This window comes from Onychomys torridus, chromosome 6 (assembly GCF_903995425.1).
Source record: "Onychomys torridus chromosome 6, mOncTor1.1, whole genome shotgun sequence".
NCBI classification, from domain to species: domain Eukaryota; kingdom Metazoa; phylum Chordata; class Mammalia; order Rodentia; family Cricetidae; genus Onychomys; species Onychomys torridus.
Window position 1 is genome coordinate 121,652,037 of NC_050448.1, and position 60,948 is coordinate 121,712,984.

At 43.4% G+C, this 60,948-nt stretch overlaps 1 protein-coding gene, 1 long non-coding RNA gene and 1 pseudogene across 11 annotated transcripts; 1 reads left to right on the forward strand and 2 right to left on the reverse strand.

Moving 5' to 3' along the window:
* Positions 1-4,652: 4,652 nt before the first annotated feature.
* LOC118586429 lies at positions 4,653-4,752 on the reverse strand (annotated as a pseudogene).
* Positions 4,753-5,220: 468 nt separating this feature from the next.
* LOC118585624 lies at positions 5,221-21,396 on the reverse strand. Its single transcript, XR_004945219.1, has 3 exons — positions 20,780-21,396; positions 8,971-9,218; positions 5,221-7,834 (listed from the first exon to the last, which is right to left on the reverse strand). It is a non-coding gene; the product is annotated as an uncharacterized LOC118585624 (long non-coding RNA).
* Positions 21,397-21,538: 142 nt separating this feature from the next.
* LOC118585450 (SSX family member 2 interacting protein) lies at positions 21,539-59,883 on the forward strand. 10 transcript variants are annotated; one of them, XM_036190061.1, is made up of 15 exons: positions 21,539-21,639; positions 24,646-24,970; positions 35,544-35,671; positions 36,138-36,307; positions 36,954-37,166; positions 40,418-40,528; positions 42,187-42,322; positions 43,694-43,769; positions 43,844-44,024; positions 48,091-48,241; positions 49,871-50,007; positions 50,315-50,488; positions 53,762-53,876; positions 54,950-55,115; positions 56,380-59,883. In XM_036190061.1, exons 3-15 carry the CDS (start codon positions 35,629-35,631, stop codon positions 56,555-56,557), a joined length of 1,851 nt encoding a protein of 616 aa, XP_036045954.1. In that variant the 5' UTR covers positions 21,539-21,639; positions 24,646-24,970; positions 35,544-35,628; the 3' UTR covers positions 56,558-59,883. The 10 variants fall into 10 exon arrangements, with proteins under 10 accessions (XP_036045954.1, XP_036045958.1, XP_036045953.1 ...); XM_036190065.1 differs by having other exon boundaries at positions 35,587-35,671; XM_036190060.1 differs by lacking the exon at positions 24,646-24,970.
* Positions 59,884-60,948: the final 1,065 nt, after the last annotated feature.

Sequence of the window (60,948 nt, forward strand, 5' to 3'; positions counted from 1 at the left end):
CCTGGGGTTGCTGATAAAGCGGCTCTGTTCCTATTCACTGCTGCACTAACTTTTTTCCTCAGAGAATAACTTCTGTCTGATTAGACATACTGAATGGCTGACTTCTTTCCAGACAGACTAGCCGGCTTTCCCCTGGGTGGAGGTGGGCCTAATCCTGGGCAGCATTTGATATGCTGGAAGCTGGGAACTCATGCTGAAAGCAAAGCCCATGGGAAAGAAGGTATCAGGTCATATTCAGAGCAGGGTGTTGCAGTTTAAAAATCAGATAAGCCACCCAGAGCTGGCCTCACTGTCCCTGGCTGTATAAATGCTGGAAGATACCGCCATCATTTTAGCTTAACCATTGGGTGATAGTAGCATTGGTTTATGTTCTCCTTCCTGACCTCTAATTCTTTTAATACCTTTCCACACCCTGTTATGTAAGGAATATATATATATGGACATGTGCATGTGCATGCATGCACTAGCTAGCTACATTCTTAGATTGACTTTGCTATAAAAATTTCTCAGTTGCTTGTATCTCTTAGTTGCATATAACTTCAAATCTATCCTAGCTTTTTAAGGAGTACAGTTATTTTTATTGCATTGAGTTTCAGTTTATAACAAATGAATTTGCAATAAGAAAAGGGCTTTAGGGAATGAAGACTCTGAATTACATGATCGGAGAAAGTACATTCTGTATTGAAATGTCAATTTGTGAAGGGGAGTATTGTCAGACTCAGAAGTAGAAACTGACCAACATGGTGGGATGCATCATCCGGACAGGGACATTAGGAAGTTGTCACTCAGTCAGAACCCTGGGAAAGATGAGATTTGCTAATCAAGAAAACACTGTGTTCTCGTGCCTTTGGGTTGGAGGGGAATGGAAAACAGGTGAGTCTGGAGGAGAGGCACAATCCTGCTTATGGTCATGGTCTTGGCAGCTTACAGGTGAGTCTGCAGGAGAGGTATGATCCTGATTATCATCGTGGTCTTGGCAGCTTACAAAATGAATTTCTCATCTAACTGAACAACAGCCTTGTGTGGCGTCATGATACCATCATTCTCAGCAGAAACAAATGAGGTAAAGAGAGACTGGGAGTCTTGCTCCAAATCAAATGACCAATAAGCACTGTAATAGTGAGTAGGTATTTGGCTGCCATCTGCAAGCCTGTCTCATCCACCCCTCCCCCACCCCACCCCTCTCTTCTTTGTCTGCCTGTCTCACAGTGTGGGCCTCAATGTACACTTCCATGAGCTCGGAGTTGCCTTTTCTGGAGATTTAAGGGCATACATGGCTCTGTTCTTCTCTTGAATGTAGTATGCATGGTAGCTCTCCAATGACTACAGATTATCCTTGGGCAAATTGCTTCTCCTTCCTGGCTGGGCTCCATTTTTTCTAATTCTAAGGTTCCTTTTATTTAATACTCTAATAATTTAGAAATTTTAGAAAACATAGCTCCAATAGTAGGGTGAAACCATAGCTACCACATCTTGAGCACTGTCAAGTTGAGCACTACACTGAATCACTTAGATACATCCTTGCCATTTCTGTACTGCCTGGAAATGTTAGACTTCTTCTATAGATAGAGACACTTCTGAAACAGAGAAGCTCAACAGCTTTCCTGCAGCCCAGATTGTCTGTGTGTCGTCCCCCCCACCCCACACACATATCACAGCAATAACTTCCTAATTGGTCTTCTTGTTCCCAATTTATCACCACTACCTCCATTGTCCAAACAACCTTTGGAGTGACCTCGTTAAACATTTATATCAGATCAAGTCTTGCCCCGAGGACATCCCCTTCCACCTAACTGACTAAAATTCAGACTCTCCATTGCTTTTTTTCTTCACATTCTGCTTGCGCAAATTACTCATGTTCTGAAAAACCTAGAACCTGTGTGTGTGGCAAAAGAGACTGTTTGCAGATCTGATTAAGAAGCCTGTGTGGGAAAAATACCTTGTATTGTGAGTGTGGTGGTGGTGTGTGTGTATGGGGGTTGGTGACAACATAGTCACAGAGATTCTTAGAAGAAAAAGAAGAGGGGCCTGGAGAGATGGCTCAGCCATTAAAGGCTAGGCTCACAACCAAAAATGTAGGAAAAAGAAGAGGGTGGGTCTCAGAAATCTGAACACACCACCCTGGCGGTTTGGACAATGGAGATCTGACTGAAGCTAAGAAGTCCTGGAATCCTCTGGAAGCTAGTAAAAATAAGGAAACATGTTCTCTCTAGGGCCCCTATGGAGGGAGGGTGGCCTTGTCATCTTGAGTTTGGGCCAATGAATCCATTTTGGACTTCTGCCTTCCAAACCACAAGCCGTCACTGTGTATCCTGGTCTACCACTCAGTCTCTGATAATCGGTTAATCCGTTATGCAGCAGTCGAAGCTAACCCTCACTCACGGACCTTCCAGGCCTCAGACACATGAATTTCACTCTTTTTTTTTCTTTTTCTTTTTTTCCGAGACAGGATTTCTCTGTGCAGCTTTGCATCTTTCCCAGAACTCACAGAGATCCTCCTGGCTCTGCCTCTTGAGTGCTGTGATCAAAGGCGTGTGCCACCACTGCCTGGCTGAATTTCACTTTTGCTGGATCAAGACTCCTGCATTTACTGTTCCCTTTGTTGGAGTAGCCTGCCCCAGATTTTTCATGTGACCTCTGTTCCTGAGGTGACCCCTACGTGTCGCTCGCTCATGGTCATGCACGTTAAAGATTTTGCAGAATGTATGATCAGAAGGAACAAAGCACACACCTAGACAGAGGTCCGTCTTCTGAAGGCTTGCCAGATGGATCCTATTACTAAGCACTTCTCCCTCGGTAGGCCATTGCTTATGGAACCTTGCCAAATTTGGAAACCGGGGACTGTATTCAGAGGAAAGATATATCCTTTCCTTCCCATTTCGGCATTTTGTCGGTTGCACAGAAGATGTCCAAGAATGAAAGCAAGTGGATTCCTTTCAGAGATCTTTGTTGACCACAGCACCTGTAACATCTTCACAGCGCATGGGACTTCTTTTCTGTTTATGCAGCGAGTTCAATACTTACAGCCTTAATGCAAGGGGAAAACTCAAACGTCCATTAGCCCCTTCCCAGGAAGCCACATAAAAAGAACGCTCCGGTAAGTCTTTGCAAATAGCTCTTTCCTCCGCCTTCGTGAGTGGCAGTATGTTGGTGCCGCACATATGCTTAGGGCAATATGAGTCTCCCGAAACATGTCTTCAGGAGTTTCTATAGAAACATGAAATTTGTCGAGTTCAATGAATCCTTGTAGAGCATTGAGGGAACTAGGTGTTGCTTGCCTCTGAAGATGACAAGAAGGCTCTTTACAACCCCAGCCCCTGGTGGCTAGCCTAAGTGAGAGAGAAACTACCTCCAACAATCGGGCTCATGTCAGGGGAAGGAATGCTGTCTCTTTTATAGTTCTCTTTCCATAATCCTATGCCCATGTCCCTGTGGGTTATGTCTCTATCTGCTAACCAACTGCTGAGACCCAGGAGTGCAGTAGTCTTATTGGCCAAGACTAAGTCTCATAACTACCTTCAAATTTAGGGTTAGACTCAAACAATCTATCCAAAAGTTGCTTCAAGGACAGTTGTAGAGATTCCCCTAAAGACAATCAGAAGGCTGTCACCAGTATGGGGAATAGGTACTGGGTAGTCCGAAGAAATCATGTCTTCTGCCCACTCCTGTGGCTCAAGGTGGAGTTTCAGGCCTCAAGACTTTAAATCAGGAAGATAATTTTGAAGATTTCAGGGAGGGGAGATCCCTAGATAATGCCACCTTCTCGCCAGCCCACTCCATTTGCAGTAAGAGCCATCTGGTCTTGATTTGTCTGCTGTATCCATGCTGTTTGCAATTCTAACTTCAATCCCTTTGCTTATGAAGTGAGCTAGCAGCCTTTAAACAAGCCAGAGTCTTAAAACACCCAGATTAAAAACAGCTCATCACACTTTAGAAAGGCAGGCAGCCTCTGATGATGTCGGCCTCTCAAGACCTCCAGCAGAGCTGGTGCCCCTTCCTGTTTTATTCATTTTGCTTTGTTGCACAACATAGTTGAAAAAAGAAAATATTTGATGACCAACAATTAACCTTCTTCTAAAAAAATGATATAGCAAAACCTTCTTTACAGATAAACTTTGAATACCCATGTTATTTTTTTAAGGCAATGAATTTTTGAGTATTTTAGAATGTATTTGTGTGGTTGACTTCCTATACTGGGTCTATAGGAAAATATAAAAATTAATTTAAAAGTTTAAAATTCTTTTTTCTTTTTTTCTTTTCTTTTTTTTTGTTTTTTGTTTGTTTGTTTGTTTGTTTTTGTTTTTTGCTTTTTTGTTTTTGTTTTTCGAGACAGGGTTTCTCTGTGCAGCTTTGCGCCTTTCACTTGGTAGCCCAGGCTGGCCTCAAACTCAGAGAGATCCGCCTGGCTCTGCCTCCTGAGTGCTGGGATTAAAGGTGTGAGCCACCACTGCCCGGCTTAAAATTCTATTTGTGTGTGTGTGTGTGTGTGTGTGTGTGTGTGTGTGTAAAACCTGTGCATCACTGTGCACATACAGAGGTTAGAGGACAGCTTGTGGGAGACAATTCTCTTTCTACCCTGTGCATCCCAGGATATAAATCAGGTTATCTGCCTTGGTAGCAAGCACCAATGGAACCTGAAGGGGTTTTGTGTTTTAAATATGGAACACTTTACAAATTTGTATGTCACCCTTGTGCAGGGGCCATCCTAATCTTTTCTGAATGTTCTAATTTTTAATGTGTTGCCAAAGCAAGAACTAAAAGTGTTTTGTTTTGTTTTGTAAGAAACTGGTAACTGATTATTAGTTAATCAGATCTTTCTGATGTGTGCTGCCAACTTAGAACATAACAATTAGACTCCTTTTACCTTCCTCTAAGCTTTACTTCTTATGATTTTTGCTTAATGTTTTATAAAATTTATGAATGAGTGGGTAAGACATTTTCAGTGCATTGGCACAACTCTCTTGAGTGTGTAATAATTGTGATCTAAACACAGCTTTGTCACATTTCCTAGGACTTGTTTGCTACCCAGGTTTCCAGGTTCCTCTTTCTCTTCGGGAACTTCAGTGGGCATGTGTCGTTTTCCTCTATCCTCTATCCCCTTTCCTTTGGTGACAGCATTATCCCTCTGTAGCCTTTCCTTTACTCCCGTGTTTCTGATGGGGCCACCAATCACAGCAATGCTGCCTCTGGCAGAGAATTTTATCATGACCAAAGCGAGGCTAGTGGCTGCCATGTTTATTAGGACACAGTGATCTGGTTTAGAAGTGACTATGTGACCTAAAAACAGAGACATCCACAGTGGAAAATCAACATAATTGGTAAAGGGTGGTGCTACCTATAAAGACAGAAAGTTAAAACAAAGACTAGCATCCTTCTGTAAAGAGAAGCAGGAAAACATGGCGATACTAAGAGAAAATAATATGAACAGAAGGAGTTTTTGAAATGACCTTTGTTTGCTAATGGGAGCAATTCAATGGTGAGAGAAAAATTTGAACATAAAGTATAAGAAAGCATCTTGTGGGTAGGTATGGGAGAAGAACCCAAGGTACAGAGAAGGTGGTGTGTCGAGCAGAAAGGCGAGCCAGCTTCTCTATGACCACAGACGGAGAAGCAGAATACATGGGGAGAGCTGCAATGAGGTGTGTTTGATTGTGTTGCTTGTGGTTTTCCTTAAGAAATAGGAGTCATGGCTAGTGAGGCAGGAAGAGGGCAATGGGGCTTTGAGAACAAGAGACTAGGTGAATCAAAGACATTGACTAAGGACACGCATACAAATTGATTGGCAGCACTGGGGGATAGCTTACTATCTAGGGATAGCATAACCATGGTTCTATTGAGACATTCAGATTCTAAAGGACAGGAGACAAGATGATGACCAGGTGGGGCTAGTTCTAGATTTGAGGATGGATTTGGGAAGTGGTTTGAATGATAACCCCCATTGGCTAATATATTTGAATGCTTGGTCTCCGGTTGGTTGGATGGTTTGGGAAGAATCCTTGGTCTTGTTGGAGGAGGTTTGTCTCTGGAGACAGGTTTTGGGGTTTCATAAGCTCATACCATTCCCAGTTAACTCTTTGCTTCATTATTGTAGATCAGATGTGAGCTCTTAGCTACTGCTCCAGCACCATCCCTGCCTGCTGCCATGCTCTCCTTTATGATGGTGATGGACGTTAACCCTCTAGAACCCAGAGCCCCCATTAAACTCTTCCTTTTACAGATTGCTCTGCTGTTTTGTAACGGTGGTCAGAGAGTAACTGAGACAAGTGGGGACAATGCAGTGGAAGTATTAGCTAAGAACAGTAAGAACCCATCTGAAGGGGTAATTATGGTGAAGGAAAATGGAATTGGGGTAGGCAAGAGAGGAATCAGGGTCTTGGGAGAGAGACGGTGAAAAGCAGTAAGGTCAAAAGAATGAAGTGCTTGGCAAAGTGGAATTTTTAGATCTGGGGCATGAGGGGACAAGAGCTGAAACTGTAGGAGTAGGAAGTCTGAAATGAAGATGACTGGTAGGTGCAGATATTTTAAGTGACAAGAGAGGAGACCGTGGAGAGCAGTGGCTGAAGTTCAATGGCAGAAGACAAGCTTGCTGGGGATAAAGAGGCTCATGGATGGAGAGGTTGTCGGAGTGGATGGGCTGTGTGTGCAGTATTAACCTTCCAAGGAAGAGCGGCAAGATAATTAAGGGAGCATGCCACTATAACTCTGCTGAAGTCTTCAAGAAAACATGGAAGTGATCTAAAGAAAGTGGCAAGATCACAGTAGTGCTGTCTGGAGGAAGTTGTTATGGTTTAGGCCGTAAATGCACCCACTAAATGATCCCGCGGTAGAGGTTTACATTCTGGTATGGCTCTACTGGGAGGCTGCAGGACCTTTAGAGATGGAGCCTGGTATCTCTAAATCCCTGGAGGCATGTCCTCAAAGGGAGTTGGGAGATGCCAGCCCTTTCCTCCTCTTCTTTTACTTCCTGGTCATTATGTGGACAGTGCTGTCAATTGCTAGGCTGCTTACCCACAGGCCCAAAAGCAACAGGGCTTCACAGATTATGGACTGAAACTTCCCAAGTTTGATCCAAAACAGCCCTGGATCAGATTGTCTCAGATATGTGTTACAGTAACGGGAAGCTGACTCAGAGAGACAGTTGGTGAGAGGGGCTTGAAGCAGCTGCTGAGGAAGAGTGAGGAGGACACAGTGGTCTGGAGGTGACAACAAGGAACAAGAATGCCGTGTGCATCACCTGATGGCCCCATGGAACATGACTCATGGGAGAAACTTGGTCACCACTCACAAGGACCACAGAGAATTCTGTGGCTTTGACAAAAAGACAGAATCCTTTAGGGTTAAAAGATGAGAAACTACTCAGATAACATGTGGTAAGAGGGGACTTTTTTCTGATGTCAAGGAGATGGGAATGCAAGTGGGAGATTTGACCAGAGAAGCCTGGACATTCTTTGGTCACTGAAATAAATATTTACAGGATCATGTGGTCATTGATTAAAGCAGGGATTATTGGTTCAGATTATTCTTGGAACTTCAGTCAAACAAATCTGAGATAAGGAACAAGCAGGAACTAAATTTTTTAGAATCCGGCTGAGTCAGGATCCATTCCTCTTCCTCACTGACTCCAGCCACCCTTTCCCTTAGGTCTATGCCGAGACTGTCTTTCCTGGGGTCCTCAGTGCTTTCCTGGGTGATTACAACTGTTTCCGGGTCTCTCACATGGCTTGTCCATCTTTGACCAGTTCTTCCCATGTCTCCAGGGTGTTCTTTGTAGATTATTCATTTCAGTAGGTGTATCCAGTGCTCTACTCCCATGTATGGCTTTCAAATTACAGCTCTGGGGAAAAAAAAATACTGATTTCATGCTCAGGACTTTTGCTAAATAAGATCATTCCTGCTCTTGCTACATAGAAGAGAAGAATGATGTTTATTTTTTAAAATATCTTTTATATTGACCAAGTGAATCACCAAGACAAGCTTGGAAAAAAAGAAAAACAATGTTTACAGAATTAATTAAACCACAGGTAAAATGGGCAAAGCTAAGATTGAAACCATAGTAAGCTTTGGAAAGCTGGCCTTCCTGCGCCAATTAAAATTAACCAGGAAACAGATCTTAGCTGTTTAACAGATCTCAGTAAAAAGTGACTGGGGAGGCTCAGCAGTTAAGAGCAATGGCTGCTCTTCCAGAGGTTCTGAGTTCAATTCCCATCAACTAAATGGTGGCTCACAACCATCTATAGTGAGATCTGATGCTCTCTTCTAGTGTGCAAGCATACACACAGAACACTATATACATAATAAAATCGTTTTAAAAAACAATAAAAATAATAAACAATTTAAACATATTTTTAAGTAGTTAGGATAGCCTGGTCTCTGGGTAAAGACAAACTGAGTTCTCAGCTGTTTGATGAGTGTCCCAGCCATGAAGAGCAGCAAGCAATTTATTTCATTTTATGCAAGAGCTGTGTTGATCTATGTACAATGTTGTGTTCACGATGACCTCAACCAGCTTCTAAGCACCTTGGAGAAATCTTCCCTCATCTGTCTTCAGTTTCACCACTCACCTCCATCCTTGTACCCCGCATCCTTACGTTGTCACCTATAATTTTTCATCTCAAGTTTTTAGCAGAGACTAGATTAGCTGGCCAATGAGCTCCATACTCGGTACCACTCTAATAGACTTCAGGCCGGGACAGGGAGTGCTAGGGGAGTTGGGGGGAGGGGGGTCACTTAGCCCAGTCTGAAAGTTTCCATTAATTAATCTGGAGTCTTTCAGATAAAAATGACAGGCATCAACAGCGATGAAGGAGCAGATTGGCACTGGCAGATGGTTAGGAGGAGAGCTGGGCCAATCCCAGCTCTGAAATGCACTAAGTAGGATTGTTACCCTCTCCCGGGTAATCCTCATCTGGAAGTGGAGGCCCTAGTGACAGGGTTAGAGGGATTAAGTGAGTCTGTACAGGAAGCGCTGACCTGTGCTTGAGGCTGCAGCCACTCCATGAACAAAGAATCCTGGGAAACGATGACACTTGACACAACAGCTCCAGATAAGTTCCGGTTGTATACATGTTTTACTGTTACTAAAGAAACTTGTTTTACTCACACACAAGACAAAAAGCATGATTCTTTTCTTTTTCACCTTGCTTCCCTTTTAATGGTAGTTACATGTCAGAACCACAATTCTCGCCCCGGGTTTTCACTTTGAGGACTGTGTTGTGCCCCTTGAAAGAGAAATGATACAAAAATAAATGAAATTGGAGATGAGCAAGCTTGGAGATTATTCCTTCTAGATCAAACGGTGGCACATTAGACAGAATTTGCAATGTCCCTATTTCCATAGTGATGAGAAGTGTTCATGGGCTTTACCCTCATCTTTTATAGCCACAGAAATGCCCATCATTTCCATTTATAATGCTTCTTCCCCATCCACACACTTATGGATATGTGTGTGTGTGTGTGTGTGTGTGTGTGTGTGTGTGTGTGTGTGTGTGTGATCCAGCTTCTTGCCCTTAGATATTCAGGGCTTTGGCTCTCTACTATTGCTAGGGCTTCAGGAAGATTGTGTTTAACTTTTATTTTTGATAAATGAAACTTAGAATTTTTTTCTCATATTGTTTTCTTTCTCTAAAACTTCCAATTATATACACCCCCTCATTTGAGTCTAAATTTGGGGTTTATGTTTGATAGCATAGTCAGGTTGAAAAACACAACAAAGCTTGAAAATCCCCATCTGAATAATGCTGACTTCAGGCACAGCTGTTAAGATAAAATAAAACCAAGACAACCTAGCAATTGAACTCAATTGTTTCTCTCCTTAAAGGGACGGGCAGGATTAAATGGCATTGTCTGAAGTACAGTTTTTTACTTGGCACAAAAATGTTCACATCTGAGATTTTACATGTTTGTATTGATTTTGATTACAGAGAGGATCCTATTCCACAATAATCAAATTGGAGCAGTTATTTGCTAATGGTCCCTGAGTATGTGAAAAGAAACTGCAAATGCCAGAGAGATGGCCCAGTGATTCAGAGTGAGCACTGCTCTTGCAGAGGACTGGTGTTTACTTCCCAGGGCCCACATCAAGCAGTTTATAACCACCTGTAAATCTAATCCAAGAGAACCCAATGCCTCTGAACTCTTCAGCTCAGGGTGCCTCTATGTACACATATCCTCCCACCCAACCCCCACATAATTAAAAATAAAATAAAATATTTGAAAAACAGAAACTGCCTAATGAAATATAAATCATAAAGGCAAATGCATATTCACAAATAAAATAAAATTGAATTGCCAATTGCAGAATTTAAAGGTTAAAATGTTTCCTTGATTCCAAAAACTTAGCCTTCTGTAGTCTGATTCTTCCTGCAAGAAACATTAAAATCATCTAAAAACATTAAAATCATCTAAAAACATTAAAATCATCTAAAAAAAAAAACCAGTTGTAGCTGATGGCAGAGAGAACTCTTTCGAGGGAAACCAGAATATGGAGAAAGGTCGCTAGCATGAATGGAGGCTAGATGTTTTGTCCTACCCCGGCATGCTCATTGTGTAAAAGGATGTATCAAGTTTCCCTGTAAACATTTGACTTCAACAGTGCATTTAAAATACAATTAGATCTGTAAAGGTATTATCTATATATCGGTTTTTCCTGGCAGGTATCTATTACATAAAGCAAGAGCAAGCAAGAAGACAGTCATGTGACCTAAACAATAAATCATCTTGTAGAAATTGCACTTATCAAAATTCTTTTAATATTTCTTTTATAATTTATTTAATACTGTGGAAGATTGATGGGAGAATAGACGTACCATGCAAGGATGAAGGCCTGAGCTTCAGCCTCATCACAAGAACCCATGTCAGAAAGCTAGGCATGGTAATGGTGCCATTAGTAATCCCAGTGCCGGAGAGAGAGATAGCCAGATCCTTAGGGCTCACTGGAGAGTCAGTCTAGACTAATCCATGAACCCCAAGACCCTTTTTCCCAAAACCAAAGCAGACAGAGTACTGAGACTGAACACACATACGCACACACTTGTGTGCCCCCCCACATGCACACATACACAACCAAAACAGCAAAGCAAGTAAATATGATTCTGAAAAGCTTTTTTACCATCAATGTATAATTCTAACACAAGTCTTATTGCCCTTTGATGATTTAGATCTCAAATGCCCCTAAGGGGGACATTATGTGTTGAAGGCTCACTTCCTAGCTGATGGCACTATTGAGAGACAGAGAAACCCTAAGATGTAGAAAAGCTGAACATGGTAGTGTGCAGACCTGTAATCTCAGCACTGTGTGAGTATTGGAGGAGGATGGAGACAGGAGGAACACAGTGGGATTTGCTCTCTGCGTCCCTAGTTCCAGTTCAGGAAGACATCCTATCTCAGAGGAATGAGGTAGAGATAAGAGTAACAGAGCAGGACACTGACATCCACCTCTGGTCTCTGTGCACACACAGGCACATATGTGACACACACACATTTTCAAAAAGAGTTGGAGAAAATTAGATCCCTGGGAAGGTGCCCTTACAGGGGATACTGGGACCCTCCGCCTCCTTTCTCTACTTCTCAGCCACCATGAGATGTGTAGATGGGTTAACATTCCCCCAAACAGTGGAGCCAGCCCCTCATGTACTGAAACCTTTTCAAAAATGTATCATCCCATGTATTTTGTGACAGCAATGGAAAACTAATACAAGCCCTGAATTTTTCCTTCTTAATTATTCCATTCAATCATTGCTTTGTAACTAAGTCTTACACTGACTATTGTTACAGCTGCTCACATTTATAGCAGTAAAAGAAGCATTACAGCCTCAGGTCATTTCTTGAGAGTCTTGTTTGCCTGTTACTACTAGATAGCACTCTTGGTTGGAAGAACAGCAGCCTAATAGTGGCTTGGAACCTTTGAGGTTTACTAAGAAAACAGCAGAGAAAAGTGGTCATTGCAAGTTTGGGTGCTCAGTGACATCACCATGGACCCAGGTAATGCAGCTCAGAGTGTAACATTGTCATTATTTTCCCTTCCTCAGACACTGGGACAGAAAACTTTTCTTACATTGCTTGGCACACAGTCACCATTTAATACGTATCTACTAAACCACGAGGTCGGCCTAGGACATGGTGAAATTGGAGCGCTGTGAATATAGAACCAAATGTTTGAATTACTCAAGTTATGCTGGATTGTGCTTTTAAATAGATTTCTGTATAGCTGAAGACATTTGGGGATTTTGTATAATCTTTGAGTTCTTTGGAAGGTTTTTTTTGTCAACTGAGCAAGACTCTATATATTTAAATTTTCAAGTCCAAGAGAATGAAGCAAACTAAACTACTCTGTTTTTTAAAAAGCATGGCCATCTGCTGTTTGGTAAGGTAGCTTTGTGGTGTGTGTGTGTGTGTGTGTGTGGTGTTGCAAGTGTGCACACTTGTATAATGGAAAGGAAGGAGAGACTGAGCAAAAGCTAGGTATCTGGAGGAGGATTGAGAGGAGGTGTGTTTGGGGCTGGTATGAGGGCTAAAGTTAAGTTTTAAGTTAATTATTGTGTTTGAGAGATCTAAAAAAAGAAAAAAAAATACCTCTAACCTGTAAGCCTCACTTGCCCAAGGACAGATAACTTCCTGGAATGCTGGAGGCTGTTGTTCATGTAAGATAAGAAGCCACTTTTGTAAACAAGGGTGGTTCCCCACTGCATGGGGTATGTATGCTTGGATTACGCTTAGGTGGGAGGTATGTAGGCAGGACATATGTCAGGATGTACACTTGCCCCTGATTGGATGAAGGTGGGAAGTACACAGCCTGGTTATAAGCATCATTCGAATTTTCATGGTCATTCTCTGGGAATCCCAGGAATAGACCTGGCCAGGGTACATTGTCCTGGCCCAAATTTAGTGAAGCTTGCTTCAAATGTTGGCTCAAAAACTGTGGTAGTGGTCTTGTTCCTGTCTAGTGGGGGTTAACAGTGGTTTTGTAAAAGGTTTTTTGTTTTTTTTGTTTTTTTTTTTTACTAGACTTGAGATCTCACAAGCTTTCAGTTTCTACAATTCACATCACATGCTGGGCATGATGGTACACATTTGTAGTTCCAGAGACTTGGGAGCCTGAAGCAGGAGGATCAGCCTGGATAACATAGAGGGACTTGATTTGAAAAGGAAGTTGTGCTATTCTTCATATGAATAAAGATGAGTTTCTGTCAAGAACTTGAGATGAAGTGTGAGATGAAATTTAGAGCAGTCAGTCCTCCTTAGTGTGCTCACCATTCATGTGTGTGTCATGTATGTGCCCGCTCTTTCTGAAGGTAGTGCACTTGTCTACTCCTAGAAATGCAGTCTTAGGGGCTGGGGAAGACAGTTCAGTCAGTAAAACAAAGACCTGAGTTTGATCCCTAACGCCCACATAATGCAAAGGCATCCTCCAGTAACCCCAGTGTGGGGAGATGGACACAGAGGGGTCCTTGGAATTTGCTGACCAGCCATTCTAACCAAATAAATGAGTTTCAGGTTAAATGGGCGACACTGTCTCAAAATATTAGATGAGAGTTACTAAGGAAAACACTTGATGTCAACTATGGCCTCTACATGTACATACACATACACATATGTACATGTGAATGTCCACACATAGGTGTACACACATGAATACACACACAAGCACACATACACATATGTACATGTGAATGTCCACACATAGGTGTATACACATAAATACACACACAAGCACACATACACATATGTACATGTGAATGTCCACACATAGGTGTATACACATAAAAACACACACAATACACTCTAGAAACTCTCTGGTTGATACCTAACCACTTTTCTATGATATATTTTCCCAATTGCTTGGATGATCTATATATGATCAAATTTTACATGATATTTTAAAGTTAATAACTCAATCTTGAGACAAATGGTAACTTGGGAAGCACTGTGTTAGTGTCTGCTAAAACCCATCAGGTATTCTCAGACTCATTTCATAAGAAGCCACAGAGTAAAGCACTTTGACCAGACCCAAGCCTAAAGTGCTGAGTAGGGAATGTCCAGGCATCCTCCTATGTGGCAGGGAGGAGTATTTAGTCATGGATAGTTTCTTTGCCTGGGGCTTTTTACCTGGACCAGTAGGAGGAGTAGGCATTCTCTGTTTTTCTTCCAAACACAGCTCTTTTAAAGCAGTACTCACAGTCATTTCAATTATGCTACTAATGGCCCAAACTGAGAGACTGGTCAGAAAGATATTTTTGTAAATACAGCATGACGTCACCTAACCACGGGGATAGGTAGGAGATTGGGTCCCATTAAGTTTACAGCTGAGTCTTAGACTTTCCTTTTGTTTGTGTGGTGCTGGTGTGTGTGTGGTGGGGGAGGTTATTGAACCCAGAGCCTTGCATATACTAGGGTAAGTGTTCTACCTCTGAATCGAATTCCCAGCTCTTGGATTGATTTTCCTTTTTTCTTTCTTTCTCTCTCTTTTTTCTTTCTCTTTTTCCCCTTCCTTCCTTCCCTTAGAATTACTCAGTTGGCAGAGTTATGATTGTCCTAAAGTTCTATACTCATTTGTCAATCCCTTGTGGACTATTCCCTGGCAGAGAAGACTGAATTCTCTTGGCCTTTGAACTCTGGCCATACTGCTTCAAACTGTTCTCATAAATAAAACGACCATGAGCACACAAGCAGCCCACTCAGTATTCAGCAAGACTTAAGTTTACCCACTCAGCAAGGTAGTCCTCAAAAAGGTAGTCCTGGACAGAACCCAGAAGTAATGGAAGCAGGACCATTAACAGAGGTGACTCAGCCCAGTCTTGTCTGTTCCAGCATACATGCGGGCCCTGACAAGAAATCATTGCTTATTGAACAGCCCAGATGGTATACACTGTAGTAGAAAGCCTTTAGGCATTGGCCTGTTACTACCCAGTTCTAAATCTGCATGCCAGAAGAACCTGTGTCTGAGTGCTTGCCCGGGTATTTGAAATACTAGTCTCTGAGAAAGACAGATGAATTGAATTGGGGGTGGTTCAGAAGCTATTTCAGCAGAATTAAGATATTTTAAAGATCACAATAATACCTACCTTTAAAAATTAGCAGAAATTAGTTAAGCTGAAACGAAAGTGTTTCTTTCCCCCACCTAATCACAGCAGTTAGGGTAGTTGCCTAATCACAGCAGTTAGGGTAGTGGAGGCTCAGTCCAGCCATGAGGAGCTGAGGCTATGGAAATGAACACGGTGAGCACACCCTGTCTCCTGTTACGCTCTAGCGGGAGGAGACAGACCATAGCAAGGTAACAAATTGAGAAGGCGCTCTGTATTCAGGTGGGGTCTGAGTGAGGAAAAGGAAGCAGTGTTGAGCCTTTGTGGGAAGAAATCTCCAGAAATACTGTTACAGTTTGATTTGAAATGTCTCCCAAACACCACAGGATAATGCTTTGTCCCCAGACACTGGCGATTTGGGGCAGTAGAGGAACTTCTGTGTGGGAGACATAGTAGAAAGCTGGTTATCAGGGATGTGTCCTTGAAGGAGATTGAACACTGGCTCCTTCCTCCCTCCACCCTCCCCACTCCCCAGTCCTGCTCTTTGTTCTGGCTACCTCAAAGTGATGCTGCCCACTATGACCTTCAATCTTGACCTACCCCAAAGGAGCAGGCCAGCCAGCAGTGGGCTACAAGCTCTGAACTGTGAACCTCAGTATGCCTTTCTTCTTTTTCAAGTTATCTCAGGTACTTGGTCACAATGACAGAAAGCTGAGATATGACTGAGGGATAGGTGCAAGAGACCAGGGGATTTACATGGGGTCTCTTGACTGCCACTTTCTGTAATTGAAATTTTCTTTGTGCCACCAACCAGCTCCCAAATAAAGACAAGGAGACTTATTATTATGAATGCTCAGCCTTAGCTTAGGCTTGTCCCACTAGCTCTTTTAACTTAATTTAACCTGTTTTTATTCATCTACATTTTGTCTTGGGGCTTTTACCTTTCATTCTGCGTGTCCTACTTTCCTGCTTCCTCCCTGTATGTCTGTCTGGCCCCTGGTGACTCCCTATCATCTCTTTTTCTTTCTTCCAAGAGCCTAAATTCCTCCTCCTTACTCTCCCTGACTGGAAGTCCCGTCTATACTTCCTCCCTCACTATTGGCTGTTCAGCTTTTTATTAGACCAATCAGGTGCCTTAGGCAGACAAGTCACATGTCTTTACATAATTAAACAAATGCAACACATCTTTACATATTTAGACAAATATTCCACAACATAAACAAAAGCAACACATCTTTACATAGTTAAACAAATGCAACATATCTTTGCATAATTAAACAAGTATGTAACAACCTTCTGTGATAAATAAGAAGTGTAAGTGTTCACCTTAAGCCAAATATGATAGAGTGAGAGGCCTGGTCTATATTAGTACACTGAGAAGTAATGTCCTAAACCAGAGTTTAGGTGCTGGGAATCAGGCTTATTCTCAAGGAAAGTATCAGTCATATACATCCTGAGGATACAGATGTGAGCTGCATCTTTAGAGGATGTATAGTTGTCACTGATAGAAAACATTCACCTGAACAGTCATCAGGTACTGAAAACCAATCAAAAGCCCCAGGCACTGAGAACACAGTGAGCAGACAAAGTGGCCCTTGCTTGCTGAGGCTTTATTCTAGTGGACCAAACAGCAGTCAGAAGAAATGATAAAGTATGGTTTATGGTTAAATGTGATCAAGGAAGTGGATATTTGGGAACTGGAGGGTGTCTAGTTAGGCCTCACAAAGGTGGTGTCTATGTAAACTTGAAAGGGGAGAGGTAAGTAATACAGTGCTAAGGGGAAGCAGTTGATCACAGGGATGGCCAGGACAATGGTCCTGAGGCAGTAGTGTGTCTAGTAAGGTTGAAGAACAATGAGGGAGACAGGAGTTATTTGCCAGTGGACAGGCCTGTAGGATAACAAGGTCAGAGTGCTAGAAAGATGTGTATAGAGACAGGCACGTCACTAGAACCTTGTAGCTAGGAAACATTTTGGCTTTGATGATGAGTATAAAGTAAAGTAGATAGATGATGTTTTATACAAATTTTCCTAAATGGAGGTGAACAGACTACAGAGGAACAAGGGTGAACATTTTCATGTCTTGGAAAACAAAAACATTACATATCACGTCCTCTACTTCTGCTGGAGAGGAAATCAGCAGAAGTAAATCTGGAAAGAAACAAACCAACCAATGCTGGCCTACCCTACTTTACCTCACCATAACAAATTACCTTCTCTCAAATACAGTCTCTTTCAGCCCTGGGCTGCAGGTATCCCTAGGCCTTCTTTCAGACAGCTGCCTCAACTATTTATCTTGTCCTGTGTGCCAGTCTGGATCTTCTTGGTCTCAGTAACTGAACAACTGACCCCAAAAGCCTTAAGCAATGAGCCTATATCATGTGAGGAGTGGTCTAGAGCTGTTACCCAGGGTCAGCAAAGGCTAATTTAGCCATTCAGTGACATCTGGTTTTCAGGATACTCTTCTTTGTGCTTCTGTCTCCTGACTGTAAGATGTGCTGTCACAGTTCTAAATATGTACTAAATTGGAGGACGCCAAGGCAAGGAGGAGGAAGAAAAAAGGCTTTTACAGGCTGGGTAGGCAGAAGTTTCTGTTCTGCCAGCAACTCCCAAATACCCAGCAGCCACTTCTCAAATAAAAGACTCAGAAGCTTAATATTACTTATAAATGCTTGGCCAGTAGCTCAGGCTTATTACTAACTAGCTCTTAACCCATAATTCTTACCTATGTTTAGCCACATGGCTTGGTATCTTTTCTCAGTGTGGTATTCTCATCTTGCTTCCTCTGCATCTGGCAGGCACCTCCTGACTCTGCCCTTCCTCTTCCCAGAATTCTCCTAGTCTGGCTCTTGAGCTCAATCTCTTCCTGCTCGGCTATCAGCCAATTAGCTTTATTATTAACAATGAGTAAACCACAGCAGGCTGGCAGGAAGGAAAGCTTCCCTTGATGTGCCCTACTCTCTCTTTCTATTATGTATTGACCATAATTAGGTCCTGTGCTTAGCCCCTCAACTGCGCCTGTGAAAGAGGAACACAGCACAGAAGTTTAGATCAGTGCATCTCAAAGGATGATCTGTGGCATTCTTGGGAGAGTCTCCCTAAAAATCCTCCAAAGGTAGTCTATGAGGTCAAAGCTACTTTTGTTATAAAACTAAGACTTTTGCCTTTTTCACTTTGTCTGAGTATACAATAGGGTGTTCCAGATGCTACTAGAAATAGTATCACAGAATGTAGAAACTTGAAAATCTATGCCTTCTACTGTCTTTGCATGTAAAGATACATGCAAATTTTTAAATATCATTACATTTAAAGCAATATGGATTTTCATTAAAATCTGTTATGTTGACATTGATGTTTACATTTTAAATTTCCATAATATGGTATTTATCCACAGATGTGACCTTGTTGAATGGGTGTGGGAAGAAGACACAGCACACTTTTAGCCTTTCCAGCTGTAGAGGGAATCAACCTCTCCCAGGTCTGAGACACCTTCCCTTAGCCAAGAGCATTTTTATTGTTCTCCAAATATATACTTCTAGCAAGTTGATTTCCATATTCCCAAAACTTCCTGAGGAAACTTCCAAAGAGACAATGCCAAATGCAAATTCTCAATTAAGGAATATCACAGTTTGCTAGATTTTTCAAACCAAGTTTGCATACACTTTGTACCTTAGGGAAACTCTTAGACAAGATTCACAAAGAGGGCAAAACGAGAAACAAAAGGTGTATAAAAGCTAGGTGCTAGCACTCTGGAGCCAGACCATGTGTTAGTTAACTCAGTGGGAATTTTCCCATTATGACCTGTACAAAGGAAAGATTTTGTGAGACCTTGGTACTTTACTGTGGTGCTGCAAGCCGCAGGAAAATGGAATGGAATCCAGCTACTATCACAAAAGCTACTACTTGTAAAGGTCAAGGACTTAAGAAGTCTTGGTGATATTTTAGCTTTTGTTTATATATTAGCTGGTTTCTACAATGATTTTCTTGTATGCTATGTGTAGTTCCAAAAACTCTTAACAGTGTATTTATCTAAAATAACTATCAAGTATCCAAGGCCAAATGATCTCCTGAGCTAAGTAAGGTAACACCATTGTGGAACACCCTTGTGGAAAATGCCTGTTTCCTAGGTTAGGCGGTCCTAGTTTTCTTTCTTGTGCAATTTTAGCTGAGACCCTCCTTTCTTATACAGCCTTACTAACATCATTGACTCCTAGCTTCTTACCTAAACTTTTGAGCACATAAGTCCCCTTTTCTTGATATACTAACCAATCTTTAGCTCTCAGTTGACCTCCTTTTTTACCAATCCCTTTTTGGGCTGTAAAAGAAAGCCTGATGGTCACTCCCTGAGGAAAACTCTTGTCTGCCTTTATGACTCTGTAAGAATTCAAACCTGGTGACCTCGCTTGGCCAGAGGATTGCTACTGCTTAGGTTTATAACTGAATGCCGTAGAGAACTTGAGGATGGAGAACTGAGAAGGAGAAGGAGGATTTTGACTAGAGAACTTGAGGACGAGACTGAGAAAATAGAACAGAAGAACTAGATGGGTAAGAACTGGAAAGGAATAACTAGATGGGTAAGAACTAGATTGAAGGGCTAGAAGAGAGGACTAGAGGAACAGGTGGAAGATGAGGAAGAGCCAGATGGAGAAGAACAAGATGAGGAAGAATAAGATGAGAGAGAAGGAGATGGGAGAGGAGCTGAGATGGGAAGGAACTAGATGGATGAGAACCTAGATGGGGCGGAACTAAGATGAGAGAATTAAGATAGAACCTAGAGGGGACAGATAAATGCAGACAGAAATCAGGCAAGAAAGGAGCTAGGCACGAGAGCAGAATAGAAGCTGTGTGGAGAGAGAACTGACTCAGAAGAATAAGGTGTATGGACTAAGGAGTTCCGTGTACATAGATTCATTTAATATCATCAAAAATTAAATTATCAGCCGGTTGTAGATTCTTCCCAGACCTAGGAGGGGACTCTCACAGGGCTGGACCCCCATAGTCTCGTTACTGTATGGAGCAGATCCTGAGACACAAAGGCTAAACACCTCTCATTATTCAGACAGGATGGACTGATTGACTTAGCTAACTCAGGAGTGAGTGCTCAGTTTCATTGCCAGAATGAAATGGTAAAGATCAAGCCTTAATTACTGTTTCAAAGGACAAACTCATATTAAGATGTCTTCTTGGGACAGGAAAAAGTGACATTTTGGAGGGTGAACAACGGGACTTACACCCGTTGTGTGTGCAGAGGGAGCAACCACAGCCCATTAATTGTCTGATTTAGGGTGCAAGATAATCAGTGGCAGTAGTTTCTCTCTCACTTCAGCCCTGCATCGCAAAGCATCTTTTTAACGATGGGTCCTTCCTATGTTTCTGACGGTCATTCACCTGTTCTCAATGTCTAGTCTGTCTCCCTCTTATATCCAACGTTCATTTTTGCACCCAATCGCCCACCTAGAATTGAGGGTATGTGTAGTCCTCATTTCTCTCTCTTGTTCTTTGGTAGCAGTGGCTTGCATATTTCCTGTTTTCTTTTTATGCTGTTTTGGTCTCAAACTGCTCTCAGGAGCCACTTAAAAACCCAAAACCTGTTTCTCTCCTCCTGAGTAAACTCCTGGCCAGAATCCCACTACTTCGCCCTTTCCTGCGGTATTTCCTTCTAAGCTCTTCTGTCCTCGGGGGAATTTTAGGCAGACATGGTAGGGAGGGGCAGGCTGATTCCCCGCCCCGCCCCAAGGCTGTTACACCTTTTCTTTGCACTCACCGCGTGGGCCTAGCGAGGTTTTTTCATCAACTTAGAGTTCACAGGTGCCATTTCTTAGTTTTCCCCTTCCAGCTGTCTCCTACTTGGGCCCGTTTCTTCACTCTAATTTTATTGACTCTGTTTTACTCATCTCACTTAGGCTAGACTCGAGCTCCCGGTGTAGTCGGGGATGACCTTGAACTTCAGTTCTGCCGGATCACAGACACGCACCCTCACGCGCGCGCTGTGTGCACCGTCTGGGGACTGAACCCAGGGCCGCTTCCCTGGTTCTAGTTTTACTCGGATTTTTGTACCATTGGCATGTTCGGCACTCAAGATTCCCGAGGCCACTATCTCCCTTCTCCAGGGCCTGACCTAATTTTGGGTGTCCCTCGGTGTCTCTCCATTCTGGCCAGCGCACCCGACTCTCCTGGGAGCCCCACTTTAGCTCTTTGAGGGCGTTGGGGTTCAGGGGGCCTCGGAGGCCGGACTGTAAAGCGGCTGGGACCCTCCCCCTGCCCCCGCGGAGGGCTGGGGGCGGGGAGCCGCGGCCGGGTGAACCCGGGCGGGCGTAACAGGTGCGGTGGCCGCAGCTGCGCTGGGGAGAGCGGCTCGGCCTCTGCTCGGGGGTTTTCGGAGCCCAGTCCTCTCCGGACCAATTGGGGCCGCGGTTGTTCGTCGCCTGGCAACCGGCGGAGCCAATGGGCGGCGCCAGCGCGGGGCGGGGTGGGATGGGCGTCCTCCGCGGGAGGCGGCGAGAGGCGGGCCGGAGCGGCCGGAGGCTGCGCGGAGCTGCGGGGCGGGCGGGGAGCCGCTGCGTGCCGCCGCGGGTGCGGGCCCGCGGGCTGCGGGAGGCGCGAGCCGCTCCCGGTGCCGTGACGGTGAGCCGCGGGATTGTGACGCGCAGGCGGGGAGGGCAGGGGCTGGACGTGGGCTCGGGCACCCGGGCGGGCTGTCGGCGTGCTCGGCGCGGCCGTTGCGGCGGTTGGAGAGCGTTGCTGCCCGCCGCCTGCAGCGGGAGGTGCGAGGTAGGTAAGTGGGGGGCCCCGCGCCCTTGCGGGATGTGACGCGGGCACGGGCGGGGTCCACTCGGCGCGCGGGCTCGGCGATTTCTCCGAGGCTGCCACAGGACTTAGCGAGTGGTCCTCCAAGGCTGCTGCAGGGGAAGGTGCTTCCTAGTGGTCCAGCCTCACGTTTAAGGGAAGAACTTACATCATCGCCCCGGTAGGCTTGCTTGAGAAAGGGTTTGGCCTCGGATTTCCCAGTGCAGTACAGTGAAACGGCGAGCTCCGGTCAGCATGTATTTCTCCTAGTGCAGATACCCGGGTTATGCAAGTCACCTGGGCCCAGGAAATAAAACTTGCCAAATAATTCCTCATCAGCACCAGTAGAGGAATCTTAGCATTAACACCCGCAGTTCAGTCCTGAGTGTCAGACTGATTACTGGGAACGCTGATGCAGTTGTGAGAACTGGAATTTCCTTCTAGAGTCTAGAATCTAGACTGTATGGAAGGCGGAGGGTTTCCAAGCCCAGGGGATGAGAGCTTCCTGGATTTGGGATTTGCCTCCATTCAGGTTAGAGTCCCAGCCTGGAGTTTTGAGACCAGTGCTGCCATGGAGCCCTCGAGGTTCTGGAGGAAAATCCTTCTAGCTCATGATTTGATCTTGAACTGGAAAGGTCTGTATATGATGCGACACATTTACAAGGCTGGATAAAGTTTGAAAAGATCTGGATTAGAAACATGTTGTCTTGAAATTTAGAAGAGAGGCAGATTTGTAAACTTGGATCCAGTCTCCTTAATCCCCGACAGCTCCTGGGCTCAGGAGCTTACACCATTCATTCAAACTAAACGAGTGTAAGAGGCTGTGATCCCATTTGACACTTAGTCCTGCCTGGTGCGCATGAAAGTTCTTCACACAAAATGGTTCTCTGAGAGGAGGATTAGGAATGGATAGAATTCAGACCAGGGCTTTTTGGTGCCTGGTGGGGCCTCTTGGGCTTAGTCATTTTACACCCTTCCTTCCCCTCTCGTTCCCCATCTGTACTGTGGAGATAGTAAATTCAAGGATTAAGTAACGGGGGAAGCAGCTTGTAGATGAGTGCAGACACTCGGTTATTCTAGGATGAAATGTGAAGCTCTCTCCAGAGCACACTGAGCCTTGTGACAGACTTGTTTAAGTGTGTAACATCCCGGACTTGCTGAGGCAGGGCAAGTTAACTGTTCTTTGTTTTTGTTTTTGTTTTGTTTTAATTCCAGAGGCCTGAAATCCAGCCCAGTCAAATTATAGACCTGGGCTCTCTTAAAACCAGACAAACCAGCTCTGTCCCAAACTGTCAAGGACACAGATTTTGTGAAAGTGTCCTCATTTAGCATTGAGAGAGACAGAGACAGAGAGAGACTAGAAAACACCTTTCCACAGTGATTTGAATTCATTTCATGTTTAAATTGGAACAGTAAGCCTAGTGTGGCTGTTCATGCCTTTTATCTCAACTATGCAGGAGCTGAAGCAGGAGGATAGCTTGAGTTTATGAGATCCAGATAAGTCAGCCAACATGCGATTCCATTAAAAAACAAACAAACCCCAAGGAATGGGTATGAACCAGACCCAGGGCCATGCGCATTTTAGGCAAGTGTTCTGTCTTGAGCCATGAAGCCAAATGCTCCTTTATGAAGCTGGGTTGCTTTGTCACTCAGCCTCCCTGGTAGCTGGGATTATAGCCAGCTTCAGATGTGATTTTTAGTGGTAGCTCTTATATCCTTTACATATAGCTGTAAAAACAACTTGTTGACATAGCCATTTGTTCATAACTGTGTGAGTCAAGTCTGGTCTTGGGTGATTATGGCTAGCTGGTGTGTCTTTACCTTAACATCATAGGCTTATGGAACAGTAAAGAAATACATCATCCATTTCCTTCTTGGTAATGGAAAAACCTAGACTCACCTTTATTGCTGGTCCAGTATTTTGTGTAGTGTAGGAGCAGATTTATTATATGTTAAAAAATATATTTTTCAATCAACATTTATTATCAGGCACTCAGCTGCTCCTTGCCAGGCCTAAGGCTAAAACAGACGTGTTGCCCTGAGTGTTTTGTACTTAGGGAGTTTTATGTGTGGAGGGGGGAAATGCAAACATGGGTGGGCTTTAGAAAAGAAGGCATTCCAGCTGTGTCCTGACAGGCGCTCACCAAGCAGCTGGTGCATTCTGCACAGCAAAGCAGGTGCAGGTTACAGGTGGGTGGTACAGTCCATGTGGCCGAGGGACTGCAGATGGCTGCTGGAGTTGCATTCTTGAAGAGTCAAGAGCTGTGCTGTGAACCTTGACCAGAGGGCGAGAAGGAATATCTAAGTGTTTATTGGGGGATTATGTTGCTTCTGACATAGTAGAGCATGTTCACTCATGTCAAAAATTTGCATAGTCCATGGGGCTGTAGACTTTTCACCAGGCACTTAATTGTAGTCCACAGAAACCTTAAAAAAGCAGCAGTGGTTCCTTGCAAGCAGGTCTGTAGCAAACTTTTTCATCGACTACCAGTTCACAAATAGCAACATGAAACTGTTATTGTGAAAGCTTGGGATTTAGCTTAGGCTTGTCTTAACTAGCTCTTAAAACTTAAATTAATCTATATTTTTATTAATCTATGTACTGCCACATGGCTTTTACCTCTATTCCATTCTGTATGTCCAATTCATGATGCCTCTCACTGGTGTCTCTCATGTGCCTAGATTTCCCACTATGACTTCCTCTTTTTCTGCCGTAAGCCCCACCTATCCTGTCCTGCCTACTATTGGCCATTCAGTTCTCTTACACCAATCACAGCAACCCATCTTCACACAGTGTAAAGGATTCTGCACATAGGTCTTTGTTGAATTGTCTTCTGTTGCTAGGACTAGGTGGTAGATCTCCCACAGTGATGAAGATGCAGCCCACCAGTGGACAACAGTCCTGGTACAAAGCAGAACCTGAGGGATGGAAGGAGGATCAAAAAGGTCAGGCGAAGCAGTGTGTGATTCAGAGATGAGATGTGACTCCGTAACAGTTCTTCATGGGAATGGAAGAGAGTTGTCCGACTGCAGTTCTGAGCTGCTGTGCATGCCTCTCCTCCCTTCAGTTTCTCTTCGGTCAGCTGTTCCATCCCGCCCTGCTGGTCTGCATGTCGTCGAGAAGGGAGGCAATACTGTGACCTACTCCATGGGGTTGTGTGACTACATGGTGTGTCCTGGTAATACCTACAAAAATAGTGTACCTTTGGAACGTTTTCTGTGTGAAAAGTGTTTGTAATTAGCCAGGCCTGGTGGCACATGTAAAGTCCTTGCACGCTGGAGGCTGAGGAAGAAGGATTCCAAGTTCGAGGCTACCCAGGGCTACTAGGTAATCCCTGTCTCAAAAAAAAACTGAAGCAAAAATCTAAATGTGATTCAACACAAAACCCTAAGTTTACTTAAAATATGAAATTTGGGTGAGGGTTTTTTGAATTTTGTTTGGTTTTGGGTTTTTTTGTAACTCGATTGTGTAGTTCTCATGGGTGAACTTTGTGAATGATAATGTCATTTTCAATTTCAAAGGTTCGATGTATCTGCCTTTGACTTTAATCTGCATTGAACACTTCTGCAGGCATCTCTGTAGGTTCTGCCCTGATCATGTCTGTATGCATCTACCCAAATCCAATTTCATTAGCCTTATTCCTCTGTTCTAAGTGATACTTTGTCTAGTACCAAAGACAGGCTTTTACTAGAGAGAACATATGTTCTTTATGCCCAACTTCTGGAATATTTATTTTCTGCCCTTCTCTGTCCTCATTTCCACCAAGCAGCTCATCATGACCATAAACTACCTCATTTGCTGTGTCCTTCTTGAGAATATTTTTATTTTATTTTATAAAAGTATGTGTGCTTATATAATGAAAATTGGGTCTAGGTATAGTGATGCATGCCTTTAATCCCATTGCTCAGGAAACACAGGCAGGTGGGTCTCTGTGAGTATGAGGCTAGCTCCAGGATAGCCAGAGCTACATAGAGAAACCTGTTTCAACAAACTGAAAAAAGAAAAAAAAAATGGAATAAAAAGCAAAAACAAAGAAAAAAATACTTTAAAATTTTCTTGTTTTAGTTCCTGGAATACAGTGAGCACTAAAAAGTTTTTTTGTGCCAGGTTGCTAAAAATAGAACTTATTTTATTAAGTTTGGAGGAAATCTGCAAAATGTTTCTCTAAAAGGATTGCAGTCCTGTGATATTCACATGGTTGGCAGATACTCAACTCCTTAGGGTACCAGCTATTAACAGACTACAGTGTGCACTGGGCCTTGGGTTTGGTTGTCCCCAAACAGCACTTTCAGTGTTCTACTTTATAGACTGTCCCTCCATGTGGGACCTAGAATAAAAAGGTGATCATCAGCAAGCAGCCATGTTATTCTGTGGGGTAGAGACGGGCTCAGGGAATTTCCACCGTTCCCCCAGGATGCTTGCTGAGTGAAGAGTGGGCCAGGATCCTGATGTCCTAGAAACTGTGCCTAGTTTGTTTTCTCCCTTCCAGACTTGCAGCTGTAAATAAAATATCTGTTTCTTTCATCAATAGAGTAGAGCTGTATCCACTCACTCCTTCCCTATGGCCATCTAAGGAGTAAGGGACTATGCCAGTGAGCCACATGTGCATGCTGGAGTTGTTGTCTTCTCCATTAGCTAGCGTTACATAAACAGATGGCACATGCGTTCTTTATTCGCACTGCACAAATTCTTGCCAGTCTCTGGAAGGCTTCAAAGATCTCTGAAACTGTGGATAGAGCTCCTGGTCTTTATACTTTACAGGGAAGAAGACATAAAACAGTTGAATCCCAGAACTCTTGGCTCATTGTGCCCCATGTCCAGGAGGACTGGAAAATTTCAATTTTTTTTTAATGTGATGAACAGTGTGCATTTTAAAAGTTTATAAAGGACTTCAATTACAAAGAATTAACTAGTTTGTATTCCTTGGTTCACCACATATTGTGCATGTGTGTTTATGTGGGGTCACATGGCATGGGTGAATGCATACTTGGCATGCATGTGTGGAAGGTCAGAGGACAATCTCAGATGTGGGTCTTTGGGTGCTTTCCACTTTTTGTTTGAGACAGGGTTTGTTACTGGCCTGGGACTTTGTGACATACTGATGGAAAGAACTAAAGAGAGAGATTACATACTTCATCTAGATATTTATCTGTAGCTGTAAACCTGGAGGAATAAATACTTGTACAGCATTCTAAAATCCTTACACATCCTGGCTCACTCTTAACTCAAGATATCCTGAGTGAATGATAGGAATTCTCTGAGCCTGTCTCAACATTATAAAATAACATGGCTAACTATGGGATACTTAGGTGACCACCCATGAATTTGCCTGTCTTTGCCTACCATCTCCCTGCACCTGGTTTTGCATGGGTTCCTAGAATCCAAACTCAGGTGCTCAGGCTCATGAGACAAACTCTCATCACACATTCTTTTGTCAGTTTGTTTTTATTTATTTTAATAATAAAGCACCATCAAATACAAAAGGGGACATTGACAGTAACCTCTATATAAGTAAATGTAGACCCCTCTGTCCCTTTTCTATAAGGCAATGATCACTGAGTCCTGCATCATTCTTGTGTCTTGTGAAATTCAGGTTTATCACATTTGTTTTCCATGTGTAGAATTAAAAGCCAGGTGTTACATGCTCTATCTCTTGGAACAATCATTCTATCGTGTGTGCTTTATGATTCAGCTGTTGTGTGTCACTAGGTTTTCAGTGGCTGCATAACAGCTCATCATGGGAGTGGGTCCCACTTTTCCCTTGTGCCATTGGAGGAAGAGTGCTTGGGCCATAGTGAGGTCATACACTGAGCTGTGTGACACACCATGCTGCTCACAGACCCTTTCTCCTGGAATACATGTGTGCTGCACAGTCCTTCATAGTGCAGCAATAATCAAGGGTGTGTGAGGACTGTGACTACAGAGTGCAGTGTGAGGACTGTGACTACACTAGAGTGCAGTGTGAGGACTGTGACTACACTAGAGTGCAGTGTGAGGACTGTGACTACAGAGTGCAGTGTGATGACTGTGACTACACTAGAGTGCAGTGTGAGGACTGTGACTACAGAGTGCAGTGTGAGGACTGTGACTACACTAGAGTGCAGTGTGAGGACTGTGACTACACTAGAGTGCAGTGTGAGGACTGTGACTACACTAGAGTGCAGTGTGAGGACTGTGACTACACTAGAGTGCAGTGTGAGGACTGTGACTACACTAGAGTGCAGTGTGAGGACTGTGACTACACTAGAGTGCAGTGTGAGGACTGTGACTACACTAGAGTGCAGTGTGAGGACTGTGACTACACTAGAGTGCAGTGTGAGGACTGTGACTACACTAGAGTGCAGTGTGAGGACTGTGACTACAGAGTGCAGTGTGAGGACTGTGACTACACTAGAGTGCAGTGTGAGGACTGTGACTACACTAGAGTGCAGTGTGAGGACTGTGACTACACTAGAGTGCAGTGTGAGGACTGTGACTACAGAGTGCAGTGTGAGGACTGTGACTACAGTGCAGTGTGAGGACTGTGACTACAGAGTGCAGTGTGAGGACTGTGACTACAGAGTGCAGTGTGAGGACTGTGACTACAGAGTGCAGTGTGAGGACTGTGACTACAGAGTGCAGTGTGAGGACTGTGACTACAGAGTGCAGTGTGAGGACTGTGACTACAGAGTGCAGTGTGAGGACTGTGACTACAGAGTGCAGTGTGAGGACTGTGACTACAGAGTGCAGTGTGAGGACTGTGACTACAGAGTGCAGTGTGAGGACTGTGACTACAGAGTGCAGTGTGAGGACTGTGACTACACTAGAGTGCAGTGTGAGGACTGTGACTACAGTGCAGTGTGAGGACTGTGACTACAGAGTGCAGTGTGAGGACTGTGACTACAGTGCAGTGTGAGGACTGTGACTACACTAGAGTGCAGTGTGAGGACTGTGACTACAAAGTGCAGTGTGAGGACTATAACTACACTAGAGTGCAGTGTGAGTATGAAGACTGACTACACAAGAGTGCAGTGTGAGGACAGTGACTACACTAGAGTGCAGTGGGAGGACAGTGATTACAGGGTGCAGGGCCCTGCTACCTATGCTAGAAAGAGATTAGCTTTCTGATCGCCACTTTTGGTTAGTAGCATGCATCACTAAAATTGTGGCCTCACATGAATCTTTTATCATAATTTGCATCTCCACACTATTTTATTCAGCCTTTACCCATAGGGAGATAGGATTAGAATCCTGTCTTTGGCGAAGTTCATAGAGGAAGAGATTACTGTCATGCACTGCAGGGCCAGATGGCCAAGAGAGTGGCTATGTAGACCAGGGCTGGAATCCTGGCGCAGCTCTCTGCTCATTAGCCCTGTGACCCTGGATGCATTACCTAACCTGTCTGCTTTAATTGTCTCATGCATAGAAAGGTGTTAGTACTGCAAACAGGGATGTAGTGGGGTGGACTTGGAAATGTGTGTGAAATGTTTAGACCAGTGTCCTGTGTTCTGGTTGTAGTTCTGCACCTGTTGGCTAGTTCCTGCAGCACAGCTCAGAAATAGATATGGTGGCCCTTATCATACAGGCCAGGAGACCAGCTTGGAGAGATGATTTGTGGGAAGTGACTTAGAAGAGGATCCCAGACCTTTGGCCAGGCCTAGGAGGCCAGCATGGTTTACACTGCACTTCCTAGCTCTAAAATCCTGATAACCATAAACTCAACATGGAGGCAAATCAATAAGAATAGTAGCCGTTTTTTAATTTTAGCTCTGGTATGGTGCTATTTTCTTCATGAAGAATTCATACTTGAATAAGTACTGAATGCTCACTGGTCATGTCACTGGAGCTCTTCTGGAGAGTTTACATCTGTGGAAAATGCCTTTAGTCCTATTTCATACAGGTGAAACAATTTAGACTTTAAATCTGTAAAACTAAGATTAGGGTGACCACTAAGATGAGTGTTTCTGTCCTTGTAGAGCTTGTAATGGGATCAGCCATCATCTCCTTTCGAATGAAATTAGAATTAAAGGTGTTACTCAAATTTTAAATAATCAAATTTCATTTTTGAGATTAGTGATATAAATAAAGCATGCTGTTAACTGAATCTTCAAGTTCTACGACTGAATTTAGAAGATTACTAATGTTTAAGGGTTTAGTTTTAACAATTTTATTTTCATATTCCAACAATCTGTTAACTCAACCTGGTGATATTTTAGCAGAAATGTTAGTGAACTATCTAAAAATCGTGCAGCGTTTAGAAGGCCAGCTGGCACCAGCTTACTATGTTCCTGTGTAATGGAAAGCTGTTATTTCTGACACTCGATGGGCATTTGTTATAAAATCCTGATTAGGTAGGCATTGTGCCTTCTCAAGCTTGGATTGCAAGTCAACTTGGAAGGAAGCCTTAGAGAATGCACTTTGTAAAGAGGCCCTTGCCCTGAAGGTGAGGTTTCTTCTGCATTCCTTTCCCTTTGTAGACAGAGGACGGGTAGAGTGACCAGGACAGGAGAAGTGGCATTGGATAGCAGCACTTCTCCAAGCATTAGCTCAGCACGTTTGCCAGTGTGGACACTGACTTGTCGTGACTGGTCATTGGAGTTTTATTGATTACTGTTGATCATTTATGGGTTATTTAACTAAGTGTAGCTGAAAAGATGGAATGAGTAAGAGTATGAGCCATCAAAGAAGAGAGTTGGTGGCTGGAATAGCTGAACTATGTGGGCCTCAGGTCCTTGAGTGGAGACATGTGGAGTCCTGCTGCATGTCAGGGCCTTAGCTACAAAGACGGGAATTTTCTACCTCTCCAGAAGCCCATAAACTAGTAGGGAACCATCCAGTGTAATATACAGAAAGATTAAATAGACTAGTAGATTCTAACCATCCTAAATCTAGTCATTTGCATTTGGGGTTCCTGGTATCGTTTTAGTTCCATTTCATCAGGACGTATTTTAAATTAGAGAGGGCTCGGAAATGTATCTTTTTAAAAAAACTTACATTATCTATTAACAAATTATTCCCAAGTTTACCAGCTTAACACAGCAAGCATGGATTACCTCACAGCTTCCATAGAGCAGGAGTCTGGCACAGCTTAGCTGAATGCCTCTGGCTCAGGCTGTCTTCAGGGGCCATCATCCAGGTATTAGCCAGCGCTCAGGCAAAACCCACTTCCAGCTTGCTCCCAGCTCTTGGCGGGCCTCGTGTCTTTTTGGGCACAGGTGTCAGTTCCTTGTCACATTGGCTCTCAGGGTTACTCACAGCAGGATGGCTTGCTTGGTCCAGAAAATAACCTGACAGTGAAGAAAAAAGCTCAAATGGAACCAATGGAAGGGGGAAGTGCTGTGGGATGTCTTTCTGTATGCTGTGAATATATGTGGCTCCCTTCGGATAATAAATAAAGCTGTTTTGGTCAGTGGCAAGAAAGTTTACAGCCAGGTGGGAAATCCAGAGATACAGAGAGAAGAAGGGTGGAGTCTGAGAAGACACAAGCCTGCCACTGAAGGAGCAACAAGATGTCAGCAGACTGGTAATGCCACCGCCATGTGGCAATATATAAATTTATAGAAATGCGTTAATTTAAGATGAAAGAGCTAGCTAGCAGGAAGCTTGAACCATAGGTCATACAGTTTGTAATTAATATTAAGCCTCTGAATGATTATTTTATAGCAGCTGCAAGACTGGGTGGAAGCGATTTGTCTGGACTGCAGGGCTGGGCAGGACAGGAAAACTTCCATCTATATCTTGTGCCCCATGTCGGGCACCAGACAATGCAAGAAATCCACGGGAATCTGCTTAAAGAGTATTAGGGAATTTATTAGGATATAAATTGAGGAAATAGATTCACAAATATAGTACTCAGTAGACAGCTGAAGTTGTCCTCTGATCTGACTGGGAGCAAACCCACCTGGCAGTTTGATCACACTAGGAAGCAGGGAGAAGAGACTTCATGACCCCTTTCCCCTTCCTTTTAAGAGGTCACGGACAACAGCAAGAAGCACCACCTGCTTGGGGCCTATAGCCCAAGGTCATGGGTGGAACAAATAACACTACACACATTCATAACCTGATTTTCAAAGTGAAATCGTATCATGTTACCTATACTGTTAGAAGCCACCTACTAGATCCAGCCCTTACCTAGGAGCAGAATGACCCAAGGCTATCTCAGCAAGACCAGGGCCAGGGAACTCAGAGACTGTCTACACTAGAGCTCTACAGGTTGTTGATGTGTTAAGAACATCCTTTAGAAAGGATAACAAACTTCTCCGGTGGAAAGGATGGTTATAATTAATCAGAGCTCAAAATGTTTGTGTGAAATGTCTTAGTTTTGGCATGCAGAGACAATTCACAGGCTTGCCTAAATTTGATCTAAGTTCTGTAGGAATGGTGTGCTCTATGTGAAGTTACTTAAAATAGATGAGAAATACTCAATCTTTTAAAGACATGAGGTGCACATGTTTCTGACTTTTCAGCAGTTGTAGATGGTTCCCAAGCCCTTGTCCTATTTTACAATCATGAAAATGAAAGCTTAACTTAGATTGAGCTCCAGTACAGCGTTCTGTGTGAAGTGACCTCTCGGTTTTCTGTTGGAAGGTGGTGGTGGAAGGAAGGACGCTCAGAGTGTTGAAAACAAGTGTAGCTCTAGGCATCCTGTTGATCTCTCTGCCCCCAGTCTCCAGCACTTGACACGGAAAGACTCAGCACACACTCAGTCTGGCATAAAAAATGATGATAAGTCTGGAAAGTCTGTCTTTATAAAGAAGCATTCCTTATAGGATGGGTGAAGATGCCACAGAGGAGGTGCAGAGCCGGGCACGCTCCTCAGGTCCCTGTGTAGAGATGTGCTAAGCCCTGCGCTACACCAGGACTGGGCTGCAAAGACAACAACGTTAGTGCAAAGGTCTCACTACTTTCTGGTTTTCTGTCTGGATTCTACCCCAGAAATTGCTACTAGATCACTCTTAAGCTTAGTGTAATTACTTCTCCCAGAAGGCTAGACAGCCCTTGCTGTGTTTATGTACGAAGGGCCCAATATTGGTGCCCAGAACCAACTAACTCAAAAGTGGGAATGTAACCTTTTTACTGAAGTTATTGCTACTTTCTGAAATTAATATACTTTTCTCTTCTGGAGACCATTGATCAGAATATGTGTTGAAAATACCTCCCACAGGAGAGTTCATTAGATAGCTGTGTACATGCTACCTGGAAGTAGTGAATAAAATGGTGTCTCTCTGGTGTGAAAAAGAGAAAGACTTTTGTTTTAAACAGTTCTGGGATGAAACCCAGGGCCTCCCATTCTAGGCAAATGTTCTTTGACTGAACTACTACTCCCCAGCAGTGAGACGCTGATGTTCTCATGGGTTATTTTGTAGCTTTTGTCCCCTCTAAATTTTAGATGACTGAAATAGACTCTGAGTGTCATTTAAGTTGTTGACATTTCAGTATAAAATGTGCACGTGGACCTGACCTGTTTGGAGTCTGTACAACTCGCCCAGCTAGTGGTGCATGCACACAGTGAGAAAGAAGTTAGAGAATGCCAGATTACTTGACCCAAATTGTTACTGTTCACTTTTTTCCCTCTTTTGAAATGTGAGTAATACTGTGAGTGTAGCCAGGCCTGATGTGGTATGATTTGTCATGGGTGTTGCAGCCTCGAACAGCTGCTTGCTTGGTTGTCGTGAATCTGTTGTCCCAGCTTTCATGACAGAGCCCATGCTTGCTTTTGGTGCTTCCACATTGTGGTGGGTTTGTGGTAGTGTGAGCCTTGTGCAGTGGGGAGATGCTGCTGTTACTGTTCTTTTCTTTGAAAGTAGCCTTGTCCTATTTTAAATGAAACCTTAGATTGAGCTATAGTACAGTGTGTTGTTGAACTAACTTCTTGGTTTTCTGATGTACATTGTTCTTCTTTCTTGAAAACAGCTGGTAGAGTGACTTCTTCCAGGCCTCATGGTATGTACTTTGGTCCATCCTTAGATTGTGTTAATGATCGTGGGTCTGAATCCCCTGGTATACTGTGACATGGTATGATATACAATGACATGCTATGATAAACTTGATTTGACTTGTTAGATGTTGTTATAGTCAAGAACATAGACTGTACACAACTTAATGATTTGTCTGTGTACCCTCTTAATTGAGCCTCAGATCAAGAGGTTTATAGAACCTCAGAAGGCTACACTATGCCTTATTCACTCCCTCTTCCCACAGATAAACCACATAATGTTTCCTTTAATTAGTTTTTAACATTTAAAAATTGGAAGATTTCATATAAAAGTGCAGAGTTTTCAAACACTGAAAGAGTCTAAAAATTGAAAAAAACTTGCAAGACTCTTCAGCCTAGGGCCTGCCTTGACTGCCATTTCCTGTGGCTGAGGAGCAGCTGTCTAAAGTGTCATACATGTCCTCCCATTTGCCCACACTCCTCACCTTCCGCCTTCTGGAAAGAAATCTGGTGCTAGTTGCCAATTATAATTTATTTGAATTGTTTTTCTTGTGGTAGAAATATGTCTCATCTGTTAAAATGTGGAAGCATGAATAGTAAACAAAAGTTACATCTTAATTTAGTCCATTTTACTCATTGTATTTCTAGACTGATATTTCTTAGCCACTTTTAATTCTATAGTTTTGTTTTAACTCTGTACAGTGTTCTAGTGCATGAGCCAGTTTTCTGTGGAACATGTTTCTGCTGTGATTTTCTGTATTATTAGAACACTTTGTAGATGAATCTTTATGCACATTATCTTCTTGGGATAAACTTGTGAGTGGTGTTTCCAGATCCATGTTGCCAGCTTTGCTCCTGAAGTGTGAGATGATGTTGCCTAAAGGGCCACACATAGGAATGTTTCTTCCCTACTCTGTGCCAGACTGGACTTAGAATGTAAAAGATGGGCTAATATTATTAGGAAAAACACAGCATGGGGATAATGGCCAAGAAGGTTTCATCTTCTCATCTGTATAAGTAAGAGTTGTTCTTGAATATGATGCAGAAATATTCCCTGTTAGAGTACTGCACTTAGAGTTATATCAGGTACCATGTATCTTGGGAAACCCTACACACACACACACACACACACATACACACACACACACACACACACACACACACACACACACACACACACCACAGTGTCTCTGTGTTCTAGATTCATTTTGTTGATGTAATTAACATCCTGATCAAACAACTTAAGGGAGAAAGGGTCTATTGGATTTATAATTCCAGGTTACGGTCTATCACGTGGTAGGTTACAGAGGTAAGAGCCTGAGACAGCTGGTCACACTGTAACCATTGTTAGAGCAGCGAGGAGTAAACATGTAGATTCTGCTTACTTGGTGTTTTGGTTCAGCTTCACTCTTACACAGTTTGGGACCCAGCCCACAAGATGGTGCTGCCCACATTCAGGGTGGGTCTTCCTGCCTCAGCTAATAATGAAAATGCCCCACAGGCATGCTGAACCCTTCTGTTCTAAAGGACATGTAAATGAACTGCAGAGATGGCTCAGTGGTTAAGAGCACTTGATTGCTGTTGCAGAGGACATGGGTTCAGTTCCCAGCAACCACATGGTGGCTCACAACTGTTTGTAGCTCCAGTTCCAGAGGACTTGATGCCCTCTTCTGACCTGTATGAGCACCAGGCATACACATGGTGCACATACATACATTCAGGCAAAACACTTTTATATGCAAGGAACATGCAAATATTTGAGGAACATGCAAACTATTTTTTGCTTTCATCTTTTAAATTAGATGCCTCTGTCCCTTTCTTTCTAAGGAAATGCTCACATAGAGTGACGGAGCCGTTGTCTGTGTTTCAGCCCTGAACCACCTCCTCAGGTATCCTGGCTCTGGAAGTTGCTATGGGAGATTGGATGACTGTTACAGATCCAAGTCTGTGTGCAGGTAACTGAGTCCAAACAGCAGACACCATCCAAGAGGAATTATTGAGAAAAATATAAACTACAGTCAGTGGTTATCAAGTACCCAGTTTTCATTTTCAATAAAGTTATAAAAAGCCAAGCTGGGCTTTGGGTGGGCAACAGATTATTTATTACCATTTTAAGGGAAATTTTATGCATTTGAAATATATTTATTAGCTCCTTCAGTCTCTAATTCCTTTAATCACACAAACTGAGTGGCACAGACAAGTATGTTTTTTCTGTTTTTATAAACCCAGTAGTGGAAGTTAAGGAGTGAATCTATTTAACATACAAACCTACCAAGAACGATTATTAATGCAATTGTGTCATTTTATCATTTTACACTAGTGTCTTTGCCCTAAGTTTAAAATACTTTCTATGTAATTCAGAATCTTTGATAATGGAGATTATGTTAGCTTTATAATTGCCTGAATGCTTTTTATTTTCAGAAAGCAACAATCTCTCTCAATATACCTCAGAAACAAAGATGTCTCCATCAAGTTTATACTCCCAGCAAGTGCTATGCTCTTCGATACCTTTATCAAAAAACGTGCACAGTGTTTTCAGTGCCTTCTGCACAGAAGAGAACATTGAACAAAGTATTTCTTATCTTGATCAGGTAATGTGTTTTTTGTAAGAACTAAGAGCATAAGTCATAGTACATACGGAAAATATCAAAGCTACAAGAAAAGCATTGCCAAGCCTGGGTGTGTCCTCACACAGTGGCCAGGACTGAGACCTGCAGAGACCGTGGTGAGCCTCTATCTAACACAAGTTAACTGCGAGGTGTGCAGCAGCCAGATGCCAGAATTCTGTCCCGGGCCCTGTGCTGGGAGGCCAGCCCTCATTCCATTGATAACAAACCTGGATAACTTAGGCCAGGTGATTGCTCAGTAAAGAATTTAAAGTTGTCTAAGTGTTCATTCTCTGAGTATTTCATAGTAATGACCTAGGAATGGTTTTCTGTTTTTCTCTTTTTTCCTTTTCACTAGGTTGTCCTCTAATCCACTGAGAAACAATTAACTTACTACATATTGAAAGTTTCAGTCGACAGGTTAAAAATCCTATGTGCTGCATAATGTTTTAAATAGTGTGGAGTGGTTCTGACGTGCACATAGTGAGGGTGTGTGTCAGGGTGACCTCGTCCACTCTAGTTTTCCAGACTGTGTGGTGCAGTGCTCCTTCTTGCTGAACTGAAACATCCTGCCCTCTGACCAGCTCTTCCCAGAGATAACAACCGCTAAGCAAACATTTTCTCCTCTCAGGAACTGACTACCTTCGGCTTTCCTTCCTTATATGAAGAACCCAAAAGTACAGAGACAAAGAGAGAGTTAAATATAGTCGCTGTTTTAAACTGTATGAACGAGCTCCTTGTCCTTCAGCGGAAGAACCTCCTGGCCCAGGAGAGTGTGGAAACACAGAATCTGAAGCTGGGCAGTGACATGGACCATCTGCAGAGCTGCTACAGCAAACTTAAGGTACTTGTTCATCTGCCTGCCTCAGTGCTGGGCCACAGGGCACACTGCCACAGTGGCCGTGGGCTTCCGACTAGATTCACAGCTGTGTTCAAAACCTGAGTTCTTCTAGTTGTCAGTAGGAATGATTTCAAGTAATGTGCACAAGTTGGTGGTTCTGCTTCTTGCTATCTATGTTGAAGGCCTTGGTTTTGCTGTTTAGTGGCTTGCTGAAGCTGTACAAAGTTAGGAAATACTTAAATTCTGGGGAAATCAGGGTTCTCTCACCTCATCCAATCTTGCTTGATAAAGTACATGCTTCATAACATGTTGATCCTAAGAAAAATATTCCCAGAGTTGTATACCAAAGAGCAGAGCTCAGGAATGGAGCAGGCCAGACAGCAGCTGACAGCAAGGGGTCCCCACGCTGCAGGGGAGACTGGAGGTTCCTGTGTCTCTCCCTTGTAACCCTTCTCTGTAAAAAGGAAAACGTACTTTTACAGGGCCATTGACCTGCCACCTTAACATACAGAATGCTGTTGCTGATTTCTGGCTGCTTTCTTCTCTGTAAGAAGCTTTTCTATATATATATATATATATATATATATATATATGAAATATAATTTCCCATGCGAAAAGAGGAACATGCGTTTGAATCACGGTATAGGAAAGACTTACATTATAGTTGTGCATTAAGAATATAAACCATAGAAACCGTTTTTCCTCAATACCTTGCTTATGAGAACAAAGCCTTTGTGTGCATGTGTATACTCTTGGCAAACTGGCTTCCTTGTGGTTTTCCATGTCTTGGTCCTTGGCCCTCTTTCTTCTCTATGTCTTCTTGCTAACCCACCCCTTCTAAAACAGATAAGAAAAGCCAAAGCACCTTGACTTTGGGCTCCATAGGAGAATGGTAGTTTCTGTGTAATATTTATAGGGTACTAGTGTATGCTGTGAGTATATATGGTGCATATGCTGTGAGTGTATATGGTGTGCACTGACCTGCTCATGAAGCCGAGCGCATTTGGGGATGCTCTAGAGAAATGTCACAGATCCTCCGTGGCACATGCTCCTTTTAGCCTACGACTGCCCGATGTGTCTTGTCTGTCCTCAGACCAGGTGCAGTAACGCTGTCTCTCTCTAACAGTGCTTTGAGCTTATTGTACATACTGTTTGCCTGAAGGACAGGCAGATTACCCCACTGTGTGTCTTGGCTAGCTAGGGACCCTGCAGGGCTCGAGAAGGAACTTGGTGGTTTTTAGGGCTGTGAGTTGTGCATGCCACATTGATCCAGGTCCTTTTCTCCAGGCCTGGATGTTAATCAGGCTGATCCAGATCTAAAAACGTGGAAGACAGTGCTATCTATCTGCATACCATTGGCCAAGTGCCACGTGAGTCAATAGTGCCCAGCTGTGCATTATAATGATGCAGGTTAAGCTGGAGCGGGTGAGGTCTTTCCTTTAAGGAATGAACTAGAACTACCCAGAGCAGATTGTTCTATGATGATGTCATCTAACTTAGATTTGACCTGGGCCAGATCTGTTATTTGGCCTAGCTGAGGACAGAAATTTGTAAGGTTTCTAGATCTAATGTCATTAATTCACTAGGTACTGGGAGAAAAATAGTTCTACTCATGAGTTTTCCAACTAATGGAGTCTAATACGTGACTATTTCAATTATTTCAGTGCACACACAGGCACATGCACACCACATCACATTTTCTTTATACATCCATCTCTTTATTCTAGGCTGGTTCTATTGCTTGGCTGCTGTGAACAGCACTGCAGTAAGTGTGGGTGTGCAAGTGTCTGCTACGGTATGTTGACTAGAATCCCGCAAACTAGACCAGGAGTGGTCTACTGGATTGCATAGTGTTTCTGCTGTGAGTTTCTTGAGGAGCCTCTGTACTGGCCTCCGTGGCGGCATCAGCTTGTCTCTTACCTGCATCCTTGACAGCATTTGGAGTTGCTTATTCCCTTGATGGTAGTAGCCGTTCTGACCAGGGTGATGTGGAATCCCACTGTAGTTTTCAAGTTGTGTTTCCCGTAGGGCTAAAGATGTTGAACACTCCTTAAATACTTATTGGCCATTTGAGAACTGCCTAGTCAGTGTGTTTGTCCATTTACTGAGTGACTTGGGGCTTTTGTATTAAATATTTTGAGTTCTTTTTGTAGATTGTTAGCATTGGTCCCCAGCAGAGCTGTAGTTGGCAGAGATTTTCCCCATCATTTCCTCTGCTGGCTGCTGCCTTGGCTGTGAATAGTGTAAGCTCTTTGACTCTGTGATGTCACGTGCCACTGGAGTCCTTTTCTTCGAGTCCCTGCCTGACCCTCTACCTGAAATGTCTTCCCTGTTCTTTCTTCTGGCAGCCTCAGAGCGTGTGGTCTTATACTAAGGTCTTGGGTCCATTTTGAATGAATGTTTTGCATAAGATAGATGAGGGATCTATTCTGCTTTCCCAGAACAACTTATTGAAGAGGCTGTCCTTTGTCCAGTGTCTATTTTTTTATACTGTGGTCAAAAACGAGGTGGCTGTGGCTGTGTGGGTTTCTGTCTGGGTCCTGTGTTGTATTCCAGTGGCCTTATGTCTTTTTCATGGTAGTCCTATGCTGGCTTTTTGTTACTGTGGCTGTGCTGTATAATTTGGAATCAGGTTTTGTGGCACCTTCAGCTGTATTCTTTCTGCTTATGATTTATGTAGTCTTTCTGCTTATGATTGCTTTTGCTGTTTAGGCCTTTGTGCTTCTCTATGAATTTTAGGATTTTCTTAAAATAATTTCTCAGAGTTGAGACTTGTGCAGTGTAAAGGATAGTGTCCCCAGTTTCTTCACACTCGGTGGCATTTATTGTTCCCTAAAGCCAAGCACCCCCAGAGGATGAAGGTATCACTTTAGATGACAGGGTCATGGAGTGAAGTGTGCTCTTAGAGTGTGAAAGTCTTACAGAGAATTCGGAAAACTTCAGTAACAGTGTTGTAGAGGAAGAGCTCTGTAGTGCTTGTATATAAATAGAATAAAAATGAATTTAAATAAAGCATGTGATTTTACACATTGAACTTAATAGTAATTGCTTCAAGTACACATTCCGTGTGCTGCTGAGGTTGGACTATAGTTCCCAGGTTGATTGTGCTGCTGAGGTTGGACTGTAGTTCCCAGGTTGATTGTGCTGCTGAGGTTGGACTATAGTTCCCAGGTTGATATGTGCTTTCTGTCCCGCTCTCCTGAGGACTTTGGGACGCTGTCGGTTTCACTCAGATGGCATATTTCATGTTCCAGGAACAGTTGGAAACCTCAAGACGAGAGATGATTGGGCTTCAGGAGAGAGACAGGCAGTTACAGTGCAAAAATAGGAGTTTGCATCAGCTACTGAAAACTGAAAAGGATGAGGTGAGTTTTCTGTTACCGTGCATGAGGTGAACTGTTGGCTTTTGGAATCTGAGGTGTGACATAATGGCCACTTACTTTTAAAAAAGAACTGTCTGTTCATCCTGTGTCACACTGTCATGGTGGGTGGGCACTCCTGTTCTGCCCCTGCTCTAGGAACATCAGCCCATAGCTGGCAGCATGCAGTGCCTCCTGTACCATCCTTCCCATACTCACCCACTTTTTCTCAGGCACAAGAGAGCTCAGAGTGTGTGTGCATCCTTTGTCTCCTCCAAACCGTCACAGATGCACAGCTCCACGCCACAAACCTTTTGCACCAAACACCTCACGTCAGCAAGGTCTCCCTCTACAATGACGGCCTCTCTCTGCCCTCACCTGACCAGGGCACCATGCAAGCTAGGCAAGTGCTCTACCACTAAACTACCCCCCTTTCCTCTCTTGTGTGACCCTAATGTCACCATTTTTCATCTAACAAAGAATTAACCTATTAATGGCCACAGTGCAGAATACTTGCCTAGGATGCACAAAGCTGTGGCAATGCATATATTTCATTTTAACTCCAAATACCCTAATTCTAATCTTTGCTTAGTGGATACGGAGACCCCTTATTTTTAGCTTAGTGCCAACAGCACTGTGATGATGTGGAACTAGAGCATTAGTGCATCTAAAGGCGTTATTTACAATGCATCTGAGAACACGCCATTAGCTCTTCCTTGTTCTGTATTGTGACCCCTGTCCATGTAATAGCTATAAAAATACATTATTTTCAGTGTTTTAGTATTTATAAGAGGCTTGGAAGAGAGTTTATTTCTGTTTTCTCTGTTTTATTTTATTTTGTATGTGTATGGGTATTTTGTCTCTATGTCTGTGTACCACGTGCATGTCTGGTGCCTTCAGAGGCCAGAAGATTGGATCCCCAGGAACGAGTTACAGGTAGTTGTGAGCCATCACGTGGTTGCTGAGAATTGAACCCAGGTCCTCTGCAAGAACAGCAAGTCTCTTAACCATTGAGCCATCTCTTCAACCCCAGGAATCTATTTCTTAAAAATCCCATGAACAGATAGATTTATTTTTACTCTATAGTATTTAATAGTGGACAATGAATATCTAACTAAAGTTATTGCATAGGGCATTTCTGTATGATGTGTTGATTACATTTAGTTTGACTATGGTTTGTCTTGGTATGGAGTAAGCGGAAACACCGCTCTACGGCCGGGGTTGAGAATGGCTTTAAAGAACAAATTATGTTTCCTGTCAAGGCCGCCTGAACTGAGCCTGGTAGCACAGGCCTGTCATCCCAGCTGCTAAGGAGGTGCTCAGGAAAACTGAGAATCAAGTCCAGCTTGGACAGCTTTGTGAGACCCTGCCTTGAAGTAAAAAGTGGTCTGGGAGTGTGGCTCAGCAGTAGGCACTAGCCTAGCATGCACAGGGCGGACTCAGAAGAGCAGGATCTGATCGAGGCCCCCAGTGGTTGCTTCTCAGAGAGAAGGCAGCTTGCTGGCAGCTGGTGCCACTGTGTGTTGTTGTCATTCACTGTGTGTTTTTAAGGTGGAATCTCACTTTGTGGGAAGATGGGCACTAGGACCTGTTTTACCTTTTGAATTTTTGGATTTTATTGGGTTTAGCAATACTTGTTTGAAAGAAAGTATTTTTTCTTTCAGGTACAAAAATTACAAAATATCATAGCCAGTCGGGCTACTCAGTATAATCATGATATGAAGAGAAAAGAGCGTGAATACAATAAACTAAAGGAGCGCCTGCATCAGCTTGTTATGAACAAGAAGGATAAAAAGATAGGTATGAGGCTGATGGAGAGAGAGTGAGTGGATGGAGTAACTGCTGACGTGTCCATAAGCGTCAAAGAGTGAAGGTGTAAGCCTGGCTTTAGAATTCAGGTATTTCCAGGTAAACTGCAAATTGAGACAACTGACTGGTGGGGGGAAACAAAAACGGGTTGTTTTAGTTTGCATCACCAGTTACGTGTTGTCTTAATTACTTTCCTATTGCTATAAAGTAACCAAGGCAACTTATAGGAAAGCTTATAGGGCTTTCAGTTTCAGATGGCAGTCAGTGACTGTCCTGGGAAGGGTGTGGCGGCGGCAGACAGGCATGGTGCCAGAGCACTGCTGAGAGCTTACATCTGAGACAGCGATGAGCAGGAAGAGCCAAAGCCCACCCTAGTGACAGACCTCTTCCCACAAGGCCACACCTCCTAAGTCTTCCCAAACAGTTCCACTGACTGGGGACCTAGTATTCAAACATAGGATCCCTGCAGGCCATTGTCATCCAACTACCACACAAGTGTTTGTTTAACGTGTCGAGTGTAGAGTTGAGAAGTAAGCCAGAGGACAGGGGTTCCGTAGAAAGAACTGGAGATAGGAAGCATCACAGTGGCTTCTGAACTTCAAAAGAAGGATGATTTTGGAGTTCGCTTTGTAAGTGGCGGCCATGGCAGCAGCAGCTGGGGTGGGTAGCTGTTCTTTTCTCAAACCCAATCAGAAATGATAAATTTCTTCTTATTTGAAATTAGAATAACCATTTTCTTACGTGAAATGAGTCTGACTGCTTCTGGGGAAGACGACAACAGTGATGTGGTTCATAGAGCAGCGAGTAGGTTCAGCGTGAGTGCTTCCTCTGCTGTGGCAGTGTGTAAACAGGCAGCTGTGGCTGAGTTCTGGGAAAGCCTGGTGGTCAGGAGTTGGCGGCGGGCCCTGATAGTGAAGTTAATAGGACGAGTAATGTCGTGTGCCAGACACTGTGCTCCCTCCATTGAGTGCATCCCTGATCCTTAGGAACTGGAGGGTATTTCTCTCCTCCCCACTGCCAGGGGAGAAGTGAGCTTAGCATCTGAAGAACCTGCCAAGCCCCAGGGTATTTGAAGGGTCCTGGCCTATGTCCCAGGTCAGCTTTGGTCCCTCGTATGTCTCCAGTGTGGTAGGGTTTTTTTTTTGTTTTGTTTTGTTTGTTTGTTTTTTGAGACAGGGTTTCTCTGTGTAGCTTTGCACCTTTCCTGGGACTCACTTGGTAGCCCAGGCTGGCCTCGAACTCACAGAGATCCGCCTGGCTCTGCCTCCTGAGTGCTGGGATTAAAGGCATGCACCACCACTGCCCAGCAAGAGTTTTAAGCGCATGGTAGAGACTGATTATGTTTTGTGCTTCCATTTGTAGCCATGGACGTTTTAAATTACGTGGGTCGAGCTGATGGAAAACGAGGCTCATGGAGGACTGATAAAACAGAAGCCAGGTACAGCCACGTGACCTGACGGTGTGACCAGGGTTGCTGTCACCGTGTGTTCTCACACCGTGGTCTCTCCCCAGGAATGAAGACGAAATGTACAGAGTCCTGCTGAATGATTATGAGTACCGCCAGAAGCAGATCCTGATGGAGAATGCTGAGCTGAAGAAGGTCCTCCAGCAGATGAAGAAGGAGATGATTTCTCTTCTCTCTCCCCAGAAGAAGAAACCCAGGGAAAGGGCGGACGATAGCACAGGCACTGTTGTAAGTGCCTCTGACGCCAGCCTAGGCTGCTAACCCACGCAGTTCACACCCCGGCTAGGTGACGCAGTGAGGGCACCAAGAGGGTTTTGTAGCAGGAATCTTACAAGTTCTTATTAATAAAAACAAACCCAGAGCCAGGTATTGGGGTGACCACTGAATGATCAGAGAAGCAGAATAAGCCACAACCACCTCACCTTGCCAATTACTCAGCTGTTTCCACGAATCCTCAGACTGGAAGCCTCTGTGTCCTCACCCCTGAGGGTCTCAGTTGAACTGCTGTTCAAAAGCCTAAAAGCTTAACCAGCAATAGTTCCTGGTTTTCACAAATTATATACCTTTCTGCTTTCTGCCATCACTTCCTGGATTAAAGGCGTGAGTCACCATGCCTGGCTGTTTCCAGTGTGGCTTTAAACTCACAGAGATCCATGTGGATCTCTGCCTCCCAAGTGACAGGATTGAAGGCGTGTGTGCCACCATTTTCTGGCCTCTGTCTACCTAGTGGCTGTTCATCCTCTAACCCCAGATAAGTTTATTAGGATGCACAATATATTGGGGGACACAATATATCACTGCAGGATTTTGCACAGTACAGTCAGTGCTCTGCCCCTGTAGTCACTGTGACAACTGAAAATTGCCCCTGGGTGTTTCCAGGCACATCCCAGAAATCATCTGGAGATGGTCATCTGGTACTTCATGAGCATCATCTCAGTTATATTTCTCCTGGAAGTGATTTCCAGCATTATAATTCTTAAAATGTTATAATAATTGGACTAGACTTTAATTATACCCATCTTAGATGTGAGCAAACTGAGGCACAGTAGTTAATAGCACAGCGTACAGAGCAGGAATAGAATTGAATTTGCATCTGCCCTCACCCACCCACCATGCTATGTGTGATGGTCTTCAGTACCTAAGCGTGATCATAATTAGTCTTAACAATAAAAACCTGGAGTCAGATATGGAGGCTGAAAGCTGAAAGATCAGAGAAGCAGAGCGGCAGCCACTAGAGAATTCAGACTGAATGTGGTGATCCTGTCTCCACCTCCCTTGTGCTGGGATCACAGGCATGAGTCATCACCACCTGGCTCCGTTTCTCTTTTAGACTGGTTCAATCTCATGTAGCCCAGGGTGGCCTTGAAATGATCTTCCTGCTTCCTCTTCCCAAGTGCTGGGATTAAAGGTGTGTGCCACCACTGCCTGGCCTCTATAGTTAACTAGTGGCTAACTCTGCACTCTGATCTCCAGGCAAGCTTTATTTGTTAGAACACAAACAAATATACAACAAATACCATGTTGTCTCTTTGGAGCTCAAGAAACATTCAGTCCACACTTTAATAGAAGCTCGCTGTATTCTAAGTCCCAAAAAGACAAAGCTAAGGTTTTGACAGTTCCTTCAAGAAGCACTTTGGGAAGGGATAGACATGTAGAGAAACGGTTACCACATTGCTGCTCAGTCAAAGAAGACATCACAAAGAGCAACTGTGGAGTATTTTCTTCCCAAACAAGTAGATGCTCTCAAGGTAGAAAGCACGGAGAAAGCCTGCTTGACTCAAGCACCTGCCATGAGAACCCAAGTTCTGGCCTTGAACTTAAGGTCACAGTGGTTAAAATCTGAAGATAACAGTTGGATATCAGGTCTTTCAATTGCTAGCCAGGCCACTGAAGTACATTTTGTAAGCCCATCTTCAAAGATTGTTTATTTTGTGGGCTCTTTTTTTTTTTTTTAAGATTTATTTATTTATTATGTATACAACTTTCTTCCTCCATGTATCCTTGCATGCCAGAAGGGGGTGCCAGATCTTTATAGATGGCTGTGAGCCACCATGTGGGTGCTGGGATTGAACTCAGGACTTCTGGAAGAGCAGTCAATGCTCTTAACCTCTGAGCCATCTCTCCAGCCCCTTGTGGGCTCTTAAATTGGCCAGCTGAGAAGCCCATCTCACCACCTTGCCTTTTTTTTTTTTTTTAAATATTAACGCACTTTGTGTCCCAAAGTGGATGCCTGGAATTATAGGTAGTACTCAAACAAACCCTTATGTGTCCTGATTTCCCTGTATCTACATACCCATGAGTACGGCTGATTTCTAAACCAGGGACAGTAAGGTTAATGTCAGTAACTAATATTAAAATAATATATGGTGATGAATGTTAATGTATGCTCTTCCTCCTCAAAATGTGACTTTAGAACAAGGGTACCACTGTGTTCTTTTACAACTTCTTAATATTAATACCTGCTTTAAACTTAGGTTTTTCTCTCAAAGTCTGTCACTTTCAGCTAGTTGTGAACTTGACCAACATAGATTACATCACTTATGAGGTGTGTTCCGGGTTGGCTAGTACTTTATTAGTCAGCAGAAGTGGGAAAGAAATCAGGAGTGCCTTCCCCTTCGTCAGGCATGGTAACGTCCCCGGAGGTTCCTCACAATGCAGAGCTAAGGGAAGTCAGAGGTGATTTTCCTATTGTGGAAAGTTCTTTCCCTGCTTCCTTTTCTCTTAAAACGTAGGGAATTTCACCATTCTCTCCAGTGAAGGTTCAGGACAGAAGAACACAAGTAGTCATTTGGTTTGTTTGTTTGTTGTTTTGAGAATGGATCTTGCTACATAGTCTAGGCTAGCCTAGAACTTAAAAATCTCTCTGCTTTCACCCTCCCTAGCGCTGGGATTTCTCAGGCATGTGCAATCACACCTAGCTATTTGGAATTTTTCAAATTTACTTTCTGGGGGGCAGTATGGAGATCAGAGGGCAACTTGTGGGAGTTGTGTCTCTTTTTCCACCGATGTACCATGTTAGTCCCAGGTACCGAATTCAGGTCGCCCAGTTTGGTGGCAGGTGCCTGTACCTGCTGAGCCATCTCACCAGCCTGGTAAGAGGTAACGGCAGGTTTACAATCAAAGTGTAGCACATGATCTGAAAAATAGGAATCCATCCTGCTCCACAAGCTGCAGCTTGGAGTGTAACATGATGCTGCAGTTGGAAAATTGCAGATTTGATCTCCTGAGACAGCTCAGTGAGACTCAGTGAGCCGCACAAAAATATACCATAAAGTTACTTTCAAATTGTGCACACAAGGTACATTTTAAATAGAGTTAGTGTTTAGGCTTGCATCATATCCCTGACAGACAGACACACACACACACACACACACACACACACACACACACAGGAGAGAGATACTGTAAAATCCCAAAGTGTCTTAACTCCCAAGTGCTCAGGCCCCTGCATCTCTGGTGAGGCATGCGTTGTCTGTAGCCTAAGAGGCTTTGAATGGGTCACAGCTCCTGGAGACTGATGATGGTTAGAGCTGTCACTGAGCCATCTGCCACGCCTGAGTCACCTGCCCTGCTTAGAGCAGGTCCCTGTTACTCCAGTGCTGATGTCAGAGCTTCTAGCCAGCTCTTCAGTCCTGCTGCATTTGCCTACGATTGAGGGTCTAATGACTCTTCTTTTTTAAAATCTTTTGCTGTCTTTCTCCTGAGGGGTATTTTTCATAATCATGTATTTCGACTTTTCTGAAGTTAATAACAAATAAGGAAAGGACTATTTTATGTGGATGCATGTTTGGTTTGCACATTTAGTATTGTTTCTCTGTGGTAAATTAATCAACATTGATACATTTTCCTATAATTTCATGTCTTGGTACAAAAAAAGAAAAACATTTCCACCATAAAATGATAGGAGAATTAGGATTGATTGTTTGACTCTGTAGATAATTTCAAAAGGTTTAACTTAGAGACAAGTTGACCATCTCAGTCCTGCCTGTCTGTTGGCTGTGTGGCACCAAGCCTGCCTCTAAGACTGAGTTTACTTCTTTGCAGCTTGAGGAGTCGATGTGGGGCAGCATCCCAACACAGTACTACACAGACAGCAGCTGTCTCTCCTCAGACAGCTCCGCCAGAGTCCAACTTAAAGAGATCTGAATTTGGGAGTCTCTGTCTTCAGTGTTAATTGTGTTGTTACAAGATACTGGGTAATGGGCAGAGAGACTGTTTCAGTCTGGTGCAGCTGCCTGGGTGTAAAGCCCCTGTAAGCTGCTGGTCTTTCCTATTATTTTTCCCTGTGCTATAGGTTATCTCTGATATTGAAGATGATGCTGGGGAGCTGAGCAGAGAGAGCGTATGGGGCCTTTCCTGTGATACCGTGAGAGAGCAGCTTACAAACAGCATCAGAAAACAGTGGAGAATTTTGAAAAGTCATGTAGAAAAGCTTGATAACCAAGGTAACTAACTACTGCTCCAGTGCATGCAAAATGGGCTGTGATGTAAACTGTTGCTGTCCAGTTGCTTAGACATCGGTACTATGGCCTCAGAGTTGCTGCTCACAGCTCAGCCTGCTGCTCTGAGTATCCAGTTCCGTCTGGTTTGCCCCAGCTTTGAATTCACTGGGAGAGATGCACCTGGCTTCAGAACCAACCTGAGAGAGCAGGGTCACTCAGGTTCTGGTGCTATGTCCCCGTGCAGCTCAGTAGTGAACTCAGTAACTTGTAACTCAAGAGTATGAAGGTGAGCCATTTTAATGTGTATTACAGTCTGCATGCTTTTAAGTCAGGAAAGTTAAATTTTGTATTTTTTAAGATTTATTTTTTAAATAAATATGTGTTTGTCTGCAAATGGGTAAATCATGTGACTGTAGGTTCTTGTGGAGGCCAGAGGTGTTGGCTTCCCTAGAGCTGAAATAGGTGCCAGAAACAGAACCTGGGACCTCTACGGAGCAGAGTACACTTTTATCCTCAGCCATTTCTTCAACACTAAAATTTCTATTTAGTAATAATCAATTTTATTACTAATGCTGTAAGTTGTAAAGGCAGATATCACAGTTCTTATAGTTCCCCGTTAATTTGCATGAAATGAACTCATTTCATCATTGCTGTTCATTAAGGAGCATGCCTGGACTCTAGTCTTGTGGATTTAAGGTGAGAGTACACAGTTGGTAGCACTGCACCACTCTGTTGGTCACCGTCAGAAACTGTGTGTGCATTTGTGGGGTTTGTTAGTATTCTTCTGTGCCTGGGCCAGCAGCTCCTGAAGACTGGGTATCAAGAACCAGAGGCACAGTGAGGTGTATTCTTAATCTTCTCATGATAGTCTTAAATAAATGTGGTTTATAAGTTAAATGTTGGCAACAATGCTTATTTGTAAATCTGTTTAGCCCTAAAGTTATATAACTGTATAGTTAGAACTTGGATATGTTTTGCCTTAAAACATTTAATTTTGTTATAACTTAGGAAAATGTAAAATGTTAAAGAAAATAACTTCCTTTTACAAAACCTGTGAGAATCCCAGAAAGGGAAAAGGTGTGAGAGTTTTTTATTTTTAAATGTCTGTTCAAGAGTAACGTAAGCAGACAGTGGCTTTAAAGCCTGTGCCTAGTTCTGGCTGTTCTAGTCAGGGTTTCTATTGTTTGACTAAACACCATGACCAGAAGCAGCTCAGGAGGAAAGGGTTTATTTTACCTTATAGCCCACAGACCATCGTGAAGGGAAGTCAGGGCAGGAACTGAAGCAGAGACCATGGAGGAGTGCTGCTTACTGGCTTGCTCATCTGGCTTCCTTAACCTGCTTTCTTATACGGCCCAAGACCACCTTCAGAGTGGCGGCCCCACCATACTGAGCTGAGCCTTCCCACAAGGCCAGCCTGGTCTACAGAGCCAGCTCCAGGACAGCCAGGGCTACACAGAGAAACCCTGTCTCTAAAAACAAATAAAGAATCATTAGTGAAGAAGATGCCTCACAGGCTTGCTCACAGAGCAGTCTGATGGAGCATTTCTCAGTGGAGGTGCCCTCTCCTGAGATGGCCCTAGCTTGTGCCAAGGTGACAACAACCTAACCAGCATACTGGGGTTCTGTCAGTTTCAAAGGTCCACTTAGAAGGGCTCAGTGATGAGGACGTCATCTCCCGACAAGACCATGAACAGGAGACGGAGAAGCTGGAGTTGGAGATCCAGCAGTGTAAGGAAATGATCCGAGCACAGCAGCAGCTCTTGCAGGTAGACGGGAGTGGCGCAGGATGCTACTGAACCTGCTCCACCTTTGCTCCTCTGTCCCCGGGTCGGTAGAGGTGACGTTTCCCACTGCAGTTGAGTTCTGCACCAGCAGTTAATAAGCTGCATCCCTTCTTCACGTGGTCCTGCTTTGCCGAGGGAGGCAGCAGCACCTGGGAAAGCAGGTTCTCATTGGCTTGCTGATTCTTCTTAGTTTATGTCCTCAGCCAAGCTTTGACCCCTCTTCCTCACTTTCACTTGAGTGTGCATGAACTGTGGGCTTCCTGACTTAGCGTGTTTTAAAATTTAATAGCAGCAGCTGGCCACTGCGTGTGATGACGACACCACCTCACTGTTGCGAGACTGTTACTTGCTGGAAGAAAAGGAACGCCTCAAAGAAGAGTGGTCCCTTTTTAAAGAGCAAAAAAAGAACTTTGAGAGAGAAAGACGAAGCTTTACAGAAGCTGCAATCCGCTTGGGGCTGGAGGTGAGCTCTACAGCACTGCTGCGTTGGGCACAGGTGTTGGGGGTAAACACTTCCTGGATCCCACCTGTCTTTGCTGTCCATTTGATCTGAAGTGTCACACTGACCAGCTTACTGTTGTGTGGTATCTACCCGAGAAGACTGCACAGACATAGGTTTAAGCCAATAGAAAGTCTTTATTATCTGGCCAGTGACTACATTGTATGTTTGGGATACCAGCCTTCCTCCGGCTGAGCTTTTAAGTACAAAAACCAAATCTTGAGTTGACATACTTCAGTTAACAAGAACAGTTAGCCAGAAGCAGAACTACAGAAGCCAAAAAGCAAGGTTAGTACCTTTAGAGACTTTCCAAGAAATACGGACTTTGATGGATTGGGTCTTTCCTTCAGTTTTGGCTGGTAGTGCTGTCTACCAACTGAGTTTCGTAGTCTGAGTGGCTCTTCCATCATGGAGTCAGTTGGAAATTGAAGGGGCTGAGCCTCTATGGATGGTCTTCTGTTAGATCTTCAGTTCCTTTTGGGTATCTATCACTTATGTACTGTCAGTACATGTGGTGCAGAAGGTAGTACCAGCAGCATCCTTGTTTAATAGAAAAGAAAGCACAGGAAAAGATTCTGTCTCCCAGTCCTCATAGAGGAATGTATACAAGTTAGCGGTTTGGATTTTTCATCATGTATGTCTGTCAGCAATACATTGCCTCCATAGTGTCCTTTCAAAAATTAAAGACACCATGTTTCAATATGGGTTTGGTTTGTTTTGTTTTGTTTTTGAGACAGGGTTTCTCTGTGTAACTTTGCACCTTTCCTGGATCTCACTCTGTAGCCCAGGCTGGCCTTGAACTCACAGAGATCCACCTGGCTTTGGCTCCCGAGTGCTGGGGATAAAGGCGTGTGCCACCGGCTCCATATGGTTTTAAACTCAACCTATACAAAATATTGTGGAGTGAGACAGTGTCCTCTTTATCTCCAATTTTAACCCTTAGAAATAACACTGACTAAGAAAAATGTCTATTTGAAGCTGTGTTTGGTGGCACAAGCTTTTAATCCCATTTCAGAGCTGGAGAGGGTATTTGCTGCTTTTACATAGGGCCCTGACTGGGTTCCCAGCACTCACAGCCATCTATAACTCCATTTCCAGGGGAGGAGGCCTTCTTTGACCTCCATGGGCACCAGGCAAATGTGGTGCACATATATTCAGGCATCCATACACATAAAATAAAAATGAAATCTTTTTAAAAAAAAGGTCAAAATACTATAAAAGTTAAAATTCTCAGAAAATTACCAATAGGCATTTTTGTTTTATTTTGGAACAGTCTCTGTTACGCTGGACTTGCTTTACAGGACTGGCCACGAACTCACAGAGATCTGCCTCCTGAGTGTGGGAATTAAAGGCATATGCCACTGTGTTAAGTGGAAATCATTGTATTAGCCTTTCCCCACCTCTCTTGCTTGTCCCTTCACTTTGCAGTCTTATGAGATTGTTTTCATTGTCCGAGTGCTACCACATAGACCTTCTGTCCTATACTGTAGAATGTCTATAAATAGGGTCATTTGTCCAAAGTTGGGTTAGAAATGGAAAGCCAGAAAATGATGTTGATAATATGATTATGTGGCATTACTCATTCTATAAACAAATCCTACATTTGAACACATAAATGATGGGGGTCGAATCCAGGGCCTCACACATGCAAGGCAATCCTCCTGCTCCTAGCTAGTCTTGGCCCTAAAATCCATAAGACTTTGCCTGCCAGGAAGGCTGTATCACTCTCTAGTCTGTGTTGTGATCTGCTGAGTCAGACTCTGCCACTGTGTCCCTGCCACTGGTTAGTCCTTCTACTCTGTCCCTGTCACAGGTCACCTCTTCAGAAGAAACAAGGCATGATGACAACCATTCTGAATACTGGAATTTCTAGAAGGATGTTAGATTGCATCAGCTGGCTGTTTAGTTTGAACTTGTAGCTTTCACCTCAAAAATTAAAAGAATTATTCATTTATTGTAAGTTTTGTTGTTGCTGAGGATCTAGATGACAACATAGCCTATGTTACTTTGTGGTGATTTTGTGGGGCACCCGCCCACATACCTTCTGTGGAAGTTTATGGGGTTTTCGTAGTTCCTGATTTTGCCAGGATACATCCTAGGTTTTTCATCCGGAAGAGGCTAATGTCTCTTCTGCTTGTTTCCCTGTGTTTGACTTGTCCATGCTGTTAGGTGTGTCTGTGGCTGACGGTGGGTTCTAAGTTCTACATATTCTCTTGTTTTAGTCACCAAACTGTCTTCAGGATCAGCTTTATTATTTACTTCAGAATTTATAATTTCCCTTATGAATCTTTTAATATGTGGACAGTATTTTCAGAACTTTTGAAACATTGTTATCTGCGGCCAGTTCATGTCTTGGCCTTTTTTCCACTTCTGCCATTGGTTTTCTTGCTGTCTGATTTCATGCTCCCGTTTATGCATGGCAGACTCGGTGCTGGTTATTTAAGGGCTAACACCAGTTCCCTCCACAACTGTAAAGTCCCTTCCATCAAGCCACAGCTGTTCACGTGTCCTTGCAGCTGTCTGAGAACGTGTCTGCTTGTAGACACAGGTGAGAGTGAGCAGTCATAGAGATGAGGGAAAGTGTGGTTTAGGCGTCCTCTGCTGATGAGGGGGTGCTTGGTGTAACCTGTGCCTGCCCTCTGGTGGCTCAGTAGCCGTGGCCATGGCAGGTGGCTAGAGGACAGAAGAAATGCCTGATGAATCAGAAGGCCATTTCCAGGTGACTGACTGATGAAGCAGGATGTTGTTCTGATATCAGTTCTGTGGTCGAGTGTTCTGTGTTCAGAACTTCTGCTAACACTCTGTTCATGGGAAAGCAGCAGTTGTTGGAGTAGTAGGTCTCTGACTTAGTATTACTTAGTTTATTCGAAAGTTACTATTTATGTTTGAGAGTGTTTTACCTGAAGGCATGTGTCTGTGCACCATGTGTGCCTGGTGTCTTTAGAGGCCAGAAGAGGCTATCGCATTCCCTGGAACTGGTGTTACTGAAGGTTGTGAGCCACCAGATGGGTACTTGGAATCGAATCCAGGTCCTCTGTAAGAGCAACAAGTGCTCTTAACCATTGCACCATCTCTTCAGCCCCCATTTTTCAAAATATCATTTTCTCAAGCATCTTTTAGTTTCTAGGCGACTATTTCCTTCAAGATCTATTCAGGGCCCCGAGAGGAAAGAGTTGGAGAAGTTATGGGAAATGACAGTGAAATACTTGCCAACTCTCTGGTTTGTTGTCCCCCTAGAGGAAGGCATTTGAAGAAGAAAGAGCCAGCTGGTTGAAGCAGCAGTTCTTAAACATGACGACCTTTGACCACCAGAACTCAGAAAATGTGAAACTGTTCAGTGCCTTCTCAGGAAGTAAGTGTTCACAAGCCATTTACTCTGATGCGTGCACGGCAAGTGCAGAGGTGAGCGTGCAGCCTCACATTGCACAGGATGATCTGTGTGTGGAGCCAAGACTTCATCTTCATGAAGCATTTCCTATTTTTGATCTCTTCTCACCTGTGTGTTCAGGTGCTGGCAAGCAAACCCCAGAATTCAACCCATAATAGGCTCCAACTCAACAAGGAACAGTGCCCCCAGCCCCAAAATCAACTTACTGGGTTATTTACTGAAATCACAGTAGAGCCCAGAGGAGAACCTTGCATATAAAAAGTATTTTTGTGAGTGTATAATAATGCCATGTTTTTGAAGATTGATTGTGGTGGGTATTGTGTTCCCTGAAATATTGTGTGGTCCCCGAAATAAACAAATCTGGGGTCAGAGAACAGACAGCCACTAGAACAAAGCCATAGCAGAAGTTGGGCGGTGGTGGTGCACGCCTTTAATCCCAGCACTTGGGAGGCAGAGCTAGCCGGATCTCTGAGTTCAAGGCCACTTTAGAAACTGCTAAGCATGGGGACCCACGCCTTTAACCCCAGAAACCCAACCTTTAATCCCAGGGAGTTGGTGCAGAAAGAGAAAGGTATATAAGGCGTGAGGACCGGGAACTAAAAAAGAGTAAAGCATGTAGTTAGTTAAGCATCTGGTTGGTTAAGTGTTCAGGCTTTGGAGCAACACAGTTCAGCTGAGATTCATGTGGAGGAGGACTCAGAAGCTTCCAGCCTGAGGAAACAGGATCACCTGAGGAACTAGCAAGGTGAGATAGCTGTGGCTTGTTCTGTGTCTCTGATCTTCCAGCAATCACCCCAATAACTGGCCTCAGGTTTGAGTTTCATTAATAAGAACTTTTAAGATTCCTTGTTGATTTTAGGTATTGACCATTTTTAAGCTAGACCCTTCTATTTGCAAAGTATGTGACAGAGAAGGCAGTTAATATGTTCTTTCTCAAATCCCACTCCAAATTGCAATGATTATTCCTGATTGACTGTCTTCATTATGTTTGATGTTTTACCATGTGCCCCACTCTTTCCCTTACTTCTACAAAACAGGTTCTGATCCAGACAATCTTATAGTGCACTCCCGGCCACGACAAAAGAAACCACACAATGTGGCTAATGGGGCACCAGCTTGCACATCAAAACTGACTAAATCTCTTCCTGCTTCACCTTCTACTTCAGACATTTGCCAGACACACACTTGTGTGTCTGAACACAGGTATTTGTTTTGAAATGACATTTTCACATACTTCTAAAGTGGTTAACATTGTGCTGCTTAGGAGAAGTTGTTATATGTAGTATTTGTGACAGTAGAGGCTTTGGAGAGAAGTTAGATTCTGGTTGCACAGAGATTCCCAGTGTGTGAGGCTTGTGCTCAGTATAGAAGTCTAGTGGCAAACAAAGGAGGATGTGGCTTATTCTACATTTAAAGTATAGACTTATGGACCAGCCGTGATGGTACACAGCTTTCATGCCAGCACTCAGGAGACAGAGGCAAGTGAATCTCTCCAAGTCAGAGGCAGGCTTGGTGTACATAGTGAACTTCAACGCAGTGAATGTTCTAAGTCAGTCGGGGTTGCATAGTGAGACCCTGACTTAAAAGAGAGACAGGGGTGACTCATTTCAGGAATCACTTAAATACTTTAATTGCATTGAAGGTTGCCATTTTGCTAGTTTTTCAGAGTACATAGTTAAGTTTCTTTGGTATGCCCATCGCACTGGTATTGAAAGGCAGAGAGCCAAGAAAAGCCACTTCCTCATGGGTGATAAAGGAGATTCATGCCAAAGTCAGAGTATTAATGCAGTTTAGTCTCTACCCTTAGGCAACCCGTACATATCATTTTATAAAATAATTTAGTCTGTATTTTTAGGTCAGTAATCTTTTTTTTTTTTTTTTTTTTGGTTTTTCAAGACAGGGTTTCCCTGTGTTGCTTTGCACCTTTCCTGGAATTCACTTGGTAGCCCAGGCTGGCCTCGAACTCACAGAGATCTGCCTGGCTCTGCCTCCCGAGTGCTGGGATTAAAGGCGTGTGCCACCACCGCCCGGCTAGGCCAGTAATCTTCTAAGAGCTACGGAGCAACTATTAAGAGGAGGGGGAAGAAAAACACGAGCTTTAAAAAAACATACTCCACTTTTCTCTGGGAGAGAGATTATGAGTCAGTATGATGGCTGGGAGAGCTAGTTGGAAGGCACTGTTGAGATGAGAACTCATGGTTCTTTGGAATACAAAAGCCAGCAAGTTAATTACAGGAAGAGGACACTGATCTGCACATTGTTCTTGCCGCTCAGAATCTGTACCTCCTGTGGTAAATGGAAGTCTCAAATAGAGCTAGTTCTGTGTGTCCCTCTTACTTTCTTAAATGCTTTCCCAAATGTATTGTTAGCACGGGGCAGTCTGACTCAATGTGTTTAGGAACATCTGCTCTAAACCGTAATAAAAGAGCAGGCAATTAGTTATTAAGATTTACCTTACTTTTTCCAGGAGTTCAATCAATGTGCTGACCATAACTCCTGAAGAAACTAAACCAAATGAGGTTGGACGAGAGTGTACAACTCAGAAATGGAGCGTGGTGTCAAGACCTGGCTCACGAGAAGGTTGCTACAGTGGATGCTCCTCGACGTACACAACTTCTCACGTGGAAAGAGACGACTTACCTTAGATGCATAGACTGCAGTGTTCTCACTAAAATCTGAGTTAAACAGGGTGTATCATAAAGTCAGTCATCTAATTTAATATGGTCTGGGTTGTTTGTCTGGACTTCCCGGTCTTCCCCCAAAGAGCTACAATGCTAAGCAATTTAAAAGGATGCAAAAGCTTTGGGTGTGTGAGTAGCAGAAGCATCTGGCTCTGTGAGCAGAGGGATGTATGATGTTTGGGTGGGACAGAAGCACTGGAATGGACTTCCCTTCCAGGTATTGAAAATAGCACTTTTAGGGGACTGACTGTTGTAAACATTAAACTTTTGTCCCAAATATGGTTGGCATTGGAAGTTTAGCCTTTACTTGAATGTATACTGTAGATTTTTAACAAAGCAAGTTCTATATTTATTATGTTTAGTGTGATTTTGGGATTACCTCTTTCATATGTTTTACATAAAGTAAAATTTATGTATGTTCTGTACATAGATATACATGATTATGTTAAGAGGCTTTAAAGTTTCAAAATTTCACACAATGCTTGAGTGTAGTATTTCATGCCAATAAAAATGTTTTCAGTGGCATTGTGTTTACAGATGTGTTAGGACAACTGCCACATGATATTTAAGATTTTATTTTTAAGCCATCTAGGCAATAAAAATTCAAAGCCACTCCATGAAAACTGAATTCAGATAACTAGAACTACTAACATTACATTTTTGAGATTTTTAAAGCATTATATTTTATTTTATATATGTGAATGTTATCATTTCTAAGAGGAATATTGATTATAGAGTAATGGGGGAAAGACAAAAATATCTTTGAATAACAATATAAGAGCATTGGTTTAAGATGTTTGGATGATAAAGGATATTTAAGATAGCTGGATGGTGATATTTTCCTTACCAAATGGGTGCCAGTACAGTAATATCTGTACCAGCCAGGGCTTTATATCATTGCCAATAATTTTGTAATTAAAAATTTTCCACTAGCCACTACTGCTAAAGAAGTAAGACAGTGTGAAACATTGACTTTTATAACTGAGACATGACATTCTGGACTCTTGTCATTTCATTTTCAGAACGGTCTTAGGCTCTTTTGTCTCTAACGTTTGTGCTGCATGTTTCTTCATAAGAAGTATGTTACTATCAATAGCAATGACGACAGTAATCAAAGTAGACCTAGGCCCAGACTTCTCCTGGATGGATTTTCATCCAAAAGCTTTTAAGTGCCTCCCCTGCTTATCTCTGCACATAGAAGCCTACGCAGTCCTTGCTCAGCGATGCAGGTCAGTCCCGTCTGCCACTCTTTTTCCTTGCCCCGTTGTGGCTGTTGCATTAAATTTATCATGCTACCAAAAGAGAAAACTGTGTTGTTCACTCACTCTGTGACGGTGAGGTCGTGCAGCAGCAGCCATTTGTCTGGGGCTGGTAAGACAGCATGGCCCCATGAGGCTTTGCTGTTGAGAAAGCCTTCTGTCACTACCAAGCATGCTCACAGTTCCAGGAGCTAGCTTGAGAGTGTGAGCCTCTACCTTCAGTCTGGTGTACAATCACTTCTTCACCCTTTAAGATGTGACATTTCAGAGACACTACTGTAGTCCAGAGGAGGAAACCCAGCTGGGATATATATAATTACCTTGCTGCTGAAGAAGGCAATCAAAGTTGTGAAGTAGTTACTGATTATTCCTAACCCACACCCCCACAGGGCTCTGTCTCCATGACAGCCTTTGCCAGATACAAACATTCCTGGTTTTCATCATAACTGCTTATTCCATGAGGAGGGATTTCTGGAAAGGAACACCTGCTTTTTTGCTGTGTTTGCATTTCAGCACAGGCTGAATTCCCATACTGCAAAGAAATCCCTGAGACTTTCAGTTTCAGGTGCAGAGGAAACCATAGAAGAAAGCCAGTTCCCTTTGCTTTAGGGGTATGCATGAACCTGCCAGAAGCTGCACATCTTCCTAGCTCTCTTGTTTGCTGCCCACTCCAACTCTAAAATGATCCCTAATCACACAGACTTCCCAGAGGTGGGCCAGAGGGCAGTCTGTGTTGGAAAGCTCCTGGGACTCTGCCCTTTTTTTGCAGTCATTTGCAGTGTGCAGGCAATGCAGCCGTGCTGGTCTCATGACTGGATCAATAGTGCCAGCATCCTTCGGCTCAAACGCCTCCTGGTAATTGTATGTGCTTTATCAATATTGTTATTGTTTGTTAATGTAGAAATCTGAAACTTTGTACCTCAAGTTGGTTTTTACATACTTGACATACCCATTTTGAATTTTCAAAGCTTAAAATTGGCACTGAAAACTTGAGATAGTTTCCTACTCTTAAGTAACTATTATTTACAATGATTAAAAACTTAATAGAAAAATCAATGACAGGAGAAAACCATGGCTAAGATTTAATAAAGAAGTATTTTCTTACAGAAGCAAATATTAAATGACTTAAGTTTACAGTACTATCCTTAGCAAGTTGTTTGCCTCATTGTATAAATGAAATACAATATGTTGTTTGGAAATAATTCTGTGGTTCCTATCCCAGCTAAGTAGGATTGTCCAAAGGCTTTGTAATAACCTGATTGTTGTGGGAAAACATATTCTATGGTGCATGATGAGAGAGTGCTTGAAATCCAGTTTTAACCTCCCCTATGGTCCATCTGAAAAGCCTTGGGGCCCCAGGGGCAGCTTCTAAAGTGTGAAAGCTTGGAGCACTGTGAGTTAACAAAGCCCTTCTCTGACTGCCCTGCTGTAAAAATTCTTAGACGTATATATACTGGTGTAGAACATGTTCTTGGGTTGAATCGTGGAACTTCAGTAAATACACTTTGCTCTATGTTCGTGTTTACTCTTCCATTCAGTAAACATGGGTGGGGGGCCTGCTGTTATGACAGGGTTTGTCATGTGGGCCCAAGGATCAGAAGATGGCCATACTCAGCAGATCGTTGAGAATCCCAGAGTTGAATGCCAGTTGCCCTAAGTGTGTCAGTCACACATCTGGACTGTTGCAGGTCCCTTGCCCATTTCATAACAGCGGTGCTTGGCTCCCATGAGTCCTGCTGGTATTTCCTGTGGGATGCACTGTGGAATACATTTATTGGTTTGCAGGGTTTGTTTTTCACAAATGTTGATATGCAAAGCAGATAAGACTTTATCCCCACAGGGGAGGAATGGATTATCATCCAATAGAAATGAAGCAGAGATGTGAGCATGCAGGTGTGATCATGAAATGGGTGATTTTAGTCTGTTTTCTAAATTGAGTGTTCGGTGATTTTTTTTCTCCTGGGGCTGAATGTAAATTAGAATGAAATGGACTACTGACTACTGATTAAATGATTTGATCTAAAACCGCCAGTTGACTAGTTGAAGTTTTATTTTTGTGAACCCTTAGGAATAGCACATTTCAAAGGGCTCAGGACATACTGTCAGCCAGTGGTGTAGGCAGACTCACATCAGTGTTTGCCTGTTTAAAACTCTGGATATCTTTATCAAGTGTACCATTTAACCGATAGCAGCATAAGGTCTGTTGGGAAGTTGTTAAGTATTGATGGGTTTAATTAAGCCGCACATCTTCATTGGAAGAAGGGACTGGCCTCAGTTCTAAAGCTCTGCCTGCTAAGATGGTAGCTTTTCTGTGTCTCTAATGCCTGTGCTTGGTGCTTTGCGGAGTTTTAGGGTAGAGTTGATCCCAGTACACATGGTGAAAGTCACACAGGGTGGAAGTTCTGTGTGGCTGAGGCAGCCCATCTTTATCTCAGTCAAGGACAGGATCCAGGGCTATCAGATCATAAAGAGCTGATTGGTGATGGTGTGTCATCTTCTTAAGGTCCAGACCTGAAAGGCAAGCCTTTCACCTGCAGCCTAACTGCAAACAGTGGAGGGAGATAAACAGCTTTTTACAGTCCAAGGCTGTGGGATGTCCTTGATCCTGATATTTCTTCCACTCAGTTACTACAAAAGCACAATTCTGCAGTGGGTTTACTGGTGACTATGGAAGCTTCAAGTATTCTTTATCTTTGGAAGAAATGTTTAGTTTAAGGCTTATATTCAAAAATCTTTTTCATAACACATTTTAAAATGTTTAAATGGTATTTTACCTATTTAATTATTAAAATATAGTGTACAGAGCACATTTTGTTTTGGCTCTTTCAGTAGACCTCTGAAAGAATATTAACAGCCTTCTTTTAAGATTTAATAACAAGCCCGTGTTAAATGATAGCCCTCGGCCTCAGAACTAGTGAGTGTGAAACTGGAGCATGGGTGTCTCCTGGTCCCCATCTCCTGTCTCCTCAGCAGTGCTGCAGTTCCTGAATTGTTTAAATTTTCAATTCTGGCCTAGTGTGGACTCACAGTAACCCTGTATGGCTGACGTTCACTTGGTGCAGAGGTTTGGTGAAATGCACTTCTTGGCCTATGTGG

Excerpts from the sequence above, each read along its gene's own strand:
- LOC118585450 (XM_036190061.1), top strand. The coding sequence starts at position 35,629 with ATGGGAGATTGGATGACTGTTACAGATCCAAGTCTGTGTGCAG. Across the intron at positions 40,529-42,186 it reads TGAAAACTGAAAAGGATGAG|GTACAAAAATTACAAAATAT; the intron begins GTGAGTTTTCTG and ends TTTTTCTTTCAG. Across the intron at positions 42,323-43,693 it reads CAAGAAGGATAAAAAGATAG|CCATGGACGTTTTAAATTAC; the intron begins GTATGAGGCTGA and ends TTCCATTTGTAG.